The 52740-nt window shown below is 38.8% G+C and overlaps 7 protein-coding genes and 1 pseudogene across 9 annotated transcripts; 6 read left to right on the forward strand and 2 right to left on the reverse strand.

Annotated features, from left to right (window-relative positions):
- The first annotated feature begins 5935 nt into the window (after nt 1-5935).
- LOC114751804 (uncharacterized serine-rich protein C215.13-like) lies at nt 5936-8325 on the forward strand. Its single transcript, XM_028940476.1, has one exon. The coding sequence runs from the start codon at nt 6098-6100 to the stop codon at nt 7382-7384; it is 1287 nt and encodes a 428-aa protein (XP_028796309.1). The 5' UTR covers nt 5936-6097; the 3' UTR covers nt 7385-8325.
- A 3118-nt stretch (nt 8326-11443) lies between these two features.
- LOC114751802 (uncharacterized) lies at nt 11444-14440 on the forward strand. The gene is made up of 4 exons (XM_028940474.1): nt 11444-11675; nt 11757-11805; nt 12334-14152; nt 14366-14440. The coding sequence occupies exons 1-4, from the start codon at nt 11444-11446 to the stop codon at nt 14438-14440; spliced, it is 2175 nt and encodes a 724-aa protein (XP_028796307.1).
- A 7597-nt stretch (nt 14441-22037) lies between these two features.
- Nucleotides 22038-22603, reverse strand: LOC114751801 (late embryogenesis abundant protein Lea5-like). The gene has a single exon (XM_028940473.1). It carries the CDS (start codon nt 22539-22541, stop codon nt 22224-22226), a length of 318 nt encoding a protein of 105 aa, XP_028796306.1. The 5' UTR covers nt 22542-22603; the 3' UTR covers nt 22038-22223.
- A 2090-nt stretch (nt 22604-24693) lies between these two features.
- LOC114751803 (probable 3-ketoacyl-CoA synthase 21) lies at nt 24694-26120 on the forward strand. Its single transcript, XM_028940475.1, has one exon. It carries the CDS (start codon nt 24694-24696, stop codon nt 26080-26082), a length of 1389 nt encoding a protein of 462 aa, XP_028796308.1. The 3' UTR covers nt 26083-26120.
- Nucleotides 26121-27805: 1685 nt separating this feature from the next.
- Nucleotides 27806-28520, forward strand: LOC114751800 (uncharacterized). The gene has a single exon (XM_028940472.1). The coding sequence runs from the start codon at nt 27951-27953 to the stop codon at nt 28308-28310; it is 360 nt and encodes a 119-aa protein (XP_028796305.1). The 5' UTR covers nt 27806-27950; the 3' UTR covers nt 28311-28520.
- Nucleotides 28521-33135: 4615 nt separating this feature from the next.
- Nucleotides 33136-34954, forward strand: LOC114751799 (translationally-controlled tumor protein homolog). The gene is made up of 5 exons (XM_028940471.1): nt 33136-33259; nt 33994-34067; nt 34195-34320; nt 34419-34576; nt 34657-34954. Exons 1-5 carry the CDS (start codon nt 33232-33234, stop codon nt 34772-34774), a joined length of 504 nt encoding a protein of 167 aa, XP_028796304.1. The 5' UTR covers nt 33136-33231; the 3' UTR covers nt 34775-34954.
- A 5514-nt stretch (nt 34955-40468) lies between these two features.
- LOC114751797 (kinesin-like protein KIN-13A) lies at nt 40469-47110 on the forward strand. 3 transcript variants are annotated; one of them, XM_028940469.1, is made up of 14 exons: nt 40469-40683; nt 40789-40865; nt 40959-41223; nt 41377-41598; nt 42006-42194; nt 42744-42848; nt 42990-43067; nt 43248-43329; nt 43894-44056; nt 44520-44849; nt 45114-45332; nt 45439-46033; nt 46129-46194; nt 46650-47110. In XM_028940469.1, exons 3-14 carry the CDS (start codon nt 41014-41016, stop codon nt 46830-46832), a joined length of 2442 nt encoding a protein of 813 aa, XP_028796302.1. In that variant the 5' UTR covers nt 40469-40683; nt 40789-40865; nt 40959-41013; the 3' UTR covers nt 46833-47110. The 3 variants fall into 3 exon arrangements, with proteins under 3 accessions (XP_028796302.1, XP_028796300.1, XP_028796301.1); XM_028940467.1 differs by having other exon boundaries at nt 40800-40865; XM_028940468.1 differs by lacking the exon at nt 40469-40683 and having other exon boundaries at nt 40690-40865.
- A 385-nt stretch (nt 47111-47495) lies between these two features.
- Nucleotides 47496-52732, reverse strand: LOC114751798 (ABC transporter C family member 14-like; annotated as a pseudogene).
- Between the last annotated feature and the right edge of the window lie 8 nt (nt 52733-52740).

A 52740-nucleotide genomic window follows, 5' to 3' on the forward strand; every position in this document is an offset into this window, starting at 1 on the left:
TTAGAGAAAAACATATCATATTAATTAATTTAACTGATGTGTTTAATTCACTCAAATTAATTAATTAAGTGTTACATTAAAAAAAATACTGTCTAAAACTAAAAGTCATCGTTTGGAGCAGGACGGTAAACACCTCAGGTTTCGTTTCCGGTCAAAAAACCTTTGGGCAACTCGGGCTTAATTTTGTGCAGGAACCGTCATTACAGTTCTCTTGTTTCTGCCTCCAGTGTAAGGCTCTGAGTCCTACTTCCAACTTAATTGCTTCTACTTTCCGTACGATACAATCATCTGTTGACCCCGTAGCGTGAGACGGGGTGAAAACAATGTCTACGAAATCAATGAAATTCATGTCTTTATCAATAAACAAGTGCATGAGTTGCAGGCCGACCTTCCGGCGAATAATAAAGCACCCATCTACGGAGGAGTTTGAAAGCCTACCTTATAATATGCACGTGGCTGCAGTGCTCTTTGTGGACTGATTATGGATCCGTGAAGGGCGGAGAATACCTCGTGGCCACCCTGAATGGCTTCGGTGTTTGTGGCGGAAACGCCTACGTTTTCGTATTTCTTGTGTATGCTCCGACCGAGAAGAGAGTAAGGCATCTAGATCTTGCAGTTATGTTATATATCTCTGATTATCATTCTTTGAATATGAGCTACTAATGAAGATCTGATCTAAATGGCTATATAATTACAAAACGGCGTTGTTACTTAGGCAAAAAGTGGGAAATTGGAGTTTTAAACGGGGGCATGTTAGGATTGGCCATCATAACTAGTCAACTATGGCCGAAGGGAGAGGCCCGCATTAGTACAGTAGGAAAAGTGGGTGCTGCTTTGAGCATTCTCATGTACGGTTCTCTCCTCTGGCTGCCACGGTAAGCACCCCACTTTCTTCCATCTTTACTCTTTAGCAGCTTTGCCTTCCTGCTTTAATTTCTTCCCGACATTTCTTCAACTTCAACGTTAGCTTTATTTGCCGTCACGCAATAAGCTAGGTCAGCGCTTATAGTGTTAATTAGCAATTTTTTCCCATAATACTGCAAATTGATCATGACACTCGATGGAAGCGCCAATACTTTTCTCCATACGCAGTGCCATTATCCATTGGGAGTTATTTGACTTAAAATTTATGATAAATACATCATGTTAACATTAGAAATTTTAGGAGACATCATCTGCCAGCCAATTCAATATTGTAGCTTGTAAAAATATCAAAAGGAGAAAAAAATAAAGATAAATGAAATACTAGCTATTCTAGAGAAAGGAAGGCGGGGACAAGAGCAAAGGACGAAGAAGAGGGGTCCAGACAATTGATAATGGATAATTGTGGCCAAAAAGAAACGCACAAAGATGCATACAATTGAAGGGTTGGAATTAGATAGATAGACACGATGGACCGTCTATCTTTGCTGTGCTGTTGATTTCAATAATGATGTCATGTGAATGCAGTAATTTATAATTAATATGGAGCGTTAAAATTATTTGACGAGAAAGCTTGGGGGAGCGGGCGAGTGAAGTGATAAGTAGGTAGGAAAAATAGAATGATGTGCAGAAAGCAGTGATGAGGAGGAGGAACGTGAAGAACATGCCATTTTGGCTGTCGGTGTTTCTAAGCGGCGGTGTGTGGTGCTGCACGCTAATCCTAGCGGTGGGCGATGTCATGCTGAGGGTTAAGTATATATATGGTAATTACGAAATCACCGATAATCAGTATACGTATCATCTTGCACATTGTATATGACAACGATAACAATAGCGATGGATGGGCGATGAAGGTGCCAAAGGGAAGTGGGTTTTTGCGGGGAGCCACGCAGCAGGTGGTGGTGTGCGTATGCAATCTACAGACATCCAAAATCACCCACCGCGCTCGACCAAGAAGCCTCCCAACAACAACACTCTCTTCTCTCATCATCATTCATGTCCCCTCCCCCCTCTCTGTGTTTTATTCTGTTTATTTTCCCAAACATTAGGAGCGGAAAAGCCATTCGTTGACTTCATGTCCATGCTCTGCTCACTCGCCCAAGATTCTTCCTTGCGCTTCTTGTTTCTTTTCGGGAAGCACTCCGGGCCTCTATTACGTACATGCGTCTTATACGTATGCGTGAGGAGGGATTCGGACCTGTTCAGTATGGGCCCGATGGACTTTAAATAAAGTTTTTCTTCGTTCGGCTGGTAAAGTGTTGTTTGTTCCTCACTAAAAAAGGAAACCCACACACAATAAAACCGATCCGTTGGGCCGAATCTATGCTGCCTTTCTTCTGAACTTTACCTCAGGATGCTGTGACCAAAATGAGAAGTAAATTTCGTAGGTTTCTCACTTTCTCCTCCTCAACTTGTCGCCTAAAACCAGCTCTCCCCCCGCTATCGATACAGGTTTTTTTTTTTCTTTTCCCCAACCGATACGAAATAATTTAGGTGAATAATATAAAAGCCCCGTATTCCACAACCTCTTTGAAGATATAGAGCGGTTTCCTGGAATATGCTGAAATATAGTGAATTCTAAGGCTCAGGAGTGAACAGATTGTGGTTTCCATGAAATGAGTAAAATACATGACAATTCGGGGTGGGACCAATAATGAATTTTGGGCGTGAGCTTGCCAATAATGTCCTCAGAAACATTTTGTGGTTCAAACTTCAAACTGGCAATCTCAAGCATCGTGTTCCCTTGAGCTCTCTGCTCTGCCCTTTGTTTATCTCTACCCGTCAAAATCATTGCCCAAGCATCACATCCGATGTCTTGTTTCTTTCTCTCTACGCAAACATCTTTCAAGGACCTGTGCTTACACACAAGCGCACATATTTCTGAATGGAGTAGTATTATATAAACTCAATATTTATTCTTCTGCTTAAAATTTACAAAATTTCTTTACGATGAAAAAATGAGGATCCCATTCCACGCGTTGAACTCGCACATTCTCCGTCTCTCGCTTCTTTGTTCTCCACTCCACCGCGTGACCATAGCTCATGATATAAACAAGAGCTTGTACGTATAAATAAATGCGAATAAATCATACGGAAGAGGGTTCCGACTTTTAGACTTACTTTTTAAGTTGTAATTAATATATGTTTCATGTCTATATTTGCGTACTACTACTACTGCTGCATCGATTCGGTGGATGCTAAATTTGATGTGATTGTTAAAATTTTCAGTTAAAAGGACTCTCAGGGAGGAGCGGATTTGTTACTGAATGAGCCGCTAGTGCGAATTGCGAGGAGTAGTCAAAGAGCAATTTATTATGGAAATTAGAGATTTCTTTTTTGGTTTTTTGTTTTTCTTTTTTGGGGGGGGGGGGGTTTCAACCCGAACATTAGTTTGACCTGCTTTTCTTTTATGGGCCAAAGAAGCGTTTCAATTCATTAACCGTAGAAAAGCCCGTGCCAGTGCACCCATATCATAGAGAAAATACGCCAGGGCCAGGCACTCCTATTTTTTAAATTTAAACATTAAATTACATAGCTTGCATTAGGGAAAAAACACTCAAATCCTTTACCAAAAAAAAAAAACACTCAAATCAACCAATAACAGGGCGGAACCTAATCCATCTCAAAACCCCCTCACTGATATCTTGCACACAACTTTCCGATTGATTAGTTTCAAACACGATCTCAGTCCAACCATAGCTTCAAAATTCATTCACGTCATTCACCACATGAGGATTCATTAACTCCGAAAAAGAAAACAAACCCAGCCAGTTACAATGCAGTCCAATCAAAAGCCCAAAACGTAGAATAAACAGTAGGAATTAGCTTCACTGATCGTGACAGAGGGGAAAAACTTAGCCCAACACAAACAAAAGCGTCCATGTGTTCATACCGGTTCAGATCCTCAAGCAACGATATGCAGACAGACTTGAAAGAATTACATCACATAAAAGGATTGAGGCTCTTGGCTCAGTAGAATCAATAGTTGCTTGCCAATAATCTGTGAATCATACCTCTCCAAATACCCAGATCCTGTCATCCTCCGAATATCGAACGTCTTCGCTCCAGCCGTTGGTCTCACTGTCATCAGATACTAAATCTTGCCGGGATCAACTCACCTCCATTGACGTCGGAAACCCAGAACCCATCATAGTCGGCAACCGTCACAAGGAGAGGAACTCCGATGCACCCAGCCATCGAGGACAGGGAACGCTCTCTCAAATGAAAAGACTCGCATAAAGACGGAAAGTTATTTAAAAAAAAAAAAAACTCCAGCCACATTCCACTTTGGCTTCTTGCTACGGGGAACAGGCAAACCACTGCCGGCAAGGCCGCTTCTAGCTTCTTTTTTAATTATAAAAGTCGATCCATATTCATCCGCTAATTATATATTTCTTTCATGTTTCTTACTTGTTCGGTTTATTATGCTAATTATTGGCTCCCTATACTACTAATTATTGGATTCTATTAAAAAAATACGTATCGTCTGATCAATAGCAGCTTGGCATTATCTCCGGCAATTAATTAAACCAGTTTCCCATCACTACGTCAAATCTTGCCCTATTTTCATTATATATTTTGTCCCAGACACCAACATGATTATATATATTTATATTTTTTTATGGTCAAAGATTATATATATATTTATATGCACATACACACCCACACACACCACTTAGGCGTTGGATATTTCTTGGAGCACTTCTTTTTTTTTTTTTAAGTAAAAAAACAATATTCCAGATTAAAAGAAATTTGAGGTTGCCGTGACCCCCACTCCATATAATATTCCAGATTAAAACAGCAAATAATGCATGAATATATCTGTCGACGAGCAAAGTACGGTGTCTGTGTGTGAGTGTATATACATATAATGTTCATCGAAATAGATTATGTGCAAAAGATCATATGATTATGAACCCTAGCTAGCGAAAACACGCAAATTTCCTTTCAATGTTCCCCGCTTTCCGTCAAATGTCTACAATTGCCTTCCATATTTTTGTTAACTTTTTTCAGATATCAGTTCTCCACAGACAGAAATTTTCACCTTTTATAGTTAAGCTGGCTTCGGAATGTCACTAACAATTAATAATGACGGTGATGATGAGATAACGATACTCTACATATCCTGACCTGTTTCGCCCCTCTTCATATTTTCTAATATTCCCATGCGCGCGAGGCATTCCACCACCAGTGAAAATGGCTCCAAATAATTTGAGCGAATGAAGTTCACCGCATGACGAGGGCTTTGGTGAGACCTGACATCAATTTTCAGATGCTAGATCCGTGAGAAAAATAAAGAGAGAAAAATTGTGGGTGCTTTAATTTTAGACGTGGAACTGGAAGTGGAGTTCTGGGGTTGTGACCGGTGAAGGAGCTGAACTTTTACACAATAAAAGATTTGCCGTCATTCGTCAGTTTGCTGGACACTTAATAATGCAATATTTGTTCTTTCCCATCACCAAAGCTCATTATGGTCAGGTTATTATCTTCTCGTCAGTGAGCATAAAAGCCAAAACACCATGGGTGGTGATCATCACGATCATCTGCTCGCATTTGTCTTTTTGTCTTTTGATTTCTTGCTGGAGTTTCAACCCCAGCATGCCTTCCGTGTACAGTCAGGAAAAAGACAGCACATGACTGGTTCGATTTTAATCTTCCTCTACAGCAGTTCATGATACAGTGTAAGGACTACGAACATTAGCCAATACAATTTAGTTAAACTACTAAAAAGTTAAAACGAGGCAAGGGTGCGAAAGGACTAAAATAAATAGAGAGCGAAGATATCATTGATACAAGAAAAAGGGAACTAGGGGAACGCTGAGAGTAGAAGCGTCCTTCATAGGGTCCTCGGTTTGGAGCTGCACACTTGCACAAGTCTCACCGTGATTATTAATAATATAATAATAATATTTACTTCTCGGCCTGTTCCTTCTCTTCAGTCCCCCCCTCCCCTGTCTCTTTCACTCTTTTTAATACACTCTCCTTGCTTACTTCTCTCTTCCACGTGCTCTACTCCTGCCATCTCTCTCACTTCCAACGCCATTTCCCTCTATCCCTCTCTTTCCCTCACTGTTACTGAAAAGGCGTTCAGGGGGGTTGGGGCAGAAAAGAGAAAACATCTGCTGCCGTCCGCGAAATTTAGCTGCCTTGCCATCAAAATCAAATATTTGCAGGTATGATTCGCACGGAAGGAATCAAAGGAGGTGGAGGGAGAGTTGGCGCCGGTGACGACGACATGGGTGATGGAATGCAATGCAGCAACCATCCTCACAGAAACAACCCTGGAGGGATCTGCGCCTTTTGCCTTCAAGAGAAGCTTGGCAAGCTTGTTTCCTCCTCTTTCCCTCTCCCCGTTCGTCCCTCTTCCTCATCATCTTCTTCCCCTTCCTTCAGATCCGATATGGCTCCTGCTTCTGCCGCTTGTGCTGCTCCTTCCTCTTCTTCCCTCTCCTTCTCTGCTCGTCCTGTTTCTGCTGTCAAAAATGGTATTGCCGATTCTCAATACAACCAGTACTACACCCGACGGGTCCGCCTTCCTTTTCTTTTAGCCAGGAAGAACAAGAAAGCTTCCTCGAACTCCTCCTCGTCGGCCGCGCCGTCTTCTGCCTCCGATGTCATATTCAAACGAAGCAAGTCCTCTGCTACTCCCAGGAGGGGGAAGTTCTTGAATGATGCGGAGGATGATGATATAGTCATCGAAAACTTCAGCCCCAGAAAAAGAAATGGGTTTTGGTCCTTTTTTTATCTTCCTTCTAAATCCTCTGCTCCCGCAAAAAAATCGGGTGCCAAGAGCTTCAGAGACAGTCGTAACAGCCCGCGCATTTCCACAATCACACCGGCTATTACAGGTTCAAGTTCGGTGAAGCAGAAGGACAAGTTCTTGGGTTCCAATTTAGGAAGGAAGATTGAAATTGGCGGGAAAGAGGATGACAGTCCCAATAGCCAAACCACAGCCTCTGCTTCATCCTTTGAGCGCAAGGTCTCGAGATCCAGATCTGTCGGGTGTGGCAGCAGAAGCTTCTCTGGCGACTTCTTCGAGAGAATCTCCACCGGGTTTGGAGACTGCACTCTCCGGAGGGTGGAATCCCAACGCGAAGGTAAGTCGAGGGCCATGGCTGCCTCCTCCGTCGTCAACCACCACCACCATCCGTGCATGAAGGAAAGAGTGAAATGTGCTGGCATATTCAGTGGGCTCATGATGACTTCGTCGTCTTCGTCGTCGTCATCTTCCTCGTACTGGGTGTCATCCTCTGCGGATGATCATGGGAATGGGAAATCAGCGGCTGTGGCCATCTCCCATGGGCGAGCAAGAAGTTGGGGCTGGGCATTTGCGAGTCCCATGAGAGCGTTCAGTACCAAAAGCAAGAGGGATATCATCAGGGATGCTTCTGATCACAAGAATGCCACGACGCCAAAACCAAATTTGTCCGATATTCCTTCACTGCTTGCCGTCGGGGTTTGAAACGTAGGGGAGATCACACACGAAAAGGAAACAACAAAATACAGGAAATGGAGGGGGATCTTATTTAAATAATACAAATTACTCTGCTTTTTTACTCCTTTGTTCATCTTGTCCATGAATCATTTTGAGTTTCTTTGGAATGTAATATTCGCTGGACAGTCACATCTTATTGTTGATATTCATGTTATGAAAGCTGAGTATGGCGCTGTGTGAAGGGTCTAGATTCAGAGAAAGGCAAACAGAAGAAAAGAAAACTCCCAATACATTCGCTAGTGTCAATGTGCTGTGGTTCTACTTTACTGTGACCCTGGCTGCATTATCAGGCTCTTGGGGGAGAGATTTCGGTCACCTCACTGATCAGTGATCTGTCACCTGCTTAGCTTTGCACCGTTAATCGAATCTTACGCGTCTCGCCACGACACGTGTCTGGACGCACTCGCTGCGAGGATCTGCTTCTCGCACTGAATCCTGGTCCGTATTATCATTGTCTGGGGTGCGGTGTTGGGGAGTGGAATTGATCAGTGTGGAGTCAAAGTTGAATGTGAGTACAATGAGAGATCACATGCGCACACATGCTTGTTTGGGTGCGGGCGTAGGAGAAGAGAAGATGCAGACATGAGAGATACAATTGGGAACGTTATGTTGAAGGCCACATGGAATGGGGGATGGTTGGTGTAATTTTAACAAAAGTGAAAACAATAGGACTGGATGGTCAAAGAGAACATGGTTGGAGGTAAGGTGGTCCCCTGGATGGCTTTCAATGATAGGATCTTGCTACTGCATTGCATTTAATATTGAAACCTTATAGGATCCGCCTTCTTGCGGTTCTTCGTGATTTTTTAAGACGCTTTTTCCTTTGACTCATCCATCTCCTCTGTTTTGCATACAAAGCTAGCTGTATGTTGTCGTTTTGTCAACCACATGCATCTAAGTTCTATGCTTTTCTTCGTTCTCAATTTTTACCCTGCACCCTTATGACATCGTTGCAGAGTTTTTGAAAGTGAATGTGTCAACAAATTATTATCATGAAAAAATCACAAAAAAAGACATTTAAAATAGAAAAATTGTACACAAACTTGATTATAAAAATTATTATCAAAACTCGTACTATTATTATCAAAACTTATGCTAATATTGTCATGGGTTTTAATTTGTGATTTTTTTATTTCAGTAATCTGTTTTTACTATTTTTTTAATTATCAATCCTCAAGAAAAGTCTAGGGTGGAGGGGATCTACTAATGAAGAATTGTTTTGTGATTAATTGAGAAAAGCGTTTTATTAATGAGGAGAAAAAAATTTATGGTAACAAGAAGAGTATAAATTGTATTTTAATATAAAATTAGGTTGAGTTTATTGTTTTTTTTGGCTGTGCCTTAAGCTTAGACCTTAGCTAAACAAAAATTTTAAGATGGAAAGAGTATTATTTAAAACTTTAAAATAGTATTGCTGTAGATATTATAGTGCTGATTAATTGTCATGATATGATAAGGGTGGAAAAACGAAGAAGAGAACAAAAGAAGAATGATGGATGGAGATGAGTGACAGGAGTGGTTAGGAAGGAAGGAAGGAGGGAGGAAGGCTGCGCCTGAAGACAGGATGGTTAGGTTGGGGTGATAATTAATGGTTCCACCTTCTGAACAGTTTCGATGAGCACTGTCACCCAAATCTATTTATCTGCGACGTTTGCTACCACAAATTTACCGTACAGATCGCTAGCATGCGGTTCACTTGGTAGGGCGATCATTTCGTATTTAATTATTGTATGTGCAATTTCAATGGATATTTATATTTAATTCCTCAAATTGAATGTCTTAAAACAACGTTTCAATGACCCAGAACAATGTTTAAATAATTAAAAATCTTTAAGTAGATCAAAATTATATTAAATTTCAAAGAACTAAAATAAGGCTAAGTTTTAGAAACTGAGAGAATGATATTGATCTACCAATATCAGAACTAAAATAATCCATTTCCTAACCGCAACCCAGCACCACTCCTATGATTTATGCAATAAATGTTCCACACTTGTTTTGTTTTTTGTTTTGCCACCCTTTTCACCTACTCAGAGAGCCATGAGCAAGCGGAGCAACGGAGAGAGGGGAAAAGGGTGAGGAATAGCATAGCTTAGAGGGGGGACTCAGGGAGTCAGTTTCTGCTGCCCAATGTGCAGCTTTATTCGATTCTCAATCCTGCTCTGCGGCTGCTGCCTACCATCTCCACAGTCATGACCCCTGTTCGCTGAAATGGTGCATCGGCGTCTAAGTGGTAGTATTGGGAAGTATCTGGTACTTGGAAAAAAATATTTTTTTTAAATCGAGATAAATTTTTTTATTTATTTATTTTATATACCGTAAAATTACTTTTTAAATCATAATTTGAGTTTCATCCAAACCCTCCCTCAAACTATTAGGAAACCTGTTTTCGAGATGGAACATGGCTGTTTTGTTCAAGCTTAGCTTGCCTTCTTATTCCCCAAAAAAAGGGGTAAAAAAGGAAGAAAAACAGCAGCGCCTTTCCAACTGTTTTTGCTCATGAAACACTGTTAAAACAGCACCCTTTCCCCTGCATTTCTATGAGATCATAGCTTGAAATAAATCCAATATGCTTTTCATCTTGATGGTGATATTAATAATTAATAAAGTCAGGCATATAAAAAGGAAATATTAGAGATGCATGGGCTAACGGGCTTCCTCTTACGTTGAGACCGATCGGGACTATTTTTGCGGCCCATGGTCCATTACTTTCCTCGTGTTTTCCTTCTCTAGCATCTTAAATAGCCAGGCCTCCGCCTATACAAGAAGTTTCCCGGAATCAGATTGTGGGCATCAATGTCAGCCCAAATGTGGGGGCAGAAAGTGTTTAACTTGTTCCCTTCCAGTCATTAAACAAAACAGTAACGGGGACGGGTTGTCCTGCCCAATCCCAAGATATTTTTTGAAAAAAAAATTATTTATTAATAATTATTATTCAATTTACTTGTTAATAATAAGTATTTTTTAGGGGAAATTGCAAAAAAAGACCTTTGAATTGCAAAAACGCAGATAGGGACCCTTGACAACTTCACTTTGGGTTTTGACAACTTCAGGGCATATTATTCTTGTCAAAACCTAAAGTGAAGTTGTCAAGGGTCCCTATCTGCGTTTTTACAATTCCAAGGTCTTTTTTTACAATTTTCCCTATTTTTTATAGTAATTTTCTGCTCATAAGTTACGGTTTTATCTCAATAAAATCTTCTTGGGAAAATTGCAAATAAAGACCCCCCAATATATAAAATAGCAATCAGGGACCCCCAATTTGAGAAATTGCTGCAGAGGACCCGGTCCCAATTTGCAATTATGAAATGTAAGGAAAATGGCTGAAATGCCCCTCACTCATCATGACTGTTAATGAAGGCAGAGACCAGGATTTGGGTGGCGGGAGAGCTGGTGGAGTAGGATGAGCCGAACGAATATGTGCGATATTGGGATCTTCGAACATTGGCAATAATGCGACTAACTTACTGAGTAAACCCTTCTTGTATTGTTCCCTGTAAGAGTTACACATCGTCACATTCTCCATCTTCATCTCTGCTGTGTGGGTGAGTAGGCTGGAGGAAGGGAGGGAATGGGAGGTGTAGTTGAAGATGAAAGATATGACAATGTAGGAGGTTGTGGTTAGTTGGAGGTGGGATATTTTTGTTTTCGTAGTCTGAACGGTCATCTGTCATTTGTAGTGCACGGTGCTGGTTGCGATGGGGAAGGGGTCAGAGTGTAGTGGTTTGGCAGAGTGTAGGTTGGATAATGGCCGTTAGTTTGACCGTGAACGTTGAGGTGTTGCCGCGGAATGAGGGAATGACGATACCATGATTTTCGGTGTTGAAGTCGTCAAGCCCTAAAGTGAAGTTGTGAAGCCCTAAAGTGAAGTTGTGAAGGCCTAAAGTGATGTTGGGAAGACAGGAGGTCACGGGTTTTTAATTTGGTATGTAAATGGTTGAGTCGATGGAATAAATGAGTAAATATTTATTAGTGAAGCTAACGTACTGACTAAACGTAAATTTTTGCTGCAGATTAGTATGAAAAATGGATTTCAATAACCGAAGAAGCTGTGGGAAGGAGTTGTTCTGTTACGTGCACATTGGTGGACATTTTGAAGCAAATGGTGAAGGGATAGTTAAATATATTGGAGGGAGTGTAAGGGTAACCAGTATAAAAGAATGGATAACAGTAGACGAGTTGTGTGGAATAATTTCACAGTGGATAGGCAATGATGGTGGTGGATATGAGATTAAGTATAAAGTTAAATTTGATGAGAGTACATTGATTGATCTTTGTGATGATGGTGATATCAGCAACTTGTTTAGATATAATGACAGCAGTGGTCATGTGTATGTAGGAGGGAAAGGGAATGATAGGGAACGTAGAGCAAGGAATGATCCAGACGTGTAAGTGGTTATGTTTTCCAATTGAATCTTGTTATTTACTAATATATTGTTGGTAATTCGTATAGAAATATTGTAATGAAGCTAATGGTGCTGCAGTCCTAAATTGTAATTAGTAAATGCAAGCATGTTATTGAACATAGTGGACATGTCATTTCCATTTGTAAACTTGTGTTTTAGAAATGCAGACTTGTTATTAGACATAAGCAGAGATTTCCATATGTAGACTTGTAATTCAACGTATTGAAGTTATAATTATCATATACGGACTTGTTATTTAGATCTGTAGATGTTATTTTACTAACCAGTAGTTTCTATATGGAAACTTGTTATATGAGTAACTCAAGTTGTAATTACCTCTTACGGACTTGTTAATTGAGCAAGGAATTGTTTGTAGATGTAGACTTGTTATTTTAGTTAGTAAAGTTGTAATAACCATATGCGGACTTGTTATTTAGATATGTAGACATGTTATTTTATTCAAACCTGTCGTTTGAATATAGCTGTCCTAACTTGGTATTATGGTGGCAGGAGTGAGAATTTATTTGGACTTTCACAAGATATGAATACATTTGAAACGACCATTGGTGATGAACATGAGCCAGTGAATGTTGAGAATGGAGTTGAATGCCTAACTTTTGAAGGAGGCGGATCAAGTCAGAGAAGCAAGTGTAGTGGTTCAGAGAGTCAGGGAAGACTGACGGGCGAGATGAATTGTACGAAATGGGCAGGAGTGTTTGTAGGAGTGGGCCAATATGTTCCACATGCTGTTGCTTTTAGGGAAGCTGTGTACAGGTTCAGTATTGCAGAGAAGTTTGCAGCAAGATATATCAGGAATAGTAAGGAGAAGATGAATGTGAGGTGTAAAGTAGAAGGGTGTCCTTGGAAGATATGTGCAAATGCTGTTGGAAAGAACAGTCATCTATTACGTGTGACTACATTTTGCAATAAGCACATTCATTCAGCCCAAGACAATTTGATTGTGACTTATGGTGGGAGTGCTGCGTTGACATCATCAGTAATAGTTGAAGAGATAAGGGACCATGCTGAAAAACGGCCCACTGAGATAAGGAAGATGTTGGAGAGGGAGTATGGTGTGAGGCTTACATATTGTCAGGCATATAGAGCAAAGGAAAAGGCAATGGAAGAAATACATGGGAAACCGGAACAGTCCTATATGTTAATACCATGGTTATGTGAAAGGTTGAAGGAAACTGATGACAAAACGGTTGCTGAATGGGCCTCCATTGGTAATAGATTTGAGCGTGTGTTCATTGCATACGGTGCATGTGTTGAGGGTTTTTTGAACGGTGCAAGGCCTATATTATATGTTGACGGTACTCATTTAAGTGGTCCATATAAGGGGACATTACTGTCAGCTTCGGCATATGATGCGGATAATGAGATGTTGCCGTTTGCAATAGCAGTGGTGAAGGGAGAGAATCTTGATGACTGGACGTGGTTTTTTCACAAGATTAAACAAATTGTTGGTTCAATGCAACTGACTATTGTGTCAGATAGACATAATTCTATAATTGGTGCTGTGCAAGCAATATTTGGGGGTGAAAGGCATGCATACTGTTATAGGCATGTGAAGGAGAACTTTAGCTCTGAATATATGAAAGTAAACAGAGGTCGGAGAAGGACAAGTGAAAATTCAAAGGAAGATGCATTAAAGGTACTGGATAAAGTGGCTTATGCAAGACTTGCGGATGAGTTTGATCATGCGCTGGATGATCTCAGAACCATGTCTCATGAGTTATATGAGTGGGTTATCAATCAAGGTGATGTGGATAGGTGGGCATTGAGCAAGTTCCCATATAGAAGGTGGGACAACATAACAACTAATTTAGCTGAATCTTTTAATGCTTGGATGGTAAGGGAGAGGAAGCATAACGTGGCCCAAATGATCCATGAGCACCGGGAGAAAGTAGCAAGAAAGATGCATGCATCATATGCAGCAATGACTAAGTGGAGTAATTGCGTTGGGCCAAAAATAGAGGCAAAAGTATTGGAGCATGTGTATTTCGGTAGGTACATGCACTGTGAGAATTATGGAGGGGGAAGAATATGCGTGCACACATCACGTGGAGACCAAAGAGTGGACCTTGGCCTACACAAATGTAGCTGTGGAACTTGGCAAATGTTAGGGATTCCATGCTCACATGCTTGTGCAGCCATTAAGACCATAGGGGGAAACGTTTATGATTATGTTGAAGAGTGTTACAAACGTTCATCCCAAGAAAAAATCTATGCCCGGAGCATGGTTCCAGTGGTGACAATTGATATGCCTCACCTGAATGACTATACGTTTGAGAATCTTACTGCTCAACCCTTGCTTTTACCCCCAGTCACTGCTAGGCCTTCTGGAAGACCAAGAAGAAATAGAAAGGAATCACAATTCCACAACAAAAAAATATATCATTGCACTAGATGTCTTCATCCTGGACATACAAAGAGGACATGCAAAAATCCTAACCCAAGTTGACTTCCACTTACAAATGGGACAACTAATTTTTTTGGCACATATAGGGTTCATCCTTCTTAATTTTTTTGGGAGCAGGATGTTAGTAGATGTGCACATATATTTTTGTTACTTCTATGTTTGGGACAAAGGGACATTAAGTGGAAGATGTAAGTTAATGTGCACTTGTCATTGAATGTTGTAAAGAACTTGTTGCTGTCAAAGAAATCAGAACTTGTCACTTCTTGTTATTTTGCATAGTTAAGTTGTCATTTGCTTTTGTGCACTTGTAATTTCATGTTCATCAGAAGTGGTTGCTGTCAGAAATGTGTAATTCCGTGTTTATCAGAAGTGGTTGCTGTCAGAAAACGAAATGTGTCAAAACCTTATAGGAACTTGTCATTTGGCATAGTAAAGTTGTCATTTGGCAATATGAAGTTGTCATTCCGTGTTTATCAGAAGTGGTTGCTGTCAGAAAACGAAATGTGTCAAAACCTTATAGGAACTTGTCATTTGGCATAGTAAAGTTGTCATTTGGCAATATGAAGTTGTCATTCCGTGTTTATCAGAAGTGGTTGCTGTCAGAAAACGAAATGTGTCAAAACCATATAGGAACTTGTCATGTGCCATAGTAAAGTTGTCATTTGGCAATATGAAGTTGTCATTCCGTGTTTATCAGAAGTGGTTGCTGTCAGAAAACGAAATGTGTCAAAACCATATAGGAACTTGTCATGTGCCATAGTAAAGTTGTCATTTGGCAATATGAAGTTGTCATTCCGTGTTTATCAGAAGTGGTTGCTGTCAGAAAACGAAATGTGTCAAAACCTTATAGGAACTTGTCATTTGGCATAGTAAAGTTGTCATTTGGCAATATGAAGTTGTCATTCCGTGTTTATCAGAAGTGGTTGCTGTCAGAAAACGAAATGTGTCAAAACCATATAGGAACTTGTCATGTGCCATAGTAAAGTTGTCATTTGGCAATATGAAGTTGTCATTCCGTGTTTATCAGAAGTGGTTGCTGTCAGAAATGTGCAATGTAATCATTGTCTTCAAAAGTATGAAAATGTATTAAAACCTTCTGGGAAATTGTCATTTTCCATAATAAACTTGTCATTTCCCTTTCTGAAGTTGTAACCTTGCGTTTACCAGTAGTGAAAATCCAGTCGTTTCATGAAAACATTATTCGAACTTGTAACTTTCGCTAGTGAACTTGTCACTTTCCTTAGTGAACTTGTCATTCCGTGATTATCATAAGTGGGAATCCACTCATCTCAACGGAAAATCTCGGTTTCACGAAAACCTTATGGGAACTTGTAAGTTTCACTAGTCAACTTGTCAATTTCGTTAGTGAACCTGTCATTCTGTGATTGTCATAAGTGGAATTCCACTAATTGGAATAGAAATTTTCCCTTACATGAAAACATCTTGGGAACCAGTGATTTGGCATTGTCAACTTGTCATTTTCCTTTGTCAACCTCTCATTCCGTGAATCAATGTGCAAATTTAGCCACCTTTAATACAGAATCACAAATTTGTATGAAACCTTTTCACAAGTTGTCATTGGCCATAATGAACTTGTCGTTACCTGTACTAAACTTGTCATTGGCCATTTGGCCTGACTAAAGGGAAATTTGTCATTCCAAATATAAGTGCTGTTATACCATCAATCCAAGCATATCATAACCATTACAATAATTGGCATACAATTTCAACAAATGAATCAATTGACAAAGTTAGTAAAAGTCACAGCCTAATTTAAATGCTCTCTATAAAGACGTTCTCCTCTTCTTGGTCATTCGGCCCTTCTCTGGTTGTGAGATAAGATCATACACATTCTGACGGCATTCATTGTCATCATGGTTCACCAGCCACCACATCAGCTCGCGCCGAAAAGAGGACACATCAGCCTGCACAGCAAGTTTACCACCAAACAAGTCACACGTGGTCACTCTTGATTGCACAATAAATAAGGTAATGTCAATACCTCGGTATATTCAAGGGAAACATCAGGCTCCCATTTCTTGAGCCATATGAGCACATGCACACCACAGTCCCTCCTGCCCACAACACCACCCTAACAGTTTCAGCTCCTCAAACCAACACAGCCAAATAACATATCACATGAGTAGGGTGTATACACTCACAAATTTTTCTGCTGTGGTACATCAGGCCAGACAATTTCCAAGTTATCACTAAAATCTGGTCTGACCATGTGAAGTATGTCTTCAAACCGATCCCTCTGCACATATGCCATATTCATCAAAAGGATAACAATATAAAACTGTCATTTCCCTATCTAACATGCACAGGTCAGTAACATCTTACACATCCGGTGATGGCCATTTCTTGGGGGTCATATGTGGCTGCCTTCTTCTGCTTGGAGGTGGTCTTCTTACGCTGTAAACTTGCTCGCATGGAATCAAGGACATTAAACTTCTGGGTCTTTGGTTCGAATGCAAAACAGAACCAATGCTCCCCAACTAGAGCAGGACCCAGAATCAAGTCACAGTCACCTATGTTGTAGCCAACATAATGCGGAAGTATTTGTCGTGCATGCTGGTTAGGATCCCAACGAGCTGGATCACGGGTCATTATGGCCTGTGAAATGCAGAAAACCAAGTTCTTATTCACTGTAACACACTTTATTCTGTCATTTTCATTTCCAATCTTGTAAATCAACAAAGCCTATTAGTAATACAGAAACATCACCATGAAGTCTGCATCAAATATATGCCTCTTAACTCGGCCTTCAACTGCCTGCTGCTCTTGCACCAAAGCCTTACAGACCAACGACATCACTCGGTTACTCACCCTGTTATTTCCACCAAGCGAATGCAGCAATCGTCGGGGGATGTCTTCATCAAACATTCTGATCAAAGGACTGAAACATATTCAAGTGAGTTACTAGATGTGTTATGTTAACATGTAGTCAACAAATAAGATCACATAAGCAAAGATTTTCACTTACATCTCACCCTCATCACCTTTGACAGCTCGGCTGACTAAGTTGAACAAAATATCCTTGGGCTCCATAGGCCTCTTCACTCTTGATTGTGCCTTCAACTCCAACCAAGGAGACTTGATCTTGCTGAACCGAACCCTAGTAGATCTCCTTAGTTGTTGTGCCTCCACAGATACAGGTTCTGGATCAGGCCCAACATATTCAACAATGGCCAGGGGGGATACCTCCATCGGTGAGTGACCTTCTGCCTCATCACCTTCAATGGTGGGTGACACTTCCCTAGGGGGACTGGCTGCAGGTATGTCACCCTCATCACCTTCAATGGTGGGTGACACTTCCCTAGGGGGACTGGCTGCAGGTATGTCACCCTCTGCATCACCCTTGTATTCCCTCTCCCCTTCGCTCCTGTCATCACCATCCCCTTGACCCTCTTCCTCCATCTCTTCATTGTCGCTGTCATTCTCTGTGTCGCCCTTCCCATGACTGTCTCCATCTTCACTGCTTACTTCATCCTTCTCCTTTTCCTCAGTTGTGTCATCATTGTTGCGCCTCTCCTCCTCATCATCTTCAGAGTCACTTCTATTTGTAGGCACTGTCTCAACCCGAGCCTTTCCTCTTGATTTACCCTTCCCACCATCTCCCTGTCTTGGGATTTGCACCTTCACCAACTCCTCATCCACCATTTTCATTAGCATCTTTTGCCCTTCCTCTATCCTCTTCATTAGGCGCTCACGTAACTTCTTCAGCTCCTGCATGTAAAAGACATTAATCAAGTAAGTATATACAACAACAAGTTCACTATGGAAAATGACACCTTCACTATGACATATTGACAAGTTCAGTAAACCAGATTACAATTCAGGTATGGCAGATCACAAGTTCATTATATAGAATTACAAGTTTAGTAAACAAAATCACAACTTAGATATGGCAGATCACAAGTTTATTGTACCGAATGACAACCTCAGTAAACCAGATTACAATTCAGGTATGGCAGATCACAAGTTCATTATACAGAATTACAAGTTCAATAAACAAAATAACAACTTAGGTATGGCAGATCACAAGTTTATTATACCGAATGACAACCTCAGTAAACCAGATTACAATTCAGGTATGGCAGATCACAAGTTCATTATACAGAATTACAAGTTCAATAAACAAAATAACAACTTAGGTATGGCAGATCACAAGTTTATTATACCGAATGACAACCTCAGTAAACCAGATTACAATTCAGGTATGGCAGATCACAAGTTCATTATACAGAATTACAAGTTCAGTAAATCATATCACAACTCACGTATGGCAAATGACAAGTTCATTATACCGAATGACAAGTTCAGTAAACCATATCACAACTCACGTATCGCAGATGACAAGTTCATTATACCGAATGACAAGTTCAATATACAAAATCACAAGTCAGTCTACCTATTGATAAGTTCAATATGGCCAATCACAGCATAAGTATTGCGAATAACAACTTAAGTTTGCCAAATTACAACTTAACAATGACAAAGCTCTATGTCACTATAGCAAATCAGAACTTCAGTATAGGAAATGACAACAATACTATGGCAGATAACAAGTTCAGGTTACGAAATAAAAACTTTAGTTTACCAATTATACCACATACCGGGTCCAAAAACTCTACAATTATCCTCTCTTCTTTCCCTGTCACAGCTTCACTGCCTTTTCCTCCATACATAATTCCCCTAACACTCTTCCTCTCCTTGCTGGCCAATTCTTTTATTTTCTCATCAGTCCAGTATTCAATTGCAGTAGTGGACTCTCGGCCAACAGGCGTGTTTAGGTTAAAATTCTCACCAAAAAAAAGCTGCAAGCCAGCCACATATATACAACATTAACGTTATGCACATCGGTAATCAAATGCAAACACAATGACAAATAAAATAGTCATACCAGAAGTAAGTATATGCAGCCACCAACAGTGCTACTCCCCTGCCCTTCATTGCCCCGCCTGTACCCTTTGACATAGTCTCCCATTTCTTTCCAGAGGTCCTTTATAATATAGGTAGCCCAATCATACTTTCCAAAGTCATCCATTGTGCAGCGCATGACTCTAACCAACTTCTCACTCACTTCTGAGCTTGAATTCGGACATAGAAAAGTACCCAGGGTGTATAGCACAAATAAAAACTCGAATCTGTGATCCTCCTCCCCTGAAACAATGTCGTTTAGTATTTTGCTGAATGACACTTTCCGATATTCATTTCTCAACTCCTGATACGTAGCATCACTCTCATCAACTTTAGTTTTCACCTCCTCCCCACCGTGACGGATTCCTAGCAGTTGCTCAACATCTTCTGCTCCTATTTCCTCTGATTTGCCCCTGATTGTAAATTGATGCGTTGGCGGGTCATATGATCTCAGCATGGTCACAATGAGATCACGGGGTAGTCTCTTTAATCCAACCTTCAACAGCCTCCCGAAGCCCATCCTCTCAACCCTCTCCCTTAAGTCTTCATTATTGTTCACAAAGTGCAGTAATTTTCTTAATCCCTTCAGGGACACCCGGGTTAGAAATGATGGGACATGTTTCTTTTTCTCCTCTTCTCCCTTTTGTGCCCTTCTTTTCTTCACCTCCTCGGTGTACCTCATCTTCTCTTCAGCGGCCAGAGCTTTCCATGCATTTGACGCAGCATCTCTTTTTTGTTTGGCTGTCATGTCAGGGTCAGCTATTGTGGCCATAAACTCACTTCTGAATAACACCCAACCGTTGTGTGCCTTTTTTGATCCAGAGGCTCCTTCTGATGCCATCTTCCTCTTCCTGCAAAATATTCAACATACAATCCTTCACAACCACATTTACTAACTAACTATCACCTCTGTTAACAACCTATTCTGTAACCAACAGCCTTCTTACATCACCACCATTTACTTCTTATTTCGAAACATGAACTTGTAATTTCATATAAGCAAGTTGTTAATTTCTCAAAGTAAACTTGTTAGTCTCAACTACTTCTCATGCTTGTTATTTCTCATCATTAACTTGTCATTTATAATTATCAACTAGTTATTTTACATTATAAAGTTCTCCATTTGTCATAATCGCCTTTCTTATTCCCAACTTCTTATTGTCATTTTTAAACTTGTCATTTCCTATTGTTAACTTGTTAGGAACCCATGGCAACCTTCTTATTCCCAACTGCTCAATAACTTGTTATTCATTATATTCAACTTGTTATTTTCTATTACCAACTTGTCAATTACACATTCTTATTTTGCATTATCAACTTGTCAATCCCCCTACTTCAATTTTGTCATTTTAAACGACACTATCACTTCAACATCTCTTCAGATCAATTAATAGTTAACCAATTCAATTTGCCCTTTACCCATTCAAGTGTCGTCATTTCCCAAACTAATCTTGTCATCCTCCTAACTGATCTTCTAATTCCCTTCCCACCCAAACCCATTCGCCCATCTTCTTCCACAGATAACCATTTTTCGCCAATCAGTCACAGCATATTCAACAGAAAAAACATATATATACGTTCCTGCCCTAAACGCATTCCCTTCCCTCTCGTTAATGTATCACACAGGCAGCAACGAACACAAACAAACTAAAGCTTGAAACTTACCACCAGATTTTGTCGCCAAATGCCGCTGTTAACTTTGATAGCCACACACGACTGTCACGATGCCTCTACCTCCTCCCTTGCCTTTGATGATGTCGATAGATCACTATTCCAGCACGACTCCGTTCTCCTCTCCCACAGCAAATACACTCTTCTCTCACACAATACTCCTATCGCCGCAAAATGGAAACAAACTCTTGCGCACAAATAAACAGAGCACACCGCAAAGAATGGCCGACGGGATATACAAAGGAAGTTACCGCGCGTTTTGGGGGGGAGGAGAGCGCGGAAAGGTTTTTTCTTTTCAAATGAGTGAGGGGCATTTCAGCCATTTTCCTTACATTTCATAATTGCAAATTGGGACCGGGTCCTCTGCAGCAATTTCTCAAATTGGGGGTCCCTGATTGCCATTTTATATATTGGGGGGTCTTTATTTGCAATTTCCCCAATCTTCTTTCTTTATAAAATAATTCATAAAATTATTATGTAGTATTTCTTTTGTGATATTTTTTCACAATATTGTTTTTACATATTTTACGCTATATAATTAAACTTTTTAAATGTTTTTATTTTTATAAGCCCAATTAAAAAAACAATATAATATATAAAAAAATCTATACCCAAAATTACAATTTGTTTTCTAAAAGGAACCCGTCCCCTGAATAGCCTTAAGGGATCATTATTTAGGAAGTGTATATTGATAATTCATAGTTTTAAAGCCCAAAAATTTTATATATATATATATATATATATATCATCTTAAGGAAAAGTTGATCTCTGAACTTACGCAATTTTAATCAGTTTAAAGAAGTTTTTTTTTAACTTAAAAAAAATATTGTCAATTTTCATGAAGAACGCTTGGAGAATGAACTCGACTCATGGATAATTGATGCTGGGTACAACGAATAATTTATAGTTACGGGTCATGGCCGAAGATTAGTTAACATTAAATTTTAAATGTTTTATTATGTCCAGATATCGAGCAGCCCCTTGGGGACATTGCATCTAAATTATGGACAGACCCGATCCCACTTTAGTTTTAGTTGGTTCTTTTATTTTTATTTTTTTTGTTGCCAACATTTCCTTGTCAAGTGAGGAGTTATGATATTGTAAAATCGTCAGATTTTAACACAGGAGCTACATGGTACCATCGCAGCGTCGCCACGCCCGGAAATTAAATTTAAATCCTTCGAAAACCAAAACAGGGAAAAATAATAAATTCTTTAAGCATTGAGAATACAACTGTTAACATGGAAATCAAATCAAGAACTCTTCTATGTTGAAAAATTGTAATTTGGTCATGCGTGACAGATATGCAGCAGCAGAAAATAGTACTAGTATCATATAACGTTGAAAAGATCGATCATTCGAAGCCAGTAAAAAACAGATTTCAAGTGGAGTGGGTGGGTGACCTGACTTTGGGGTTCAAAAGCATGAGTCGGAGCTCCGCCGGGTCGATCTCCGGGGAGTGATTGATGGGCCTGTAATAACCAGTGACGGGATCTGGAACCCATGCAGAGGATGCCTCTGACGAACTCTGATTGGTCGCCGTGGCCGATGTGTCTTCGAGCTTCCCCATTCTGCCGCCGTTCAGGGGGACATGCGATGGAGATGCAGAAACCGCATAGCCTCGCCGATGAAGAGTCGAGCTAAGCGCGTCGGAAACGAGACAGACGATACCCTTCGATTGAGAGAGAGAACGAGCCATTGTAAGAGCTAAGGTGGCAGCGTTCCAATAGCCTCCACTATCCACCACCCTTGCCCCTCGTCTCCCTCTCCCTGTGCAAGTAGGGTTTCCAGGTTTCTGCGGTTATTTATAGGCAATGTGAGGCGGCGGACACGTACCGACCTTAATTTTGGACTATGCCAGGTTTTCTGTGTGTAGTGGGAGCGTCTTTGCGCCCCGCTATAATGGCGCAGTTTTCCTTTACTTTAATTAAATATGAACACTATAATTATCTCAAAATATTACTACTTCCGGTTTAAAATATAAGTTAAATTTTTTTTAAAAGGTTAGTTTTTTTCTAAGATAATATTTAATTTTATCCAAGTATTTAATGAGATTTTTTTAATTTTATCTCCATATATTTTCTCTCCTTTTTAATTCATTTATTACATCTTTTACTTATTCTTTTTATTAATACGGATATATTAGGAAAAAAAATATATGCCTTACACATTTGTTGATTTAAATTGATCTTAATTAGTTTTTTGATAAATATAATAGATAAAGTTTAGGTTATATTTTGAGTCGGAGTGAGTATATTGTTACACTTCATAAGAATAATTTTGTGATTTCTTTTCCTTGGACACGGAAGGCTTATCAATTGTTATCGCTTCAGAAAAACATTTGGTATATCATACTCTTAAATTAATTCGTCAGCTACTGCCGATCCCCTATATATCCTATATCATATAATATCATAATAATCATGATAAGCTGCCACAAATTTTAAGTAATGTAATTTTATTATCAGATTCTGAATAATATATCAAAGAACATAGCTAGTTTATACATTAAAAATCTTGTGAATAAAACTTTTTAATTAAAAGAATAAGATTACCACATAGGGAAGTCGCATGACAATTAATTGCATGACATGTAACTTTAATTTTAATTAATAAAAGTACAACATCCATGGAAATATAAAAAAAAATTGTCGGCATATTAAAATCAATACTATTTGTTATAAATTTTAAATAGCTAATTTACAGATAACAAACAATTATTTAAAATTGATTTAAAACAATAAATATGTTAGAAATATGTTTTGGTGTTCAAATATATCTTTATAACAAATTAGAAGAACGATGAAAAAGAATGTGTAGAGAAAAATGACAAGAAAAAAATAATTACAGATGACATTAAAAAAAGATACATTAAATGTTTGTTAAGACAAATTCAAATTTTAACTTGTCAAATGAATCATACCTTTTACTAAATTTGAAACTTATTATTGAAAATAAAACTGCATGAACAGGAGTTGATAGGGAGTGTGGGGACATGTCACCTCAGAATTAGAGAGACTTGTTGGGATTTCACATTTAGATGTGAATCCAACAGTGAATGAGAGCGAGAACGAATGAGCTGTTTTTGGGGTGGGTGCGGAGGATCCGAAGACAGTTGACGAAAATAATATTATGTGGGGGGACAACAACCGCCGCTGGGAATAATGCGAATATGCAAGTGGCAACATCAGCTTCATGGTTATCCTCTGCCACTGCCCATAGGAATTTGGATTGGATCCCCACTTGTCTCCCATCTTTAATCTTTAGTTATATAAATATATCTATATATCCACCCTCCCAAGCCAGTCTTCATGACGCTCCTTCCTTTCCTCACCCCCACTCTCCTTTTTCCTACTCCTTCCTACATTTCCTCCCATTTCTTTTTTCCCAAATTGATATTCTCGTTATCACACCACTCGGATTTCACGCTCATCACTTCTCTCTCGTCATTCACTTCATTCCTCACCGTTCAAAATTCTAAATAATAGTCCTCTCATTCGTCGTGTGTCTTGTGATGCTTCCTTACCAATGGGCCGGCACTGGTTCATGATCTGGCCCAAATCCCTTTGTCTGGGCCTGATATACGTCAAGGGAACACGAGGATTGGAGATTGAGCTTGAGTGCCGTGTGACCATGTGCCGCTGGTAATGACCATTTTATGGGGAAGCACTAATAGCGTGCTTGGCCCCTTTTCTTTTCCCAGGGGACTTCCTTTCTCTGTTCTTTCTTTCTTTCCCCACAAACTTTTCTCTCCTACCTCAGGTCACATAATCGTGACATTCATTATGCCAGCGCCGATCAACCATATATGCTGCCCAAAACAAAAGCACATTCACTTTAAATTTCATGACATGGCTCTCCATGTATTGTCTTCCTCGGTCCAAATGTTTATCCCACCAGCAGCCAACACTGTGATAGAGCTCTTTCTCTCATCTTCCCCGCATTTAACCATGGCATTGGCTTTTGCACTGCTGGCGCTTTTATACCTTGTGCACAGAAGAAAAGTGGACATTTATTTGATGGACTATTCCTGCTATCGTCCTCCCAGCTCTTATAGGCTATCCCTGTCCATGTTCAGAGAGAGTATGGTTTATGACAAGATGGATCCGGACTCCATCGCGTTTCAGTGCAAGATCCTGGAAAAATCCGGGTACAGTGAGCAAACCTGCATTTCTCCATCTCTTGCTTGCATTCCCAAAACAAAAGCCCTCTCCTCCGCCCTTGAGGAGGCCGAAACAACCATGTTTACGGCCGTTGCGGGGCTGCTTCAGGAAAGCAACATCGAGCCAAAAGCCATAGACATACTAATCACTAACAGCAGCGTCTTCTGCCCTACCCCATCTCTCAGTGCCATGGTGGTTAATGAGTTCAGAATGAGGAGCAACGTCATGAGCTTCAACCTCTCAGGCATGGGATGTAGTGCTGGCCTCGTATCGGTCAGTTTGGCTAACGACTTGTTAAGAGTTCACAGGAATTCCTTGGCCCTCATAGTAAGCATAGAGCCCCTCAGTCTAAATTGGTACAATGGTAAAGTCCCATCCATGTTGCTTACAAATTGCCTCTTCAGAATGGGAGGAGCTGCTGTATTGATGTCGAGCAGGGTCCAAGATAAGCACAGGGCCAAGTATAGGCTAAAGCATGTCGTGAGAACAACCAAAGCACAAAATGATCAGTCTCATGGCTGCATATACATGGACGTGGACCCAGAGAATGAAGTAGGGGTGTCGATATCCAAAAAGGTGATCGATGTGGCTGGGGACGCGCTAAAAACAAATATGGCTTCGCTGGGTCCTTTGGCTTTCCCGTACAGGGAGCAGTTCATGTATCTGTTTTCCTTGATTTGCAATAAACTGAGGATAACAAGAGGAACAGGCATCTACACACCAAATTTCAACAAGGCTTTTGAGCATTTCTGCATACATGCAGGGGGCAGGGCTGTGATCGAAGCCGTTAGGAGAAACTTGAGGCTGAGGCAACAGGACGTGGAAGCATCATCCATGACTCTGTACAGGTTTGGGAACACTTCATCATCCTCGATTTGGTACGAGCTGTGTTATATTGAAGCGAAGGGGAGAATGAAAGGTGGGGACAGAGTGTGGCAAATTGCCTTTGGCAGCGGCTTTAAGTGTAATAGCGCAGTGTGGCAGTGCTTGCGCGATGTGAAGCCAAACACGGCCACTGCGTGGAAGGATTCTATCCACTCTTACCCACCACAAGTACCTCACTCAACATTTGACTAGCTTTACCCTCCTCAATTGGTGCATCAGCCGGTTTATGTACTTTCTTCTTTCGTTCTTTTAGGCCACCAAAATTATCATTATTTTCCAAATAAAAAGAAAATTTGATTTCGAATACATACAGAAGAAGCTCGGCCAGTTCAGTAACAAGAAAAATAATAAATAGATGTCAAAATATCATTCGCAGCTCTTCCTACTCTCTTCATTGCATTGAGATGTATGGCTGATGTACATTGGTCAAATAATTGCCGCTGAAAAGTTTGCTATCATATGCAATTCTATGTTACTGGAAAATGCAAGCCTTTTTTTATCTCCCGTTGTTGGTTCATCAATGCCCCCATCATATATGATCTACGTTAAACACCTCACAACCCTTGCAAAATTGGAATTCCAATTTCCCCACTAAAAGTGAGTCGTCATAGTTTATTACTGTTTGTTGTCTTTTAATCAATAAGAGAACGCTTAGACTCTCTGTCTTTTTTTTAAAAATATAAATGATCGCAGTTATAGAAGGCTTTGTTAATCGCATTTTTGTAGTACATGATAACCATGTATCTTTAACAAAAAGCGATAATAAAATAATTTTTCCCAAACTTTATTACGGTGTGTTTGGATGAAACCAAACCGTGGTTTAGAAAAGTGATTCTGGAGAATCGATTCTGGGAAGAATAGATTCTGGAAAGAATAGATTTTATGAAAAAGTGATTTTGAGAAATGAGAGTGTTTGGATAGTTGTTATCAGAAGCACTTTTTATATATACAAATTACTAAAAAAAAGACATAAGTTAATATGATAATTACAGAAAAAATAGATTTTATGATATATTTTAATTTGAAGGAATAAAATTGTTAATAATATATTTTTTATTAACATAATTAATAATACATAAGATAATATAATTAATAAATAATTAATATGTATATATATTTATAAAATATAAGATTAAATATGTTTATAAAAAAAATAACAAGATACATATCCTATAAGCTCTCACACTCTCCCTTTTTTCTCCAAAAGCAAAATTTTTTTGCTTTTTCCAAAACCATAATTTTGGTTTTTGGGTTGGTATTTAGGTGATTTATTCTCCAAACCATGATTTGGGATGTCACCCAAACAAAGTCTAAAAATGATTATACTCCTCCGGTCCTAATTATAAGACCCAATTGATTTATTTGAGGAGATTAAAGAAGTAAGTTAAGTTGGTTATTTATAATAAATAAGTGTTGTCATTCCTAAAATATCCTTGCTAATTAAGTATATTGGCTAAAACTATCATTATTAGAAGGATTATCTTGGAAAAAAATGCATAAATATAAGAAACAAAATGGATTGGGTCTTATAATTAGGACCATATAAAAAGTCAAATTGAGTCTTATAATAAGGACCGGAAGAGTATATTAGATTTTTTTTACCAGCAATGATGATTATACATTAGATGGACCATCGTATAAATTGGACAAATAAATTACTATTGTAACATTCCTATCTGTATGCATTTTCAGTGGACGGGCCAGTCCCCCATTTTGAAGCGAGGATCAGCCCAAACCGTGGCTCCATCGTCCGGCCCTCATTCTTCCACTTTCCACACACCTTCATACCAAGTCACATTGAAATCTGCTTCCTTCCTCTCTCCCACTCTTCCGATGCTGTTTTCCACCCATATTATTTATGTTCACATCCCCACAGCACTTGCTCAGCAACTTCATCCCCCCCCCCCCCCCCGGGGTACAATCATCTTTTCCCTATTTTGAATGCTCTCTACAAGATCTGACATCTACATAAAGAAAAGCACCTAGTTGAAGGCCCCATATCACCGACGCCACGAAACAGCACTCGCGTCCGATCTGTATCAGAAGCCTCGCACCCCAATATGATAGAAGAAAGACAAGGTGGTGCGCCCCATGGTATCCTTCTAGCACTGGTGGTGGCCATTGTTGTCATTGTCCCTTTCCTTCTTGGCGATCAAGGCGAGGCCATCACTGAAGCCATCTCCGAGCTCCTCAGCCCCCTGGGCCTCCTCCTCCTCCCCATTATCCTCCTCCTCACCATTCAGTTCCTCTCCTCCGATCGCGGCTCTTTCATCTCCTCCCTTTTCTCCACCGGCGAACCCGATTCCATCCACCGAGTCAGCGGATCACCCGTCGGCGTCGCCCTCTTCCTCCTCCTCATCCTTTTCCTCCTGTACAACCGCGTTTCGATCTTCGGCGGCGACGATGATTCCGGCGACTGAAGATCGCTCACGGATCTGGGTTACTAGGTCCCACGGCTGAACTCTGTACTTTCCTTTATTTATTTATTTTTTAAAGTTACACGTTCTTGTATTGCTGTCTGTACCCCATTTTTTGGTTCCCACGTATGAATCACTTCGTTGACAAAAACACGAGAGAGCAAGTTCATTTTGTAATTTACGGGCAGATTGATGACCAACTAGGGAGAAGGAGCGTAGTCACGAGGCCATTGCGGTAATTACTTTGGGGAAGCGTGAATCGCATTGCTTTTTCATTTTAATATATTTTTTTGGGGATGCGGGTGGGTGCGTGGGGATTTGAGAAGTACTCCTCCGGTCCTTATTATAAGACCTCATTTGACTTTTTATTTGGTCATAATTATAAGATCCCAATCCATTTTGTCTCTTATATTTATGCATTTTTTTCCAAGATAATCCTTCTAATAATGATAGTTTTAGCCAATATACTTAATTAGCAAAGATATTTTAGGAATGACAACACTTATTTATTATAAATAACCAACTTAACTTACTTCCTTAATCTCCTCAAATAAGTCAATTGGGTCTTATAATTAGGACCGGAGGAGTATTTAATATTAGACAAAAATACTTTTAAAAATATTTTATTGTAAATGGGGGTTAAACTCTTACACATTAAAATTACTTTTAAAATCGGTGTAGTTTCTATTTTAATCTCAAATTCCCATAATTAAATGGCTCAAGTGACTTGCCACTTGAGAATGAGTATGTGATCACGACTGAATAGAACTGTTTTACAACGTAAGATCTTAATCATTTAAATTTAATATAAATAGTTAAAATTTAAATTTTTAAATTTTTACTTTTTTAAAAAGGTATTTTAATATTAAATAATTTAAAATAAATGTAATTGTTTAACTGTTAGTTCCTTTAAGATAATTTTTTATTTGTTAAAAATTTTAATTTTAAACTATTAAAACTATATATAGATGATATATGTTTTACCACGATAAATAAGATTTGTCACTAAAATAAGCACCAAGACTGATTTTGAATAATAACAGCATAGCCACCGTGTAGGCAGTAGAGATAGAGGACGGTGGTAGCGATAGCCCCTTCTCCGTCGGTGAAACGTCATAAAATATTTTCGTACTCTTTCAATAATAAAAAATATATAAGATATCTTAATACTCCTTCGGTCCTTAATATAAGATCTATTTAACTAATTTGATTAGATTAAGGAAGTTAGATAAGTTAGTTAATTATAACAAAAGTGACACATTTTTTCTAAAACACCATAATCATCTTTCTTAATACCATATCTTCCTCTTTTACTTGATTATGGTTGAGAGAATATCTATAGGGGTAATTTAGAGAAAATTGATAAATATGAAAAATGGATCTTATATTTAGAACAAAAACCAACTCAAGAATTGGGTCCTATATTAAGGACCGGAGGAGTACTATTTTTTAAAGGAGTAACTAATGATTTTCTTAAAAAATGTATTCCTAGAGAATATTTAAAATTTGATGAAAACTTCATATTTAAATGCGATCACGTTATCCTTGTGACATGAAAAAGGGGATAGTTTTTAAAGTTGTTGGCAGTCTTTCATTTGGCTGAAAATTAATTAAAATGTTCTGTAATTTTAACGCTGGCAAAAAAAAAAAGGTTCTATAGTTTTAAATAAAAGAGTGAAAATATGGAAAACAGTATTTTTTTTTTTGAGCAAAAATATGGAAAACAGTATTAGTATTTACTTTTCAAAAGATAATCGAAAAAGAAAGGGGAGAAGAGAAGGAAAGAAGGGATGGCGAGAGCAAACCGCGGTTGGTGGGACTCGCTAATTTCCCCGTGCTTTAATTTTGATCAGGGATGGTAGGTAGACTTTTTTTTTTTTTTTTTTTTTACCTTTCTCCCCCCCCTCCTTCCAGGGACAGTTGAGACTTAAAACTTAATTGGGATGTGTGAGAGAGAGAGTGAGAAAGAGAGAGATGAATGGGCGTCACGTGGGAGGGAGACGCGCGAGACATGAGCAAGTGACACTGCTTAGATCCACAAACGACGCTGCTTTCTCCATCTAATCGGCTGCCCCCTTCCTTTCACTACCCTTATTTCTCTATCTCTCAATTAATTCCACTTGTTCGTATTAAAAGTCTTATCTAGTTTTTCCTTATAATAATATATATAATTTTAAAAAATAAAATATAAATTATCTACATCAATATATATGTACTCCACCAATTTTTAATATAGGACCTATTTAACTAATTTGATTAGATTAAAAAAATTAGGTAATTTAGTTAATTATAAGAAATATGACATATTTTTTTCTAAAACATCATAATCATCTTTCTTAATATCCTCCCTCATTTACTTGATTATGGTTGAGAGAGTATTCATTGAGGTAATTTAGAAAAAATTGATAAATATGAAAAATAAATATTATATTTAAGATCAAAATTAATTTACTAATTATGTCCCATATTAATAATCGAAGGAGTATATAATAATCTCCATTCATCTTTAAAATGCGCTGCACCATCATAATAGTAATTGCACTAGCATTCTCAGCTTGTTTGGGCATGCAGATGGCGATGGATTGGTTTAATTAGTTCCTCTCTGCTCCCTTTAGCGTCTTTTTGTATTAAAATTACATATAGACGCGTTTTATGTAAATTAATATAAAATTTTTTTCACATACTTACCTCATATTATGTAAATTACAATTGAAAAGCTGTTTATAATTTATTTTTTTTAATTTTCATGCATTTTCTCAGCTACTTCTCATTTAAGGGAATATTTGGATAGAATCAAAATCATGATTTTAAAAATACTTTTACAATATGCGAAATAAATATGTGAAAGAATTTATTTCATTTTATTAAAAATATACTTTTAAAAAGCACTTTTCATACTTTCCAAACACCCCATAAGCTGTGGAATCAAATCTAAGCAATTTTTATATTCAGTCTTACTGCGACGTGATTTTATCTTGTTTACCTTTCGAATAAAAACCTAAGCTCCCATGATTTAACCTTCTAAACTTGGCGGTGGGCAAGGTTTCATGCAGATACAAACTCTTCCGAAAAACAAGAAAAAGCATATTAAACCACCAAATGCTGCGAAGAACTTAGCGTGGCGCTGTCCCTGTCTCCCTGTTCACATAACGAGCTGTGGTTGCAGATGCTGCATCTGCCATTGCAGAAGCAACTTTTTTACTGTTATAATGCCCGTCTTTATTTGAGCTTACTTTGCGCACGAGTCAGTCCAAGTCTCTGAAGCTTCAGGTTATGGCTGTGTACCTGATTTTGGCGTGGCGGCAACTACGGCTTTGACTTTCAAATGCTTCATGTACATTTTTGCATGTGGTGGATAAGCTCTTTCTGGAGCTGCTTGTCGGCAACTAATTAATACTACCTCCGGTCTTCATTATAAGATCCCGTTTGACTTTTTGTTTGGTTCTAATTATAAGATTCCAATCCATTTTGTCTCTCATATTTATGCATTTTTTTTCAAGATAATCCTTCTAATAATGATAGTTCTAGCCAATATACTTAATTAGCAAGGATATTTAGGAATGACAATACTTATTTATTACAAATAACTAACTTAACTTATTTTTTTAATCTCCTCAAATAAGTCAACTGGGTCTTATAATTAGGACCGGAGGTAGTAGTACGCCATCTGTTTCATTATTGTATGGGCTTGCAGGCACTCCATGAGTGATCCCGTGCCATCATTTTTTTCATCACTATGAGAAATTTACTTCACACACACACACACACACGCTCAGTGATCACACGCTTTGGATTGATTCTTCTAAACAGGGAATTAATATTCAATGTTGAGAACGACCATCAGCCTGAACGTAAAGCCAACAACATCTTCTTCTCCTACCAAAGCTTCACACGATAATTAACAAATTGAAGGGGCACGTATCGCCAATTTAGACTCGAATACATTGGCTGGGAAATAAACTAGCGGCGTCACCGTCCCACTAACCAGGCTTCTATCAGAGAGGCAACAAAATTTAACCAAAAACCAAGTAAAAGCGTGAAGGATAATCTAGTCAAACGCAGACAGAAAATATGCCACATTCGGTTCTTAATGTAAGATCACGTTTGACTTTTATTTTAATTTTAAATATAAAACCCCAATTCGTTTTGTCTTTTATATTTATTTATTTTTTTTCAAAAATAATTTTTTTAACAATAGTAGTTATAGCCAATAATACACTTAATTAGTAAGAATATTTTAAGAATGACAATACTTTTCTATTACAAATAATTTAATTTATTTTTTTAATCTTTTAAAATTAATTAATTAGCTCTTTTATCTAGGATTAGAGCCTGGAGGTAGTATTAACTCCCAGCCCCAACCTTGTTTCTATGCAAACACAGACACACAGTGCTGAAGAGATAGAAGGTCCTGCTTTTTTTAACCCAAAAAATCCATATGATATATCCATCTGGCCCGCGTATCTTATACTGATTAGATAATAAATATACAAAATCATATAATTAAATACATAAGCTGCAATTTCTTTTTTTTTTTCCCTTCAAAAGAAAAAAGCTTTTTCCCCGTTAACTCCCCCCCCGGGGTAACATTGAAACCTTCTTCAGCCCAGAGGTTGCGTCTGCGGAAAATCCTTGGTCCAGTAGCCCAGCCCATGAAAATGATGGGCCCAAAAATAAAATGTGAGAGATCCAAGTTAAAAACTCGCAGGACTTGTAAGGGCATTTAGGAAAAAGAGAGATCCATAAGCGTAATTTTCTGTTCAAGCACCTCCTCCTCCTCCTCCTCGGCCAAACCCTTGCTTATAAGTTCTCTTGGTCTATCTCTTAGCAAACCCTCCTAGCTCCCTCGTCGCTCCCTGTTTCTCAGTTTCTCTTACTCATACTTTCAAACTGTTCGGAGCTATCCAAGAGTAACTCAGCGAAGATGTTGGTTTACCAGGACCTCCTCACTGGTATTTTTCTTGCATAAAGTTCTCCTAATTTTTATAAATTATCTTCGTCCTATGGTTTTCTTTATTGATCTCGTGATTAGTTTTTTCTCTCTCTTTCGCATATGCTGTTACTTGTTCTCCTTTCTATTACTAGATTCTATATGTGACTTTCGGTTTATATTTGGACGAGGTTGCTTTTATTTTCTGAATTTTTGGTTTTTGTTTTTATCATGTGAGATGCTGTGTTTCTACTAACTTCGTTTGGATTTATTCGGAACGCCGGTCAACGCAAGATCGTCTCCATCTATTGAACTTCTTTTGATATTTGAACCTGTCCTTTTTAATTGATAATCGACATACATGTTTTGCGGTGATCTGATCCTTAGATTATGTTCTGGATAATGGTTGTTTTGCATGGCGAAAATTTGAGTTTTCATGTGCTGTATCCTGTGGAAACTGTTGGTGCTAGTCCAATTTTCCATCTTATTGTTAATATTAATGTATGTTCTAATCTGCGCGTTCGCCTGCGCGCAAGCCACAATGGTGATTCAATACTTGATGCATGAATTCACATAGACCATCATCTTTGTTGGCGAATTATATGGGACTGTTCTTGTTCTTCTGGCTCTCTCTCGATAAATTCTCTTATCATAAGTTCTGATACATCGTTATCAGCCTTTTTTTTTTTTTTTTGGGTATGCAATGGTTCTGCTGCATGCGAAAACAACCATACTAATTATTATTCCGCTGCGTAGGCGATGAGCTTCTCTCGGACTCCTTCCCATACAAGGAAATTGAGAATGGAATGTTGTGGGAAGTTGATGGAAAGGTTAGTTGAATTTTGCCCCCCTTTTTGTTTCTATGTTAATGTGTAGGCGATATATTATTTCGTTTTTAATTTTGCTCAAAGTTTGGGTTGTTTACTGCATGCTAAACACAATCTTTTTGGCTTGCAGTGGGTCGTTAAAGGAGCAGTTGATGTAGACATTGGCGCAAACCCTTCAGCTGAAGGTGGAGAAGATGAGGGTGTTGATGACCAAGCTGTTAAGGTTGTTGATATTGTTGACACGTTTAGACTTCAGGTTTGGACACCTGAACTTTCCTCCTAAACTTTCTAGTCTTGGGTGACTTGCTTGGTGTTGTTTAGAGGATAAGAATTTTTTTACTTCATTTTTTTCAGGAGCAACCTGCTTTTGACAAGAAGCAATTCCTTGTCTTCATGAAGAGGTACATCAAGTTGTTGACACCAAAACTCGAGGGAGAGAAGCAAGAGCTGTTTAAAAAACATATCGAGGGAGCAACCAAATTCCTGCTCTCCAAGCTCAGTGACCTTCAGTTGTAAGTGCTCTGTAATCTGTCAGCAGCTTTTGGTGAACCATCATAGTTAAGTTACTGATGTTGATTTTTTTTTTTGGCAGCTTTGTTGGGGAGAGCATGCATGATGATGGTAGCTTGGTCTTCGCCTACTACAAGGATGGTGCTACTGACCCAACGTTTCTTTACTTTGCTTATGCCTTGAAGGAGGTGAAGTGCTAAGCGTCATGCTATCTATAAAGCTGGAAGTTCTAGCTGTAGTTCTAGCCTTTATCTTTTTTGTCCCCTTTCTGGTTTTGGTTTCACATTCTGCATTAAGTGATTTGAGACTATGGGCTTTGCTGTTGTGGTGTTACTATGATTGAGCTATCTACAGTTATATATGCTAGGGAGTTTTTGATTTTTTTTTTTTGACCAAGAAGGGAGTTTTTGATTATTGATAGGCGTCCGTCAAATGATTAATAATATTATCTTGGCTTCTTCTTGTTTGAGGCTCTTTTTTTTTTTTTTTGGGGGGGGGGTGTTTTAGACACTGTAATGCCTGAATTTACCCTTATTCTCTAATCGACGGGCTTTATGGGAAGGTATGCTTTTTAGCGCGGGATATTGATTGAGATCTTAGTTTTACACGCTGGAATAACATCAGACCATTCCCAAATTATCTGGGGAAGTATGCGGTACCGGTCCAAGCCACAGAACCAGTCATTAACAAAGGAACAAGAAACAAAGTACAAAACGAAGAAAAATTAACAAAGAACCAGCAACTGCACAGTTACTATATTGGATGGTTATTTACACAATGCAGCAGCATGCACAACTTGAAATGGATTTTGCCAAGTTTATATAACTTTTAAGCTATTCTGAAGAAGCTTTATAACCAGTGTTATGGTTCTACATGACTTTTAATTGGTCATGGCATGTTTAATCAATATTTTTTTCTCTCTCCAAGTGTTGGTGATAATATTCTATCGATGTTTTTCAGTTTTCACGTCGTTCATGGTTAATTGGTTCAGCTTCTTACGCCACGGGTGGCAATTGGTTTTCCCGTAAGACTTGAAACCCTTAACCAACATGTTGCATTTCCTTGAGATCAAGCTAATTCTTAGGCTCTATATTTCATTATTGGAGAGGCTAATTTAATGCGGAATCGACCAAAATACATTTTTCCTTTTTCCATACTTGATAGATCATAGATCTTGAGTCTGAAAAACTAGGGGCTAGGGTTGGCAGCCGGAATGCGGGAGCGAGTAAGTTGTTTATGGACTTGAACTGAGTTGGGTTAAAACTTAAAAAACCGGGCTACAAATATTGAGAAGCGGGTACGATCTCAACTTCGGTAGTGATCCTCTTTTGGGTCGGTTCCCAAGGTAAAATTCAGATCCAGGTCCTAACGCAACTCTTTAAATGCACCTTACCTACAGCTAAAATGAGCTGCAGGGATACTTATCTACAACTTGGCAGGGGAATTCAGTCTGGCCATTAATAACGAGGGCAGGCCAACAATAGAACTTTCGAATTGAAATTTTGTCTTGCCCATCACATACCCATGGCTTGATCATTAACAAATCTCAGTGACTTTTCAATAGCTCTATAGTTGATGCTCTTCAGTTCTGTTTCGGTGCGTCCATTTTCCATCCATTAACTACTTTATAATCTCACGACAAGCTGCAATTGATGCAGCGACCCAGGGAAGAATGATCAAAGTGTCCGTCCCAATTTGTCGAAGGTACACCCAATCTCATAAATTTCCACCAACATCACATGTCTTCTCAATATTTGCCATCTACCATTGATGACAGAAACCAAATATACCATCTTTTCTGCTCCTCTCGTCCCCTCTATCAAGTGGACTCAGATAAGTAAATAAATACGCCGACTGGTTAGCTCACCAAGCCTCCAATAATAATTTAGATATCATTATTCTTGACGACCCACCCTTTAAGAGTGCAGAAACCTTTGAAATCTGTCTGATTTTCTGTCTCATTGCTTCGGAGTACATGCTTCATAAGGCAACCTTAGCTTTTCAATTCGGCTTCTTCACAATCATGACTTAGCACAGGCAGAGCCCATGCTGCATAACTCATCATAACTATAATTTCTTGTACGGAAGCCTGCCTTTGCAAATTAGCATACTATTTTTGTTTAATTACATGGAAATATAAAAGAAAGACAGAAGCGGGGATCAGCACCTGAAGCGAAGCAAGATGGTAATGTTTTGAAATCGATGAAGAGAAACGTTTAATATATATTGATTGTTTTAAATATTGGGTGGGTAAATAATCAAATATGGACAGTTTAATTAATCCAATTATACTCCTCCAGTCCGATAAGACCCATTTAACTAATTTGATTAAATTAAGGAAGTTAGGTAAGTTAGTTAATTATAAGAAATATGACACGTTTGTCCTAAAATACCATAATTATCTTTCTTAATACCCACTCTTCCTCTCTTACTTGATTATGGTTGAGGGAGTATCTATAGGGGTAATTTAGAGAAAATTGATAAATATGATAAATGGGTCTTATATTTAGGATCAAAGTTAATTCAATAATTGGTTCCTATATTATGAACCGAAGGAGTAGATAAATAATATAAATTTGTCGTTTAAAAGAAAACACGTAACTATAATTGAGTGTTTTATTTGAAAATATTAATTTTTTATTTGATGTGTTTGTAGTCAACTTAATCTCTCTTATTTTCCACAGATGCCTATAATTCTTTGACGGAAAAAAAAATTCACTTAACTTCCCTTGAACGATCACCGTGACTGAAGCCGAGGGAGATGCTCTATATTTTCATCAAATTTTAGTCGAATAGTTTGGTTGCCATGACATCACTATTATGTCAATTTAATCATTTCAAAATTGTGATAATCATGCTATCTTAACCTTAAACTTGCGGTGAACTCAAAATGACGTTGCACAAGCTACCACTCGCATAAAGACTTGAGATTTTAACCCAAAAAAGGGAAAAGAAAAAAGGGAAAAAAAAAAAGCCCTATGGTTTGTAATGGATAAAATCAAGGTCATAGAGAAGGCGAGCATAATTAAATGTTAATGCAAGGTAAAAAAATAACGATGACTAGTCTGCATCTTATCCCAAAGTTCCTTTGAGGCCTTCTACGTGACAGCTGCGCTAATTTGGTTTGTCATAACAAAGAAGCTGAAGAAAAGGACTAACATAGCAAAATGAGCAGTTTGCATAGGTCATGTCTTGTCTGGTGATTAGGCTTAGGAGACTCTTCAAGCTACCAGCATTATTTGGCTGTTCTTGTTTGTTTTTGATTAGTTCCTTGTCACTAAAAAGAAGAAGAAGAAGAAAAGGACCAAGATGGTAAGATCAATGCGACGTATTTGTGAGTGCCTCGTGTCCTTGTTGTATTATACGTTTAAATTATATTGGTGGGGGTGTGGTTAACATATGGAATTGATAAAAAAGCTGATTAAGGGGATGAAACTAGGGACAAATCCATGGGGAACGGGAAAAAAGCTTCTTTTTTTTGGGGGGGGGGGTCTACAGGAGCCATGTTATCAATTTAATTTGAATTGTGGAAGAACGTTTGGGAATGACCAGGGAGTTAATTTTGGTCAATTTAAAAAAAAAAAGATTCAAGCTTTAATTCAAGATCAGTGGTTTGTATTAGTTGGATCTCAGATGCTCTCATGCTTTAAGCAAAAGCAATCGCTTTTGTTCCAACAGAAGTGCACCGCAAGGTATGAGTATGACAGCAAGTTAGGCACACTTTCAAAAACAAAGAAACCAGCAGCCATCCTCTGAAATCCACCTCCTTTATTCTCCTTCCATGCCCCACCATGATCACAACAAAACACCCTTTATACATATATATATATTCAATTCATTTGGAGGGAAAAAAAAAAAATCCCCACGTTTGGTGATTTAAAAACACATGCTTTATCCAAATATGGGTTTCGAAAGGGTATTCTATATCACTAACTTTTGCTCATTGACCTTCAACGGATGAAGCAAAGAAAAGCAAGAGACAACAAGGAGGACACTGGGAATATAATAATATAATATTACAGAATCATTATATTAAGCAGCGCATCGGTGTCGTCATCATATACAGATTCATTATATATTAACATAAAGTACACTACTGGTGAGGTGTTGTTAATTAGAGCCGTGTCTACTGATCACCTAAGTATGATAAGGATTCATTGTCCATTATCATACAAAATTGGGTAAGATGTCGTGTTGGGCGTGAGAGGCAATACTCACTTCTACCAAGTGTTGATCAATTATGAGAGCCGGAAATCCTCATTTTAATTTTGGACATTAATTTGGAGTTTTGCTTTGTGAGGCATTCATTGTGAAATAGTATGGGACAGGGCAAAGGGGTATGAAATTTATGAAGCATCTTTATAAACTAGTCAATTGGTACCCTTCCCAACAGATTCTTTATTCATGTTCCTCTCTCTCTCTCTCCTTTTTTCTTTTTTAAAATGAAAAGCAGAGCATAACATCGCCTCTCCACTGGAATCATAATTGCAGTGTCTGTATTTTAGCTCTCTTAAAAGAGCAGAATGGAATTAATTAATAAGAGAAATAACCAAAGATGTTGCATATCTGTGACTTGTTTAGCTTTGAGGTCAGGTGGTGGCCAACAAAACAATGCTCGCAATCACAATTTATTTCCAGAGGAAGGAAACTGTGTTCATGTGCTTGAGCACAGAGGGAACTTTAACTTCTTCTTTTTTTTCCCTGGGTATAACAGTAAAATATTATAAAAATTGATTTTCTTCTTAACTTACAGCATGACTAACAGATATTCTAAGGAACCCATGTAAAAATTAAAATTCATACTGAAATATTGAACAAGGTGTTTATGAAATTATAAAAAGGATTTGGAGAGATTCAGGTCAAAAAGAGAAATTTGGAGAGATGAACACAAAGCAAAACATGATAACAGAGAAAGGAATCCACGTAAGCATGAATAACTTAAAGGGAAACTATGACTTTGGAAGATACCCTCAACCTCAGGGATGGATACGGCCTAAATTGCCGTCCCAGAGAAGCCATCCACGTGGTCCCAGCTTACCAGTTAATTATTATAAAATACTACTTTATAATATCTATTAAAAATCTAATAAACGTTCATGTACTTGAATGCCCTTGGATTAGCCGTCAAATTACGTTCATTTGCCATTCCCACGATGTCAACCGTCTCTGCCAAAACTGATTTGTTCCGTTCCCTTTAATGATTTACGTTGATGAAAGCACAGGAGATTTTCTTGCAACTTCGGGGGAATGAAGAGAGCTAATATTAGATTATGATGGGTTAACCTCCGTAATGATTAAAGTTACTGCATAACCACACATGGAGTAGCAAAACATGGACGCGGTCCTTTGATAAGGTTCATTCATTCTCCGTCCCCTTGTTTTGACTTTTTGATCCTCGCCATTTCTCTCACCTTCAAATTGTTACATTATGCGCGTCGTTGCAATTAGTTAATTCTCATTATATTTCCTTAATTATTACTATTACTAAAAATGATACTCTATAATGATAACAGTTAATTAACGCTGATGTTAATTAAATTATTAAATATTAAATACATGATTAAATGCTTGGTGATTAAAGAGGTGTTTAGATAGAATCAAAAACATGATTTTAAAAGTACTTTTATGGTGTATAAAATAAATATGTAGAGAAATTTATCTCGTTTTATTAAAAAGTGATTCTGAAAAGTGTTTTTAGATGCTTCTAAACACCTTTTAAATTCAAACCCGTGAGCCGGTTTTTGATTAGACGCAACTGGAAATTAGCAGCAACAGCGAGGGCATATGGGTCTTTCAAAAAAGGCCCGAAGTTCGCCGTAGCCGTTTAATAATTTTGAAAATATTATCTCTAGTAATTTTTCCGCGACAGATTCTCACATTTCCTCAAAGTATATCCTTGAAGGCGTACTCTCGTGGAAGCCCTGCCATTATCGCCAAACCCATTTCTTCTTCACTGGGATACACACGAAGCGAAATTAGGAGAGCGTCCGGCTATCTTAATTGATTTGGGGCTTCTCCTTTTCATCTGCTTTCAGATCTGATCGCAATCCTACTAATCTCGAACCGCTGATCTCGATCCCATTCATACTGCGCTCCTCGTTTTCACTGCGTACGTTATTTAAGGTACGCATAATTGATTAAATTTAACACCCTCCCCCCCTCCCTGGGGCTGTACCTCATGGAGTTTTCGGTTAAATTCTGAAACTTGACTCAGTTGAATCGCAGATTTGGTGGATTCTGTTTCGAGCATCACTTTCATGCTCCTCATTGAATTCCATTTTCCCTTCAGTTGTGAGTATTCCTAATTTCCTTCGGACTTCGTTTGATGTGTATTTTACTTTTCCCTTTTTATGATTTGTGTTGGCAATATTTTTTTGGGTGAAGGTTGTGCATAAACAGATCTTGAAAATTGGCGCCCCAACGACGTTCCCAGCGCCACATGGGTGGCCAGATGCAGCAGAGCAATGCTGCGGCGACTGCTCTGTATGACCACGCTGGCAGTGGGCCTTTGCACAATGCAGGGCCTGCCGGTGATGCGGGTGATGCGGTCATGGCTCGGTGGTTGCAGTCCGCCGGTTTGCAGCATCTGGCCTCTCCGTTGGCTTCTAATGGTATCGATCATCGCCTCCTCCCCAACCTTCTAATGCAGGTACTCATTTTGCGGAAATAGAATTTCTTTACATTCTCATTTGTAACGCACTGGTAAATTGTTGTCTTCTCTGTCGATTTTTTTCCCCTTTGAAAAAAGATCATACTCGTTTACCCCCTCTTTCAATTTTTCAATCTAATTGTATTATTGCAGGGTTATGGGGCACAATCGGCTGAAGAAAAGCAGAGGCTCTTTAAGTTGATGAGAAACCTCAATTTTAATGGGGAATCTGGTTCAGAGCCGTATACACCCTCTGCCCAAAGTTTTGGTGGAGTACCTGCATCCGATGGGTTTTTTTCTCCCGAGTTCAGGGGGGATTTTGGAGCTGGGCTCTTGGATCTTCATGCAATGGATGATACAGAGCTTTTATCTGAGGTATGATTCATATTTTGGTACAGTGCTGTTTATCTCTTGTCTGAGGTATCGGGATCAATCTTCTGCCCACTTGTTTGGGGGGGGGGGGCTTTGATACGATGTTAAGAACTACTTGGTAGAAACAGTTAAAGATGTTAGTTTTAGGAGAAGGACGGGGAATTTTTTTTCCTCAGTTTTTTTTTTTTTTGGTGTGATTGAAAATGGTAGGAATGAGAAACACCCAATCCTATTGAGCAAGGCACCACTGGCATGCTACGGATAAGCCCATGGATGGTTTTATTACATCCCAGCAATGCTCATTGTGCCCATCCATTTCTGAATTTATTATTGTTATTTCTTCTCACGCAGGTAGTTTAAGTGTCTGCACTTGCATATTTTGTTTTGGTTCTGATTTCTTCTCTTGTCAGCATGTTATTTCAGAACCTTTTGAAGCATCGCCCTTCATGCCTGGAGGTGCTAGAGTAGTTGAAGACAGTTTCAATCCGGTAAACAGCAAGCAAGAAAGAGGAGAAGATGTAGATGCATCAGTTTCATTACCAACGAATGAAAAAGACAATAATGCAAGGGAAAATAATGTTGCAAAGATTCGAGTGGTGGTACGTTTTATTGGATGACATCATCTATGTTTCTTAATTACTTGAGTCTTCCTTCGGTTAACTTTTCTTATATGAAAAAATTGACTTCTTGTCAGGGGGAAAAAAAAAAAATCGACTTGTTTCAGATATGATGCTCGCATAGCAGTATTTTCTTTTTCTTTGTAGTTTGATTAGTTTGGATTAAATTTAATAGTTGATTTTGAAGTTCATCATGGTTGTTAGGCTATAGTGAGGGCTCGGATGATATATTTCTACAACAGCAACAAAAACAGCTATTGCTGCTGCTAGTTTCGCCATTATTCTCCCTGGATAATAGTTCACCAAAATTTACAGCATTTTTGTTGAGACATTAATTGGCAAAATGAACTTTAATTAAAAATTCCATAATTGAACATTACAAAATTCAATTTTTAATTCATGAGCATTTGGAATTTGAAATATTAATAATTATATATATTTTTGGTTATACTGAAATAGTTATAATTTTAATTATAATAATAGTTATTCTTCTCTAAGTTTTGAAATATATGTTCTTAATGTTTGTTTTAGGTCCGCAAAAGACCTTTAAACAAGAAGGAGCTTGCTAAGAAGGAGGATGATATTGTAACTGTGTATGACAAAGCATATTTGACTGTCCATGAGCCCAAACTAAAGGTTTGATTTTGTGAAGCAAACTATCAAAACCATGCAGCTAGATGATAATTGCTTGACACAGAAAATAGTAATGTTTTTTTTTTGGGTGATATTTTAATTCTTCTGCTGTTCTAAGATTAGATTGTTTCTCTGTCCTGTAAGGTTGATTTGACAGCTTATGTAGAGAAGCATGAGTTTTGTTTTGATGCTGTTCTTGATGAGCATGTTACGAATGATGAGGTAAGGAAGCTGTTGCCAAAGATTTAGTTTACTGTCATTATAATATGGTCTTCTTGATTGTCATTTGTCTTGATAACTGTTACTGGCATTTACTGCATTTACAATCCATTGCTTCTCCTTGTCTTCTTGGTTTTGGTTAGTTAGATTGAATCACAATTTGCATGCTTTGCACCAAAACAGGTGTATCGGGAAACAGTGGAGCCAATTATTCCTACAATCTTTCAGCGTACCAAGGCAACGTGTTTTGCTTATGGTCAGACAGGTGAAGAATCTCTTAAGTCCTCTTCGTATACTAAATACAGCCCATTATAATTGCCATTGGTATCTGATTTTGCATTGAAATCATTGTAACTCTGCAGTATTATCTATCCATGCATGACTATCCCCCCAATTCTTGTTATGTCCTGGTGGCATGTTATGCATCTAAGGAGTCGTTACTGGTTATAGATGTGTTCAGTAACTGAGCATTTGCATTGAGCCTCAGTGGAAACAGAAAGCAAGGAGGCTCGCTCAATTGTGTTTCTGACAAGTGTGTTTTATGTGGACCAATTTATTTAACATTTTAGATTTTCATAAATGACGTAACCCGTTGGAAGGCTATTAATAGCCTTTACCTAAACTGAGGAGGTGATTGTATTTGATGGTAGATGCAGTTACACGTGATGCATGGTGCGAACTGTCAATCTGACTTTCAAACAGATTATGCACCTTTTAAAAAGGAATTTGTAACGGTTGGAACTATATAAACTTGTCATCCCTTTCAACTGATGTTCTTTGTTTCTCAAAGTTTCATTTATGCATGTAATTCTTAGTGTTCTTCTTTCAGGAAGTGGTAAAACCTACACAATGCAACCGTTACCACTCCGAGCTGTGGAAGACCTTGTTAGACTGTTGCATCAGCCTGTTTACCAAAACCAGAGGTTTAAATTGTGGCTTAGCTACTTTGAGATATATGGTGGAAAACTCTTTGATCTTCTGAGTGACAGAAAGTGAGTATTTCTTATGTATCGTTTTTTGAAATATTTTATTATGATTCGATTGTTCATATTAACACACTTGCTGTACTTGATTAAATACACAGATAATTTTGATGAAGGTGATATTACAGCTTGTATTCAAGCATTCAGGGTGCCTTTAAGATCTTGTATCGAAATGACCACTTCAGTTTTGTGATGAGGAAATTAATTAGAATATGACGTTTTTAACTTTTGAACCAAGGTGTCAACCTATTTACCCAAGTCACTTTAATCACTTCAATATCTAGCATAAGCGTGCATTTTTCTATTTCTTGTTTATGTGCGTGTTCATGAATCAATATCCATTTTCGTCAGCCAAAATGCATAGACATTTATCCTTTTCTTTTAGAATGCATTGATCTGTAAGCTGTGCGCACTTTTGGCTATAAACTGTTAATGAATTGTTGCATGATTTTTTTTGTTTTTCTTTGAATAGAAAACTTTGCATGAGAGAAGATGGACGACAACAAGTTTGCATTGTAGGGTTGCAAGAATTTGAAGTTTCTGATGTACAAATTGTCAAAGAATTCATTGAGAAAGGGAATGCTGCCAGAAGTACAGGATCCACTGGTGCTAATGAAGAGTCCTCCAGGTCACATGCTATCTTACAATTGGCTGTGAAGAAGCACAGTGAGGTGAAAGAGAGTAAACGGAACAATGATGGAAATGAGGCAAAAATTGGGAAGGTTGTGGGGAAAATTTCGTTTATTGATCTTGCTGGAAGTGAAAGAGGTGCTGACACCACTGACAATGACCGTCAAACTCGGTACTTTTTCTACTTTTAACAAAAATATCTGATTAATTTTTCCCTTTTGTCAAAAAAGCAACTACCACTAGCGTTGCTATATGGAATTGATTTGCATATGTCCCCCCCCCCCCCAAAAAAAAGCAAAAAGAAAAAATTAACGTGCTGCCGTTTTCTTGCAATTGGTGTAAACAAGGATAGGCATTACTTCCTGTCTGTTTCCACTTGCTTTATATAGTAACAAATCTCTTCATGATACAACGTTATGCATTATTTACTCTTCAGGATCGAGGGGGCAGAAATCAACAAGAGCCTTTTGGCTCTGAAGGAGTGCATTCGTGCCCTGGATAATGACCAGATTCATATTCCATTTCGTGGAAGCAAACTCACAGAGGTGCTTCGTGACTCATTTGTTGGCAATTCCAAGACTGTTATGATATCTTGTATATCTCCAAATGCTGGATCTTGTGAACACACACTCAATACATTAAGATATGCAGATCGGTATGTACTTCCCCATAGTATTGACTGCAACAAGTTAATGACTGGGCAGTTCCCTACATTGTTCTTGTCTGTATTTTTTAAGTGATTGGTCATTAAATATGAGCAGGGTTAAAAGTCTATCAAAAAGTGGAAATCCCAGGAAGGATCTGGCCTCAAATCCTGTACCACAAACATATAAGGAGGTTTCTTCCATATCAGTTCCAGCAAGTGCTTGTTCAGAGGACGTCAATGATCAGCGTCAAGAGGTGAAAACAATGGATATAGGCAGAAGATTGGTGGACAAGGAAGTTCGTTTATACAGCTCTGCTGCTGACGTTGACAAACAGCCTTCAAATCTTCCATCTAGTTATATGTTCAATGGGCGAGAGGAGAAAGGCGTGGCTTCTGCTTCAATGGAGAGGGAAAGGTCTGAAGTGAAGAATTCTGTTAGTGATGCTATCAGCAATCAGAAGATGAACTCTTATTCTCAAACCACAATTGATATAGATGACAAAGTTCAGAAAGTATCTCCTCCTCGTAGAAAACCTAAAGAGAAGCCAGAAAGATCTACAAACTGGCTGAAAAGGGATGCTAATGGTCCTGATCTCTCGACAGCAAACTCCAAGCAGCAGACCACTGGGAATTATAGCACAACTACTATTGGATCTAGGCAATCTGAAATGGAATTATCTCCTGATGGGAATATCAATGCAATACTTGAGGTTCAACTAAGTGGAATTACTCTTTCTTTGCCAATGTTCGGTTGAATGCAAAACTCATCCATTCTTTCTGTTAAAATCTTAATTTAATTTTGCAGGAGGAAGAGGCATTGATTGCTGCTCATAGGAAAGAAATAGAGGACACGATGGAGATTGTTCGCGAAGTAAGTGGTTGCTTTTTCTTATAACCAGATGAGTCTGTAGTAATTGCTTGTCATGTATCATCAAATAGAAAAGTTAAAGGCGTATAATTCCTCTCGTCTTAAGCTATTGCCAACAGTTTTCGAAAGTTATGCATCCGTCTCGTCTTTATATAGTATTAGACAGGCACATCAAACCAGTGGAGAACCTTTTGAAATGCTGCAGGATTCTTAATGAATGCTGCTCCGTGCCTTTTCCCTTGGATTCTCATACTAGAAAATCTCCCCTATTATTAATACCTTGTTGAACATCTCTGAGAAATTACTAAATTGGCATGGCATTTTCAAAATATTACTTTTTTTTTTTGGGGCCCCCCACCCCCCCGGGGGGGGGTGTTGGTTTACCTTGGCATGTTATTACTGGCTGCTGTGTCCTGCTGATGTTGGTGCTTATCTAATTATTCCTTCTGGTTTCTCAGGAAATGAAGCTATTGGCAGAAGTGGACCAACCAGGAAGCCTTATTGATAACTACGTAGCCCAACTGAGCTTTGTGCTCTCTCGCAAAGCAGCTAGTCTGGTTAGTCTTCAAGCTCGTCTTGCGAGATTCCAACACCGACTAAAGGAACAGGAGATACTAAGTAGAAAAAGAGTACCTCGCTAAGAGACTCGGTTTCTGTTATTCAACACCGAGTTGTATGTCATCAAATGTAATTTTTCACATGCTTGTTAGCGATTTTTTTTTAAAATAATAAACAAATCATTTGTCGGATATTCAAAGTAAATTGCCTTACATGTAAATTTGTCGCTAGTGATATGATGGTGGTCCCCATGCAGTTGCCAAGTTGAAGCAATGTATGAATGTGCGCCCCTGTGACGTTAGTTTGAGGGCGGCACAGGAAAAATGAAACTACAGAAATATAACATCCACTTGTTTCTTCCTCTCTTTCTTTTCTTCTCCTCCTCCTCCTCCTCCTCTTTCTCGAGCGGTGCCTCTTTTTTTTTTGTGCCAACGAAAACTATTTTTGTCAAGAGTGAGTTATATTGTTTCAAGCATACAACCCTCGCTTTAAGCTTTCACACACCACAAACATACACTGGGGTTCATCTTACCTGTTTTTCGTCACGTAATTTTAGTTTGAAAATTGTAGGTAGCCAGTTACTTGTCACTCAAAATCGTTGCATGTCTTCTAGATAACTTCGACGCTGTAAGTAGTGATTTTATTTACTGTCTGTAGAGTGTTATACGTCACATCAGCCTCTCGTGACTATGTAAAAAGGTTAAACACCGAATGGGATTCAGAACCAAAACATTCTGCGAGTAATAATGCGGCACAAGACATGGGATAAGAAGAAGCATGGATAACAAGGGCGGTCCTTTGCCTGACAGGTTGAAAGTTAGTGGCCCCATCCTAGGAGACTGTAACAAAAGTTTGTCTTACATTTCATCTTTCTTTAGTTCTGCCGGTTAATGAATTGTAAGAAACTTAACACCTTGGGCGATAATTTGGATCCCTGAATACCATCGTCCTATGCAAAACTGCAGACTGATGATGTCTCCGACATTGGCAGCTTATTCAAAGAAACATGAATGTGGCGCGCTGGCAGAGTCAAAGCATGCATAATGATTAAAGAGGATTCATAACTAACATGATCTGTTAGAGTACTCCTGGACCAATGCACCAAAAAGTGAGGGCCTTTCCAGCAATCTCTCCGGCCTATCAAATTCCTTTGCATATCCTGTCAAGATACAGACGCGATTAGTTTATGCTTATATGACTGAACAAAACTGTTGCAGTAGACAGCAGTGCCAGATGATTACCTGCATCTATAACCAGAACCCTATCACAATCCATAACAGTGGGTATTCTGTGAGCAACACTGAGAATGGTACATTTTTTAAAGTCCTCCCGGATGATCTTCTGAATTACAGCATCAGTTTGGGAATCAACTGATGCTGTTGCCTCATCCATGAATAGTATTTGGCTGCGTTTCAGCATTACCCTTCCCAAACATAACAGCTGCCTCTGCCCCACACTCCAATTGTCTCCGCCATCCACCACTGCAAAATTCATCCCCATGCTATTATTATAATTACTACTACCATCATCATCATCATCTACCTCTCAACTAAATAATACAATCACATTGAATTAAGATTAATTGCTGAGAGGATCGAGACCTGAAGCATCCAGTTTCTCGGTCTTTGCAGCCACTACGTCCTTCAGTTGGCACCGCTCGAGGCTCTGCTTCAACAAAGCTCGAACATGTCATGCAATGAAGAATGTCATAAGAACATATTAAATTATGCTGGGTGTGATTAATACCTTCCAGATTTCTTCATCGGAATACAATTCATTTGGGTCTATGTTGCTTCTTACAGTTCCTTCAAAGAGAACAGGCTCTTGTGGAATGATACCAAAGCGAGACCTGAGATCATGAAGTCCCAGGGTGCAAATGTTGATGCCATCGATCACTATTTTCCCATACGAAGGCTCAACCAGTCTGAATAACACCTGCACTAGCGTTGATTTCCCACTCCCAGTACGCCCTACTATCCCAATCTTCTCTCCTCCTTGAATGCTTAGCGTGATTCCCTTCAGAATGAGCGGTGTATTTGGCCGATACCGAACCTGCTCGCCATATTTACACATAACTGGAGATGCTATAGTTTACTCTAATCTTAATTGATGTCTATACAATAGTAATATTGTACAGATAGTGTAACAGGCAAGTGTCATATAAAGGTTTCAAATGGCTCCCAGGTCCAAACTGATTTGGGTGGAGTTTACCTGCAAATCATGTAACTTGATGCAGCCATGAGTGGGCCAATTGTGCGGTGGAAGGCCATCAGGGATTCTCCATGGAGATTCTGGTGTAATATTGGAGAACTGCTTTATTCTTTCGACTGAAACCATTTTGTTCTCAACTTGGCAAGTCAAAGTTACGGAAATTGCCATAACACCACTCAGAGTCAGGCCATAGGATAGAGACAAACCAACATATTCTGCAATACCAAAATGGCATCACTTCGCTGAGAGACCATTGTTGTTGCCAATAAAAATTCTTGCATCTTAACCATGATGAGGCCTTCAGCTTAAAAAAGAACTTAAAAAAAAAAAAGAAGATGAGCCCTGAGGATGTACCTGGCTTCATGATAGCACTTGGCAAAAAGATCATAAGCATTGTGGCAATGCAAAGGAAAACCACTCCAAGCAGGTCTAAGCGGAAAGCAAGCCATTCATATGATCCATTGTTGTGGAATTCCATCCTCAAGTTTGCATTCACCCTATTTATATTTTCTTCACAAAATGCGCCTTGTTTCCTAAAGCCACGGATTGTCATGACACCAGAAATGGTCTCTGAAAATTGATGAATCACAGGAGCTTTTGCAATAGAATCAAGCCGAGTCAATTCCCGAGAAGATGCAAGGTAATATTTCTGCAAAGTACAAAATCAAGTTCACGGGTTGAATAAACTTAAAAATTCTGTAGTACCTCGGCAAATTCTGCACAAATAAATCAACAGGTCAGTTCATGTATCCTACCCGGTACCAGTTGTTGAGCCAAATCAATGGAAGAATAAGGAAGACAATCTCCCAAGCATTTTGGCAAGTGACGAAGAAGATGCTAAGTAATGAGAGGTACGTCATCATGACCATGCCGATGAACATCGGAATTACTATATCGATAAAGAGTTGATCCGCAGACATCTACACAAGCCCAAGACAAAAGATAGTAAGTCCAACAGCATTTTTATTATGGAGAATGCAAGCTCATCTTGTTTCCTAGCAAATATTAGAAGTTGAAGGAAGTTGTAGACTCACACGACTAAGAATTCTGCCAGAAGGAGTGGTATCAAAGAATGACATTGGTGCGTGGAGAATACTTTGAAGCATTCCAGTGAAGAAGCTCTGAGCTGTCTTTAGACCCCAATGTGTTACTACGTACGATCTGATTATGACCATTATGCATGAAATAACTCCAATACCGGCGTACACGCCAATGAATAGAGTGGGATTAAAGGAGCGATCTTTTGAAGTTTCAAATGCCAGCCAGTAGTCTCCAGCCATCATAGCTGCAGTCCAAATTAGAGTCATTAGCAGGACTACTGCTACTCCCCACCATCCATATGCTTCGGTGCAATATTGTTTGTATACTTGGAAATTGACTCGGCCGGTTTCTTTCTCCTCATCTTCAATGAGCTTTGATGTTCCCTTATCAGAATCAGACTTGTCTTCCTCTTGGGAGTTTATTTTCTCACTGCTTTCCCCTTGTTTTGAAGGTGGACCAGAAGCGCAACCAGATGTGTCAGTCCTTTCTACAAGTTCCATAGAGGCTTCGTGAGCAGCCACAAGTGCGCCAAAATCCAGGCCAGATTCCAGAAGTTCTTTGTACTTTCCGCGTTGCACGATCTTCCCATCTCGCATGACCTTTTTGTTGGCACCACGCAAGTTCAAGTTTAGCAGTTGAAACAACTTGAGTATAAGGTCGGTTATTTCATAATATTTTTAGTTCGTGCTTAATTCAAGAAAATTAATGTTATCATACCAAGGGATGATTTTGATGGAATACAAGTAATGCATCTTTCCATAAACAACTACTGCGTCGTGAGTTTTCTAGTCATCAGTAAGATGACTTTTGTGGAAATAAACTATGCTGAAAAGTTGAAGATATAGATTTGAGAGACTTGCGAGGGTATACGTACTGCTATGAGGTCCACATTATGCAAGAAGTCAACTTGGTGGGTTACAAGGATAATTGTCTTGTCCTTGAGAGCTCCCATAAAACATTCCTGCAACAAATTAGACCGATCAATACCTTTCATTATTTGTCATCGTATTGGTGGCACTAACAGTTTATGCATGAACCCAACTTTGAGTTTCATGTATTTGTTGTCAGGTTTTTTTTTTTTCATTTTTTATTAATAGGCCTTCGTTACCAGATTTCTTATAAGGAAAAACGTATGTTGAGTGTCAGGAAAAATAAATAAATTAGAAAGTTTAAGCACCATATAATCCCACTCTCTGCTATATGGGGCTTCATACCTCATATCGTTGTTTCATAAAACAGCATTATATTAGGAACACCAAAAAAAGATCCATCATTTGGATTGACCCAGATTGTGGAACCTCAGTTACGACTATTCATTACGCGAACGGACGTCACATTTTATAGGACCAGCAGTACGTAACCAACATAAAAGAGCATGATATACAGCTCTAAGATATTGAAAGCGTGTGCGCCAAAGAAGCGATAGAAATATTTGAGGAAAGTTGAGCTGAAGCCTAGCTGACCTTAAAGATAAAGGTTCCAGTTTGAGCATCAACGGCACTAAATATATCGTCAAGGAGATAGATGTCACAGTCCTGATACACAGCTCTAGCAAGTTGTACGCGTTGCTTTTGGCCACCGCTGAGGTTTATACCCCTTTCTCCAATCTCAGTCTGGTCTCCATGTTCTAACATCTCAAGATCCTTTTCCAGGCAACACACTCTGATGGTTTCCCGGTATTTCTCCCTATCCATCGGTAATTCAAACAATATGTTCTCTTCAATCGTCGCATTCCGGATCCACGCAGTCTGTGCTACATAAGCTGTTTTCCCACCTACTCTGACCTATAAGAATTTGATACATGTAAATAAAATTCCTTTTATGGCATCTGAAAAACACAATAACTAGTTTCTTTGTAAATGTGTAATGAAGTAGAAACTAGGAGAGTAATGACGTAATTTTATGCTTTAGTCTACAGATTTTTTTTTTTTTTTCCCGAAGGACAAGGCTTTAGGCCTTCCGAGGGACAAAATTTTATATCTGCTCCTAATTTGGATTCTTATATAACATGGACACCAATGATGCCACGGAATCTTCCATAAGTCAGGCATGCAACAATGGGAGAGTAAAATTGAGCGCAAACAAACCTGTCCTGAGATCTTGTGCATTTCCCCTAACACCGAAGCCAATAGTGAAGACTTTCCTGATCCAACAGTTCCAACAACTGCAGCGAGAGCCCCATTCTTTATTTCCAGCTCTGAAACTTCCAGAGCCACCTTCTCTCCTTCATCATCCCATGAGAAAGACCCTTCTTTTATTTCCACAGCTACGTTACTGTTATTGTCTTCTACTCTCTCTACCACCGAACTTTCATCCAACCCCCACTTTTAATGTACTCATCCAACCTCCCAAGGGAGACGATTGCTTGTGAGATGGAAACAAGAGCTTGAGGGAACATCCTAACTGGTTCTTGCAGTATTTTGATCACTGACATTACTGTAAACACAGTGCCAGCATCAAGATGAAATCCCAGAAGAATTGCTGCTCCAAAGGTAAGAACTGCTATCATAGTAGGAGAAACCCAGAGAACCCCAATGTTGGTAGCAAAAGCATACATGAACTTCCCAATCCAATGATACTCCAACTCACGAAAATTTCGTATCTTGCTGCCAAAATGCTCCTCCCATGCTTGGAACTTGATGACACGCACATTATTAAGCATATTAGTCATGGCCTTCATCCTGGAATCACGATTCACCATTATACTGTACGAGAAAGTATTGTTCCTTTTTGAACCCA

Source organism: Neltuma alba, unplaced genomic scaffold (assembly GCF_004799145.2).
Source record: "Neltuma alba isolate B1F8T4 unplaced genomic scaffold, ASM479914v2 tig00007114_pilon, whole genome shotgun sequence".
Taxonomy (NCBI): domain Eukaryota; kingdom Viridiplantae; phylum Streptophyta; class Magnoliopsida; order Fabales; family Fabaceae; genus Neltuma; species Neltuma alba.

Coding starts and splice junctions, on each gene's coding strand:
- LOC114751804 (XM_028940476.1), top strand. CDS start 6,098: ATGATTCGCACGGAAGGAATCAAAGGAGGTGGAGGGAGAGTTGGCGCC.
- LOC114751802 (XM_028940474.1), top strand. CDS start 11,444: ATGGATTTCAATAACCGAAGAAGCTGTGGGAAGGAGTTGTTCTGTTAC. Junction 11,806..12,333: donor GCAAGGAATGATCCAGACGT/GTAAGTGGTTAT, acceptor TTATGGTGGCAG/GAGTGAGAATTTATTTGGAC. Junction 14,153..14,365: donor AACCCTTGCTTTTACCCCCA/GTCACTGCTAGG, acceptor TTTTGGGAGCAG/GATGTTAGTAGATGTGCACA.
- LOC114751801 (XM_028940473.1), bottom strand. CDS start 22,541: ATGGCTCGTTCTCTCTCTCAATCGAAGGGTATCGTCTGTCTCGTTTCC.
- LOC114751803 (XM_028940475.1), top strand. CDS start 24,694: ATGGCTCTCCATGTATTGTCTTCCTCGGTCCAAATGTTTATCCCACCA.
- LOC114751800 (XM_028940472.1), top strand. CDS start 27,951: ATGATAGAAGAAAGACAAGGTGGTGCGCCCCATGGTATCCTTCTAGCA.
- LOC114751799 (XM_028940471.1), top strand. CDS start 33,232: ATGTTGGTTTACCAGGACCTCCTCACTG. Junction 34,068..34,194: donor TGTGGGAAGTTGATGGAAAG/GTTAGTTGAATT, acceptor TTTGGCTTGCAG/TGGGTCGTTAAAGGAGCAGT. Junction 34,321..34,418: donor TTGACACGTTTAGACTTCAG/GTTTGGACACCT, acceptor CATTTTTTTCAG/GAGCAACCTGCTTTTGACAA.
- LOC114751797 (XM_028940469.1), top strand. CDS start 41,014: ATGGGTGGCCAGATGCAGCAGAGCAATGCTGCGGCGACTGCTCTGTAT. Junction 43,068..43,247: donor AGCATGTTACGAATGATGAG/GTAAGGAAGCTG, acceptor GCACCAAAACAG/GTGTATCGGGAAACAGTGGA. Junction 46,034..46,128: donor ATATCAATGCAATACTTGAG/GTTCAACTAAGT, acceptor TTAATTTTGCAG/GAGGAAGAGGCATTGATTGC.